Consider the following 72,089-nt stretch of genomic DNA (forward strand, 5'->3'; position numbering starts at 1 on the left):
TTTGTGAGCTATTAAACTGATGGATTTAAGAGGAGAGGTAGTCAGACAGGGCTAGCTTGCAAATGTTTGTGTCTCCAGGCCTCATAAGAACATCATGCTGGGCTTTTTGGCTTCATGCTGCAGTCTCCTCTTTCCCAGGGATGTGTTTTCAGGAGAAAACAGTGAGGATTCACTTCTGCACTAAGGCTTCTTTGCCCTTTCTAATTCCCTAAATTCCCTTTGTCCTGCTGCCTCTAGTTTTCCTCACCTGAAAACACACTCAGCAAGGTCACTGAATCCCACATCTGCAGTGTGGTTGGCTTGGGCAGGCACCTCTGGAGATACCTAGTCCAAGCCACCTACTGACAGCAGGGTCAGCTCGAGCAGGTTGTTCAGGACCATGCTCAGTTGTTCCTTGAACTACTACCACGATGGATAGAAACTCCGTAACCTCTTTGGTCAGCTATTTCCAGCTCTCCCTTATTGACAAATCCAAGCCTTTTCAGCCCTTGGCTTGCAAGCCCACATACTGATAATCACTGCAACAAGGCTGCTCTGGCGCCAAACATCTTGCTGGTGCTACAGCAAGAGAAGGCCAATAACCCTCATGCAAATATATGCTAAGAGGGCTGTGTATGCAAAGTGCAGTGAGACGTGCAGATCACCACGCAGTGTGGGAGCCGTGCCCGCGCACGCACCGACGGCGAAAGAGCCCGGCGCTTCCAAAGGGTTAGTACCCTCAAGGTCACCACAGCACAGGCTGACGTAAGGCCATAACCTTGGCAGGGTGGGAGAGGGGGAGAGCAGCCTTTCCATTTTGTGGAATAAATAATACCCAAGGCTTCCCTGATAAGAGGGGCTGTATCAATAGAGAACTTTATTCAGAAGGTTAATGAATTGATCTGATCATTCCTGAGATCATCTATTAGTCCGGTGCTTGCCCATGAAAGAGAGCTGCCCTGGAGCATACGTTGCACATCAGTGAATCAAACGTGCAAAGAAAGACACACGACTGGAGAGAAAAGAAGCCTGAAGCAAAGCCTGACACTGAACAGCTGGACAGCAGCATATAATAATGGAAAGCATGTTGTGAATGCCGCATTATCCAAATAAAACAGTGCAGAGGAGATTTAGAAAGATGAGAGGGACATGTGGTAAGGATGTAAGAGCTACCATCTTATTCTTTCCTGAAACAGGCCATAAATATTCTATGGGACCCTTTGTGACAGAAAAATGCTCTGAGCCTGATGTTTATCTGAAACAAACTGTCTCAGACACAGCAAGAGAGCAGGAGCTCAGTACCAGCCTGGAGAAAAAATGCCTACAGTTGGAGCATACCCTGCATCTCCTGCAGTAGTGGGGTTTTCCCCAGAAATCGTCCCTAAATCCTGTGCCTGTGGGTGCCAAGGGGAAGCATCTCCCAATGCACTGCTGATGGCCACCAGCACTTTGTCTCAGCTCAGCTCCCAGGTGCCTGCCTTGCAAAATTCCCCATCACACTTGTCACTAATTGGTACCTTTGTTAGGAGGCTTATCAAAGAACGGGAGAGCTGGACAGGGTCACAATGGCTGAATTATCTCCTTGTTCCTGGAAGTGACCCTGCTGAACCGAGGCTGAGGAGACTTGACAGGTCGCTGTAGTGGAAGCAAATGCTCGTGTTGTAGCACTCTGGGAGATGAAGAGGACTTAAGGCTCCAGGCCTGTCTGTTCAGCATAATGGGCTGCCAGCACTAAACTTACTGTAATGAAAGCAATAATCATGCAACCCTGTCTGTGTTAAAAATCCACTTTCATCAGGATTCACTTCAGTTTAGGAGTTGTCTCTATGGCCAAAGTGCTCCTTAAAAGACTGAACTAGCTCATTAGGATTGAATTGTGCCTGTGGAGTTCAAAGGGAAACACTGGCAATGCATATGCAATACATACAGGCATGTGTCACTGCCAGAGAGGCTCTATATGTATCTTGAATTATGGTCTAAACCCACTCCAGCCAGGGAATATATTTCTCTGCTTCACTGTGAGTGTTACATGGGAGAGAGAATGAATCTGCTACTGTGATGTGATGAGTTATAAAGCAGCAGATTGCGTGTGGTTTGGCAAGGCTGGTTATATCATAGTTATTTACTGTTACCATTCATGTATGTGAGGTTAAGACAATGGTTTGCCTGAACTACACAGGAGTTCAAGAAACTAGCTAGCATGTCTTCACATCAACCTTTTCTTTGGCCTAGGCATAGCTTCTGCTGACCACATGACTGCAGTAAAATGCACTATCAGTGCTCTGCAGTCCAAAACTTCAGTGGCCAGTGCTCATTTTTCAGCAGCTCTGACTGTCCATCCTTTGCTTTGGAAGCACTGGTGATGGGTAGGCGAGTGGTAGATTGACTGCAGCCACATTTCTGTTCATGAGCACTGCATTTCAGCCTGAATGGCTGGTTTATTTGCTTGTGTTTAGACCCCTCATATGGAGTTATAGTAGGCACAAATGCCTACTATAAGCATTTGTTCAGAGGTTCAGCTCTCCTTTCAGCTGCTGAGATCCATGCTCCTGTTGGACACCAGATTGGGCCATGAGTGTGGGTTCATTCAGTCCTCCTGCCCTGACTCTCAGTCTGAAAGCCCCATTGCTTGGTCTGAAAGCCTCATTGTCCAAGTCATTTATAAAACAGAATGGGCATGGAGAATCCATCCGACGGTATTCTGCTCAACAGCGGCAGATCTGACAAAACCCCTCGGCAGTGTCAGCTGGGGCTGGATAAAAGCACCTGGTAAGCTCATCAGCCATAGGGTTGTAAGGTCAAGGAGGAGATAATCCCTCTGAGCCATGTCAATGGAACAAGCTTATTTCCAAGATCTCCCATTCAGTGGCAGGGTCAGAGCTCGACCAACACTGTCAAGGGAGAGTATTCCCACTCATCCTTACTTTCCAGTGCCTTCTGCCATCAGCTTTTGGCTCACCCACGGAAAGCCCACCAAAACAAGAGAGTGTCCCACTCTAAAGGCTTTTATCATCTTCACTGGAGATTTGACATGGCAGCAGGGCTATCACTGATTCTCTTTGGAGTCACATAGGACAGCACATCCCACCACATCTTCTGCCTTCAGGGCTAGTCTTCCTCTGAGGGCGGGTCTAAGATTTGCCAGCTTGTGAAGCATAATTGGAACATTTCTATGCTGTCCCTGTCACACAGCCTTGAGTTCAGGGACGTGTTGAATTCTGTGCTTGGTTTGCCCTGCTTTGATGTCCCACGTTGGGGTGTTGATTAGCACACAGAAAGTAGCTGTACCTGCCCTTTGCTTTAGAGTGTTATTTATCTCTTCAGCCACCTCAGTCTGTTGATTGTAAAGTCCTTCTCCTCTGTTAAGTATAACTCTGCCCTGAAAAGTAAAAATGGCTGTTGGTTGCAAAGATTGCATCTGCTTGTCATAAGGTATAATAAAAACCTTGTGATAGCACAGTCCAGCAGCTTCATAGAGGGGTGCAACATCTGTTGCATGCCTGCTCAAAAGAACTGGGGAGTGAGCTTGGTGAATTACACTTAAAAGTGGCTGTTTGGGGGTCTTTGCTGTGACAGAGGAAGTGGAAGTGGTATTGGGATCTTCTATTGCAGCTGAGTGGATCAAGGGGAAGGAGATGCTGCCCTTTGTGTAAATCCTCATTTTTCAATCTCGTTCCAAATCATCTCCATCTTCCCAGCTGTGTTGACTACGAATTCAGACAGGGTCCTTGGATTCTGCAGCAAAACCTTGCTCCAAAAGGCCATACATTGTTTGCTCCAATACAACTGAAGTTCTTCTTCATGCCTGTCATGTGGACATCAGCAACAACCTTTCCTACTAAGCCAGGCTGTGCTGTTTTGGGCTCTCTTGTCCTGTTTCTCTGTGGGAATCAGGTAGGTATGGGAGACAATGCATTTATTTCATCTCTGGAGCTGCATGATGAAGTGGTTTTGAGCTTGGCAGCCTCACTGGAAAATAATTTAGATCCAGAGAAAAAAAAATGTAAATTTTTGGGGGTTTAACTCACAGGCAGAGGAAGGGGATCAGTCTTATTGTCTTCAGTTGACACAAAATGTTCCATGTAATCCAGAATGAAATGCTTTGCTATGGACACATGCAAACAAAAGGCAAAGAGGGGGTGCAACTTCATAAGGAAGGAACAGTTATTGCCATTGCAGCCTTTTATCTGTTATAGAGGGGGCCATAAGAGATTGCCCATCTCTAGTGCAAGGCTAGTTCAGGCTGAAGTCCCTGACTGGAGCAAAGCAGCAGTCCTGAGCATGGGGCTCTGACACCTCCTTGCCCAAGAGTCCCAGTCTCCACAGGATTCTGGGCTGGCTGATCTTTAACTCTTCACTTTTCCTGTTGAAGATATTGTTGTTTAAATTCTGATTGGGCCAGAAGACAGCCTTCTTCATCCTACTGTCCCACAAGATGAGATGCATATATTCCCCTCCTTTTGGGAAGAACTGTGAGCTTTATGTCAGGAAAAGCCAACAGGAGCCTGGATGCTGAGAGACACTCGCACCCTGGGGGGGTCTGGACAGGACACTCTGTCCTGATACCCACAGCCACACTCCAGGCAGCTGAGAGTCAGGGGTGCATCTTCCCTTGTTGCGTGGGAGTTTATTGATTATTCTATAACTCTTAAGGCTAGACATAGAGATACAATTTGAAGAGCTCCCCCTCTTTCCTGTTTGTGAAGTTAATTCCTTTTTTTTCTCTTTTTCTTCCCAGCTAGCATCATTCATGAAAAGCAGTACTAATAACATGTGAACAGTTTCAGGACAACTAAAACCATATTTACAGAGCATGTCCTATTCTCTGCAAAAGTGGTAATTGTTCAGGTCTATTCATGATCACACACTTGCAGAATTAGTTCCATATATCTGCGAAGGAACAATTTCAAACCCTCTTTCGAAACAGAGCAATTGTTGGTTGTAAAAAACTGATCAGAAAAATAGAATGAGACACAATTGGAAGTGCTTAGAAGCTAATGAAGAAAATGTTATTTGCATTGGTGCCAGCCTCATTGATATTAACTGAAACACAACTTCATTCAGCAAGCTTCTTCCTGATCCTATTGTATTTGTCAATGGTCTTGCTTATGCAAAGAGGATGTGCTGCCTATTAAAGAGCTGTTTTTGCCTGTGTTATATTGGCAAGGGAATCCACTCAGCCTGTGGAGTGGGATTCATGATGTGCTCCATGGGGCTGAGTGTGGGACACATACTTGTAAAAGGGCAGGCTCTGTCCTCAAAGAGTCCCAAGTGAAGTAAGAATCAGCTGCCACAGGTGATGGAAAGACAAACAGGCAGTTCATGATGGGGTAAAAGGCAGCAGCTAAGTCAGTGCAGGGACTGTGGATGACTGCCAGTATGAAAGGCTTGGGTATGTGTGGGCCACAAATCACCTTGCTCCTAAGAGAGAACTGAGTGATGGTAATGGAATATGTCTACCCAGAGAGTTACAAAAATGCAGGAGGTGGGAAGGGAAGAAGAGCTTTGATATAAGCAGAAAATATTGCCAGGGGAATTATACTCAGGTGGAGGGGAAGCATGAGGAGGGGAAGCAGGAGTACATAGCAATGCAGATAATTCCAACCAGCACTGCTACTTCACTTTCCAATGAAACAAGACCAGGACTCTCCCATCATCTTAAAAAGCTAGACTTGAAAGTATAAAAGGAAATACTTTTTCTGGCAATGCATATAGTACTTTCAGAGGGCTCTATGTTGCAGGATAATATTGAGACAAACAGTTTAGATTGAACGTGTGATAGACATGGGACTAAATTTACCTTTGCTGTTGGGTAAAGGAATGGACTGTGTCTTAATAAAACATGAATAATGGTATCTGCACTTATAGCACACCAGCCACACACATGCCTTCAGAGCCCAGGCTGGCCAGGATGAAATCACAAGCACTGTCAGTGCCCAGCTTCAGGGCATGAGATATCAGCCATGAAAGGGGCAGAGTAAAATGGCATGGAATTTCGGTGAATTAGGAAGGGTTTTGCACTTGTCCTTCAAGCATCCACTACTGTTAGCTGTAGTTCTGGCATTGGACCATGTGGACAATTTTCTGTAATACAGCAATGCTTGCCATCACTTGTTCCCCAATAAGCTGATCCCAGGAACTTTCTGCACAGCTTCACCCAAGAGGGTTTCTGACAACGTTTTGTCAGAAGGCTGATGTGGTTGGCTATTTTATTTCTGTTGAAACCTGTGGACAGGGTGGGCTTTGTTGGATTTCTGCTGTAATGGGAGGACATTTCTTAGGGCATGGACCAAGGACACATTATTTCTTCTGATGAACAAGTTGCCAGTAGCCAAACAAAACATTACAAAACTAAACAGGACAGAGTGTGCACTACACTTCAAGAGGCTGGTTTTGTTTTGACAAGAATCTAAAGCAAATGTTAACACAGAGGACATATCAGAGAGAACAAAAAGTCATCTCTCCAGACCAGTCAGAAATGAAGTCAGCCTGATGGACACCTCTACATGCAAGACCTGCCTTTCATCTTAGGTTCTTGAGGAGGAGACATTGCTCTCTGAGCCTCTTGTAGGAGAATTCCTCTGCTCAGTCCATGGCTGTTGGTCATACAAGTCAGAGATGCACTTCATTAAATGGAAGACAGCACCCTCTTTTCAGATCTAGTTGTCTGCTCTGGGTTTGTCTCTCCTCCTTGGCATTTCATTCCCACTGGCCAGGTCACTTGCAGCTTATCTGGCCCCACTCACTCTCATGCTTCTAGGCACATGAAGGAAACAATGTCTGCATCACCCAAATGCTGGCTGTTATTTTACCAGGGAACAGGGAACTACTTGGCTCTTTCTGTTGCCATAGAGAGTCTCAAGAAATATTAGATGTCTTTAGTCTGCCACAGACCAACCCCACTGGAATCAGCAAGATACTCAAGTGGCTATCAAAAGGGACATTTTCCAGTTCTGCTCTGCCTTACCCCTGCCACTGGTGGGGAGGTGGGTGGGCTTGCCCTCAGCCTGGATCCTAGCTGGAGCTCTCCATCTGTCTGTGCCCATCCTGCCCTCAGCTCTTCCTCCTAACTGATGTAACAGATCTGCCAATGGTGAGGGTCTCAGGAGACCATTTAATGCTATTCTAGGCACACTTGCACTTGGATGCTACAGAGACCAGGGGTTACTAGAAGTCAGTGGCCATTGCTTCCAGGGTTGAGTGACATGGACACAGAGCAGGTGATGCTCACAGATCAGGAGGCAGCCAGAATCCAGCCCATCTGTTTGCTTCATTTGCATTGGGACCACAGGAGGGAATGGTGGAAAAGGACTGAAGGAAAGGTAGCTCACGATGTCCTTAGTGGTAATGACCAGCTAATTATCAGTCAGTTATCAAGATCCATCCCCACAAATTTGCCATCAGTCAGTCTCCAGAAAAGTGTTTTCAACCCTGACCCTGATGTTTCCAAGGTCTGGATAGTGCTCGAGATGGGAAAATAGCAAAAGACAAGTGTGTGTACAGCTATAATTAAGAATATAAAGAGGAAATACAGAACATGACTTTCAGCATGGATGGGATTTACTGCCTGCCCCCATCCTTCAGGACATAGATGTGGAGTCTTCTAAGATACTTTTCATCTAGAGAGGGAAAAAACCCAGATGGGCTAATATTTTTTTAGTGCTAAGAGCTTCACAATGTAATATTTATTTAGCAGAATATAAACTTCAGCAAAGCCAAGTCTGAAAGATAGGAGGGTCATTCATGTATTATAAAGATGAGAGGAAGTGGTGAGCAGTCTGAAAATAACACAGAGTTAGAGAGGCTGATTTTGGAGGATTTCTGAAGAAATAAAGTGGTTTTATTAGTTTGATAAATTTCACTGACCTTCCAGGGGAGACAAATCTGTCTTTTTCTCTTTTACTTGATTTTGTACACAGATGTGCCTTTTCAGCTATTATTTCAGCTCTTAGAAAGGCATTGCAAACCTAGCTGTGATGACAGACATTTGAACTCAAAATGATCAGTCCTAAGCTTCATGAAATGTTTGACTTCACAACACAATGCATCACAAGATACTGGTCTGTGTCCAGAAACTGGCCTGCTGGCTTCCCCTCTCTTATTGTGCAGCCATTTGCTATCCTGCTACCCTGCTTTCTTCACACTACACTGGCTGATTTATGATTTCATTGATAAGAATTTCACCTGACTGTCCTTTTGCAGCTCTCCCTACTTACAGCTGTTGTACTGAGTTTAATTTCAGTGCCTCAGACAGTGCATTATAGGAAGAGGTCCAGAAGGACTGTCCCCAGTTGACAATTCCAATCCCTTGCTATTACAGGCAAGTGTGTCCTGTCACATCTTTCATAAATACAATAAGCTCCATCATCAAAAAGCTTTTAAAGTAACCTTTTTAGCAGATTGTCTTGCTGGAAGCTTGTTCTGCACCTCTGCTCCTCCCCCTTGGGTGTTCTCGTTATTTATACATCTCTCATTGTACATTGCTTTGTTTTCACAAAGATGGATAAAGAGATGGCTTCTTAAAACCCTTCCTTTTACAACTTTGACATGTAGTTAATTCTTTGTTGTTGGTGATTAATCCCCTGGCAGAGCATTCAGAGCCTGGTAATTTACAGAATAATTTGGAGCAATCATAGCTAATATTGATTTAGTCCCAATACCAAATCAGTGCCAAGGTACACGACTTCTGATCTGCTCTCTAATTTATCAATAAAGGCTACAGGATGAAATGCATCCTGGCATTTGAACAGAACTTAGCAACTACCTCAGCATTGTGGTATGTCACTACAGAGAGCTGAATTTCACCCGCAGAGAGCACATTCTGATGTGTGTAACACTGCCTTGGGCTTTTAAGGACCATTTCCAAGCATTGCAGAGCCAGCCTTTCTCTGGAGCTAGAGAAACATATGCTGCACGTGCTAATGCACCATAAATCAGTGCTTGCTAACTCTCCATGGCTTTTCATGTCGGGGAAAGTTTCTAGAAAGCAGATAAGAGAGAAGAATCTATCTACAATCAAGGAAGGTGTGAGACACAGACTGTGAAACAGCTCCAGAAGCTCAGAACTTGCCTCATCAGTTTATGCTTTTAGGACTTGGAAGTGCCCAGACCTCAGGCCACCATAACCTGAAATTCTTATAACTTTCTAGGGAATGACACTGATAGAGTATCCACATTGACTTAGCATTTCAAATGTGCTCAGTTTAGTGGACCATTTCGAATTGGCCAAAAGAAAATGAACCAATAAAACTAGTGTAACCAACCACAAATCCATGTCACCAGTATTATGTGTCTGGCAGGGACACATCACATGCTGCCATTTTCCAGCTTGGTGTTAAGTCAGTACCTAACCAGAGGCACTGGAGAGATAAGAAATTTTTGTAACAAGCTACCCAAATAGGTTAATGCTCTTGGTCTCACAGAGAGAAGACACATGGGAACTCACCAAGAAAACACTCCCCTCTGTAATGACATTTTTAATCAGTGTTCATTACAGAAGCTTTTGGAGTATGAATAACTGTAAGAAATGAGAGACACAGTATCTTCTTCAGTGACAGGATGAGAAGAGATTCCCTGTCCTGCTTGTGGGGAAGAGCACACTTCCTTCTGCAACATGGTCTGTCACTGCAAAGGAATTTGGAACTTAACTAGATACGTGCATTTAGAAAAGAGAAAATTCAGACAGAGGAAGGATCATAGGAAAAAAAAAGTGAGTAAAGCTAGTCCAGGATTTTATTTGAATGACATGAACAATAGAAGACACCAAAACTGGCACATTTTTGTGGACAGAACTAACATTTCCAGAAGAAATCCATGTTATCCATGTTAGACTTTGAGGGTTTATATCAAGTAAAATTTTTTTCATTTTTTAGGGACTGCGTACTGAAAATTGTAACCCAACACTGAAAACTTTTCTTTGCAACCAAAGTAGTTTACTCTTCAGGTTTTTTTTTTTTTTTTAACCCTTAAAATCCTTTTAAGTAAAAGATTTAATATAGACTTTTCCAGACTAAACTTGCAGAAACAGTTGAGGTTGCAATTCATGTGGCTGTTTTCAAAGTCTGAGAGCTCTTCTGACAACTGTAGTTGAGTGGTCACCACAGGGTCACAGTATCTGAGATCACTTGCAGTCCATGCAGAATCCCTTTCAGAGCATCTTAGGGTTACAGCACAAAAGGTACTTATTCTTGCATTAGAGGAAGTTTATATAACTAAGTCAACAGAAAAATACAAGCACAGAATGACTAGAAAGCCTCAATGGATCAAGAATAACATGAACAAACAGATCTATCCTACCACCTTGTAACAGTGTGTATGCAGACAGCAGTGATTCACTGCATTCTTTAGGACATAAGAACCCCAAATTCATGTGTGCAAGTGCTGGCTCAGTGTGAGAGAGCTGACTTCTGCACATTCCTCTCTCCTATAGTCTCCAGAATGGCTCTCTGTGTTGTCCAGGGACCAGAAGTTTCTGTTCAGCAGAAGACTTGTATATGAGTCCTACTGGAGATTAACAATAAGTATGGCCCCAGTACTTCCATGAACACTAATGGATGTGAGCAGATCCCTGAAATGAAAGAGAGGCTTTGCAGACATGGGATTGCAGAACTCAGCATGACAGAGGAACCACACTGACACAAACCCCTCGATATCTGTGCCTGGAACTTGCTACCTGGGACTTGCGCACAACCAGCACTGCCGGTCTGCCAGCCATGTAGGTATGATGGAAGATCCATTCAAGCACTGTGCAAGCCTCACAAATTCCATCTGGCAATTCAAAGAAGGGAGATGCTCTTCTACACTCCATGAATATTTATTGGTTTTGTGCCAGAGGCTGAGGAACTGCATGTGCATTTCCTCAAAGCCTAGCATAGTGTCCATGTCATTCCTGTATCTTGGGATCAGTGCTAAGCCTCAAACAAGCCAGATTGATTTCTCTTCTTGCTACTGCATGGGATCTTGCTAAATAAGGCTATAGAAATTTTTGTGTGTGGAAAGAGGCCTTTAAAATCTGTTCTGATCATATCCAAAGTAAATGTCTGCCAGTGGCATTTTTGAGGAAGTAAAACCAACATCAGCTATTAAGAGTTGTAGAACCCCTCCTCTTTTTTGCTCCTATTCCCCTGTTCTCTCCTCCCTCATGACAGAGAAACATGACTGTAGATTAATTGATGATTTTACTGGAGGTCTCTCAATCCATTCATGAGCACTATCTGTATCAATTCTGAGGTTTTTGTGCTAAAACCCTTAGCATTTCAACCAATCCAAGTTTTTGTGGTTTTTTCTTTTTTCAAGCTGCAAACTCTTGGAATTGGCAATTGTCTATTTCTCTCTGTGTGCTTATGCAGTGCCAAAAACAATAGGGCTGTTCTTGATTAGCCACCACCATAACTACAAGAGTATGGACAACCTGCTTTCACTTGCACTTTGACGTGAAGATTTATAAAATTTCTGCTGGTGATCCCTCTATAATGAGAAATGACTCACTCCTCCAACAACAGAAGCTGGGACATCTTTATCAAAAGATATCCGATTTGCATGATAACATCAGCACATTGTGTTCTGCTCAGAGGGAGAAGTGTGTTTATGAATGCCACTGAGGAGCTTGCTCACAGGTATGAATATGAATAGGTTGTTCCACACAGGTAACTCAACTCTAATGTTGCCAGGGCTGGTAACCTTGGGTACTGATGATAGCAATCAAGTCTGTATTGCACACGTAATCCTGGGTACCAAGGTCACCCACAGTAACTCACGCCATCACCAAGCATGAGTTTTCAATGACTGTGGGGTCATTTGCCACAGTTAGAGAGATCCAGTCAAAGGAAGATATAAGACTACAAATCTCTCAGAGGGCTTGGATCACCATGAGATGCTCTAGGAGCATTTCCTGCAGAAAAATGTCATAAATCTGAAGGCTGTTACCTAGCTATATTTGAAAAAACTCTCCTTTAGAAAAAAAAAAAAGTCAGTCACAAAGGGCACTTGTAGTAGGCAGTGAAGGATCTCAGGTGCTTCTGTTTTGGGGAAGCAGGTGACACATCAGTCAATGATCCCTCATTGTCACTGATATCTCACATTCTGCTAAGCATCAGTTCTGATTAGTCTCTCCTCAGATGACACAGTGGCTAGATTTAGATAGTGAGTACACATCTTATCTATCATAACGCCTATAAATAGTTGTCATACCCATGTACAGTATCTTGCTGGCCTATTTACAGCACTACCCAAAGCCCCTTGAAGCCAATGAAAAGGATGCCATTTACATTACAGGGGTTTGGATCAGACCATTATAAACTCCTCACTTCTAGAGTATGTGATCACACTCTCCTAGGCCTACAACTATGTGCATGGTGAACCATGGTTAGTATCAGGCTTCCATTAGGACTCACTACATTTTCCAAGCTATTTTCTGGGTAAATGATTTCAATGGGAGAGAGGAGAAGTAAAAACACAGAATGTAAGCAAGCAGGGAAGATTTGGAAGCAGTCCATCTTCTGCTTTGATACATTTCCCCGCTTATGATAAGGGAAAGACTTGAGGAAAGCAAAAATAGGAGAGGGCAAGGTGAGAGCAGGTTAGGAGAATATGTTGTGGGAAGCACCAAACTCTGTGGCTTGAAGTCTGTTGTCTGCATTGAGATGCATTGGGTAAGTCTTTCCTTTGCTTAGTATTTGTCATTGTGTCTCCTACCTCAAAATGGGAACAGCAAGTCCTAAGAGGGTGTCTGCCCTTAATCCTGCTGCAAGGCACATGTATCAGCAGAACCCAGCTGTGTAAACTTCCTCTGGCAAAACTCGCAGCAGGTAACCTTGTGTTTTCTACAGCAACAGGGAGAAGGGAAAGGAAAATTGTCCCAGCTTGAAGGACTGGGTGATGGGCTGTTCTGTCACTCCTCTTCCAGCCCTACCCTACTCATATAATCTAATTTAACCAGCCTGTGAAGCCAGCATTGTACTTGAGCAGCGACTATAGACCCAACAAACCCAGTAAGATCCTTATGTTCGATGCTATAAAAACAGAGTGGAAGGATGGTCCCAGCTCTAGGAAAATTGCAGCCCAAATATAAATAAAAGGCAGCAGTTCAGGGAGAATGTGTAAAATGTGAGACTTTTCTGGCCAGCACACTAGACAATAGCTCTCATCTTTATCCAGCACCCTGTAGGCAAAGGGGGCGTTTGTATGATTGATATGAAGTAGGGATTAAGGAATAATTTCCCTGCTCATCTTGCCATGCATCAATGAAAAACAGAGATGAGCATGCTGCAAAGATCCTCATCCCTCTGTAACTCAGTGTTTTGAAGCAAATGGGCACACCTTTCATCATCCAGCCTCAGTAGGCAGGAAGGAGGCAGCTGATAATGAGGAAATGGGTATCAGTGCCATGGGCCACACCTCAGCATGGAACTGCAGGCAGGCACAAGTGGCTGATGGCTCTGATTGGTAGGAGCAGGGAGCTGGGGAGATTCCCCAGTGCCATTCTTGTCCCTCTCAGGATGCAGGAAGAGAAGTCCAAGGTGGGTAAGGAGACTCCCACCTCCTTCCTGCAGGCAGCATATGCATCCAGGTGAAAATGCCTCTGCAGGTGTGTGGGGACTCAGCTCCACCAGATCCAGCCCCATGCCTATGCCTTGCCTGGTTTCTAAATTCTGTGCTTGGAGAGATGGAGAAAGGGAATAGGAAAAGACATCAAGGAGAGTGGGGATGGCTAAGGCTGAGGAGAAGGGAACAGCAGTGATGGGGAAGGAAAACCAGAAATTTTCACTTCAAGTTGTAGCAATACATTGCTGACAAAAAACCAAGGATGACCAGGGGAGAGCTGAAACCAGCTGCATGTGGAGAAAGTGCATGCAACAGGGTGAACAGTCTGCCTCTCCAGGCAGGGGCAAAAGCTGGCAGCAAGTAAAAATCCTGGAAGGTAGTGCAAGAGGTCAAGAAAACAGGCCAGGAAGGAGGAGGGGAGGGAAGGGATGCAGGTGGTGCTGGTTTCTGTGGAGAAGGTTGTATGAACTCCTGTCCTCAGGCCTGGCAAACCTGCCAGAATTTGAATTAGTTTGTGCCCTGAAGCAGGAGGGTTAACTTCTTTTTCGGTTGCAATCTTAGCTAGACAAACTGCAGATATTATTATTCATGCAAGTATCTAACAAAAGATACAGTGTGGAGCAGCTGGAGCAGAGCTCTGGAAGGTGAATTATATTGATGTTTTTGTTGAGGACTTGGCAGAGTTTAGGTCTTTTCATGCTCATCTGTCATGAGACAAGATGGATGACAGAAGAGTGAACAAATGAAGTATATGAACTGGTTGGAGGCTGTGCCTCAGCATTCAGGAGAAGGCAAGTATCCGGACAAACTCCTTGTTGCCAGTGTCCTCATTTATCCCTGTCCATGGAGAGGAGACATCACCCCCTTTACCAGAATCATGACTCATCCATCATTTTTTTTGGGCCAAAAAATGGTTGCAGATACCTAGCATCTATGAGTGGGACTTTTCAGAAAGTGGGAGACAGCCCAAACAAACTCCTTGGATAAAACAAAGTCAGTCCTGAGGCAGAGTACTCAGCAGTTGTCCTGGAGAACACGACCTTTTAGTTTGTGTGAACTACGAGGTCAGAGTCTTTGCTGACCTTCCTGAATCCCTGAAACCAAAGGGGAGAGGGGAATGACTTATTACCACAGAAGACTTAGTTCATTTCCTTTAATAATGCAGAAGTTACTTGTTTATCAGCCAAATAAAAAGAAAGAAAAAAACATCCCCAAATGTTTTGGTTTGGATAGAAACAAATCTCTTCTTTTGCTTCTTTGTTTTGTTGCTGAAACACTTCTAAAATTTAGTCCGGTCACTGGAAATAACTTTAAGTCAACTGGAAGTACAGTATGGTGATGAGTGAGTGCCATCTTAAGCTGACATCTTGGCCACCTCCCAGATCTGGGCTCACACCCCCAAGCACTCACCCCAGTGACGAGTGGCTCTCTAGGACTTCTGCTGACGGGGCTCAGTTTTGCACTATTAATGAGCTCCTCCCTGGATCAGAGCTTATATGTCAGGTGACTCCCCTTCCCATCCCAGCATGTTCTAACCACTGAGCCAGAAAAGTATCCCCTTGCTATATTGAACTGCTCTAACAAGAGGTAAAACAGAAAAGCCAACTTGGATACGCTGCTGCTCTGTGGCTGCTTGACAAGGGAGAGACTCCAGTTCATTGCTGTCTGGTCCCATAGAACATCCTGTTTCCTACAGAACTATAGAACATCCCATTTCCTTAGCAGTGAGTTGTTCACTGGAAAGGTTTCACCACTTCAGAGGCTGCTGAAGGATAATTTGTGTCCTCCATGCTGTCTGCCTTTAGGCTTTCATTGTGTTACTTTTGTCTGCACAGTCCAGAGTTTCTCTGATCTTACTTAAACAACTCTCAGAGAGTCTTCTTGAAACCCAGGCCCCAGAGGAAGAGTTAATGATAAGGCTGAGAGGGCTCTTTTCTTTTAATTTCAGTTCCTCCTCCCCGCATCCCTTTGCTTTAGGCTGACATTAGGTTGGTCAGTGTGAAGGCAGGAAACACAGCTAGGGTAGTCACCAAATCCAGCTTCAACTACATGGCAATGGCTACTCACCAAATTGCCATGAAAAAAAGCTCTTCCACTGACACCATCAAGAGTTTAGTTCATGGATCAACAGATGTAGTTGTAACCTCAAGTTTTCCTCTGCCCCTTGAGTCCCATTCCAGCTACAAACAATTCTGCCTTTCGTGGCTATGCCATGGTAATACACACATGACAAAACCTCCAGGTACAGCTGATCTGGTAGCAAGGGTCTAGGTCACCGTGTGCACTGCCCAAGGGAACACATCTCTGTGTAATATAGCAATTAGGGGAAGGTGGAAAACAAACAAACAAACAGACAAAAATAGTGCTTCACACTGTCTAAATGAACCAGTTTTAGGAGTAACCTAACTGTATAAACCTGTCAAAGCAGTTAAGTCACTTGGTGGTTTATGGAAGTGGATAGAGGTGTTAATAAGTGGATAGTGGTGTGGAGCAGATAAAGGTGGTTTAATTTTAGTGACTCATGCCTTCAGACTACTATTACCTTTACCAAACATACTGTGAGGTATTTGGAACTCAACCCTGGAAAATTTAACTAATTCATATGTTTTAACAAAATAAAACATAACCATAGGCAATTCAGGCCTCCTGAATAGCTAATTCTTCTCTTCTCTCTTCTATCTTCTCTTCTCTTTTCTCTTCTCTTACAATCAGAAGGGACAGCATCCTTAGCCTGTCCAAAAAGTCTTCTTTATACTAACTGCTACTCCAGGAATCCTGGTTCTCCTTTGTCTCACTGCTTCCCATGCAGCCTTCTTCCCTGTTTAGTACAGGCAAATGCAACTGCGCTTACTACAAGTGCAGAAGTTGGCTGCCTAATGCCACACAACACCATGACAGGTTTCATTTCTGGTGCTTGATGAACTCATGTACGGCAAGCTTTACTGTGCTTAATTGTCTTGTCTTTCTGTAAAGAAGTGGGAAAGAATAGCAGTGCTCAGATGACTCTGGAAACCAGTAACAAGTTGGAGAATCTCTCACCACTGGTCACAAGACCGAGTGTGAGTTAGGTGTGGTTTCATGACCACCCTGAGCCCATCCAAGCCTGGATTTTGCCAAAATATGTAGGACTGTTTTGCCCTGTCCATAATTTCCCATCCCTTCCTTTGTGCCTGTTGTAGCGCTCACGCATCTGGGAAATGGAGCACGTCAGGCTGAGCCAGATAAATGCTCCACCCAGCAGAAAACAGCAAAAAAGGGGAAGAGTTTCCTCATCCAAATCCCTGATCTTACTGCTAAATGACTTGATAACCAAGGAGCACAGGTGATTAGGTGGGAACACAATGATGCAGGGCTGAGTCATTCCTTTCAGGTGTGGTACAACTGCTTAAGCCAATGATGAAAACAGAGAGAAAAATTAAAAAAACGCCTTTTTCATGTAGGAATTAGAAGAATGCCCATTTGTCATCATTACAGTGTCTGATGTCTTTACAATAATTACTGCAAAGTTAAAGAATGAGGCTCATCTCTGCTCATTTATCCAGCTAGTTTGAGCTAGTTTTGCAGATTCCTCTGATCAGTGGAGAAAGAAGCTTCAAAGCAGGTGGTATTTCATACAAAGATGGGTGTTTGAGGGATCTGAGACATCTGGAGATCAAAGAATCATAGAATGGTTTGGATGGGAAAGGACCTTACAGATCATCTAATCCAACCCCTTTACCCTGGAGAAGGACACTTGGCACTAGATCAGGTTGCTCAAAGCCCTGTTCAGCTTGACCATGAACTCTTCCAGTGATGTGGCATCCACAGCTTCTCTGGGAATCAGTTTCAGTGTCTCACTATCCTCATCGTAAAGAAAAGAGGAGGCTTAGGTGGACCTTTTCACTCTCTACAATTACCTGAGAGGTTGCAGTGAGGTGGGGGTTGGTCTCTTCTGCCATGTCTCAGGTGGAAGCACGAGAAGAAATGGCCTTACATTGTGCTGGGGTGCTTCAGATTGGATATTAGAAAACATTTTTTCACTGAAAGAGCAGTTAGGCATTGGAATAAGTTGCTCAGGGAGGTAGTGTAGAGGAAGTGTTCAAGAGGCGTCTGGATCTGGCACTTGGGGATATGGTTTAGAGGTGATAGTGGCGGTGCTGGATTGATGGTTGGACTACATGATCTTGAAGGTCTCTCACAACCTTGATGACTCTGTGATTCTCTGAATTTACCATCTTTCATTTTAAAACTGTCACCCTTTTTGCTCTCACTACAGGTCCTGGTAAAAACTCTTACAAGCTTCCTCTAAATAGTGAAAGGCAACATTAAGGTCTTCTGGGAGCCTTCTTTTCTGCAGGCTGAATAACCCCAACTGTCTCAGCTTTCTAGGACAGCTGCTTGAACACCCTGGACAATTTTGTGCTCCTTCCTTGGATCTGCTCTTACAGTTTAGGTATTCCTTACTATAAATTCCAGCTCCACTTCTAGGACATCTGCCTTTCACATCCCATCTTGTTTTTGACTAGAGATTGGCTCAGAAATGTTTACTCTCTGGGTACCAGGCTGAACAGTGCAGGCATCCTCCACACTGGTGTATTCCTGGTGTATGTCTCTACCCTTACGTCTTTCCTCCCCTCCTGCACCTGCCCAGGCCTGGCATTTTTCTGTTAGCTTTGGCTCAGACTTGTAAGGCCAGCAGCAGGTTCACAGACATAGAGTTTACCACACCTGGTCATCACCACAACTAAAATATGACATCATAAAAGGCAGCTTTGTTGTTTCCTGCTTTTTGTCTGCAGCAGAATCAGCAGAGACAAGTGCTGGGCATGAGGCACTCCACCTTTCTGAGTGCTGCCAGGGCAAACCAGACAAAAGTGTATCCTCCCAGCGGGCAAATTATTTGGGAGGCTAGAGGGAAGAAACATTATTTTAGGAATAATTCTTTTACAGACATTTTCCCTCCGGAAGTCCTTTTCTGCTATCTTAGGGCAAGGTCTAAGAGTGTTTAACTTAAAAGATCTGGTATGGAGATTTTGATCATGAAGACTTAATTAAATGAGGTGTTTGGGGAGTCTAATATTACATTTTTGCTGATGGCTGGCTGATTGTTTTACTTGCCTTTGATCAACTGTGTGAGTGGAGGGTCATCCCAATCACCGCGGGCCTACAGTATCCGTCATCACCCCTCGGTCCTATTTGTCTTGCGTGTGTATGCAGAAGGCCTGCTTTTGATGAACTGTGAAAAGAAAGATGAACTGTTGTAATGAAAACATTCCCTCCCCAAGATCCTCTTTAGACAACATTCAATTGGTTTGACCTTGTCCCCTCTCATGGAGGATGGTAATGATTCCTGCAGATGGCTGGGTCATTCCTTGGACACTTGGGAGCGAGGGAGCTGGATTCTCCATCTGTGTTAACTCTCCAGCTATGCAGGCCGCGGCTGGGAAAAGCAAGCGCAGCATGGGTAGGCATACCTGAGGTAGCTGGTTGGAATCCTCAGAAGTGTTCTGGGATGGCTATTTGCACTTGAGGGACCTCACCTAGGCCTGTTTTGCTCATGGCATACATATGCGCTGGCTAGACAAAGAGAGATGGATCTCCCAGGGCTCCAGTTTGTCTTCATAGGAGGAGAACACAAAGGCTTTCCATTACTTTTATTGCTTAATAAGAGAGAGTGGAAAGAAACAGCTCCATATATTATAAAGATTTAACAATATTTGGAAACTAAACTGGTAACTTCATACTTAGAGGCATCAGAGGGCACATGATCCTTTGTAACAGCACTTAGTAATGGCCTTTGCATGGCCTGAATATTTGGTGAGTGCAAGCAAAGAAGAGAAAAGATAAATAGGGAAAAGAGAGCACTTGGGAGTGATGGGGCTTGTCCCATGTCAGACCTCAAAACCAGAGACCAAACAATCCCAGCTGGTGTCCTGTTTGTGAAACCACCAAATCTACTTTGGTGGCCCTTGAAATACTTGATTTTAGATGAGGTCAGTCTCCGCTTCTACCTGAATAGACTGAAGATGTCATGACACACCAAGTTCTTGCAGCCTCATAAATTTGTCCACAGACCCTACAGCAGCACTGTCAAACCCACTTTAGGCAGTTTATCTTTTTTAAAAGTGCACTTATCCTGTTTTTCTGTGGCTGCAGGAAGGAGCTGCAGCTACTTTAATGACTTAAGTCTTGCCTGTGGAAATATTCACAAATAAAGGGTATGCCTACTGGGCTAATCCTTCTGGTTTCCTCATACTTCCTCCACTTCAGGAGTTTCACAAAAATACAGACACTCTGTATCACATTTATAAGACACCCTGACACTTGAGCACAGGCCAAACACTGACCGTTCTTGCTTTGTCATGCTTCAGTGAAGCAAAAATGACACCCTTTCTCCAGGAAATAACACAGATACCAGCATCTTCGTAGCTACAATAAGAAGCCTTTTAACAGACGCTGCTATCTGCAACTCAGAATGGTAGGGGTGGGATTTTCTGCCTACCTCTGCAGCACAGGATTATGTAGGCGTGACTCATTTAATCAGTTTAATCGTGTTTCCTTCCATTTTGGGTGCCTCAGATATTACTGCCTGAGCTGGCCTCATCTTCTTTTGACCTCTGAAAGAGGCACAAGAAAGTTTGGTGTCCTGGAGGACTGCAGCCCTGCCATTTACCTAAAGTCAAGGGCTTCATAGAGGAGTATTCCACTTTGACTGATCTCAGTGGGATAAGAGAGCAGCCAGAATGCTTTGTTCTTGTACCAGACCCACAGCTTACTCCATAGTGCATTAAGTGCTACAATCCACCATAACTGTACTGGGTGAAGAGTTCTTCCTGCTGAGGTGTGGATATTAACTACATCCATTCAGGCAGAATTCCTCAACAACCGTAAAATTGTTGTTTAGTCTCAGCAAGATCTGCAGTGCTAGGTGTGCAGCTGGCACGAGTGGCAGTCGAGGAAAGATCTGGCTTGGGATTCCCCTGTAGGATTTTTCCAGACAAAGAACCTTACCCAAACACCATTGCATAAGAGAAGAGGAGGTCCCTCTGGCTGGCATCTGAAGCAGTGCCATGAGGCTAAAACCCTGAGCCGGATTCACGAGGCAGCTGCCTGGGTCGCAGCAGTTTGTGGTGCGTGTGACAACATGCACTGGGAGATTACTTGCTCCACTAACTCGGGCTGGGTGTTCAGGACCCAATGTAAATACACAAGCCACAGTGCTGTACAAAAGATTAATACATAAAACACTTTTCATTCAGCAGTATTTTAAAGCATTAGTACATCCTGCATACATGGAGGAGGGAGTAAAGCTGAACTCAGTAACCTTTGCCCTAAGCAACAATGGGAAGAACAACCAGGCGTTCATACAGAGCCTGCATCCAGCTGCACCAGATATACTCTGCTCCAGCCCAGGCCCTACCCTGTGTGCATGGCTCCTGGCCATTGGGGATCCAGGTGATCCATGCTCCCAGAGACAACTTGAGCACACACAGTGTGACTCGTGGTTACATCTGCTGTGTTTGTGAGCGAACACACAGGAAGGAGGTGTCTGGGTCTCAGGGGAAGAAATATACTCCCAAATATAAAAAAATAACTGAATGCTTTGGCACCCTATCAAAGACCTACAAAATAGCAAAAAAACCTAAATACTGAATGTGATAGGCAAAATTATTATACTTATTTCGTTGGACAGCCCATGAAGGTCGCAATCCCACTGTCCAGGACACACACCTCTCTGTCCTGCTAAGTATTTCTAAAGCATCTGATGGCATTGTTATCCCAGCCCTGACTTAGTACCAGCACTGGACTAGTCAGAAGGGCAACTTTCTGCTCCCTCAGTGCATGCCAGCAACTATGTTCAGAAGCCACAGGCACATCCCAAGTACTGAGCTACTGAAAGCCCTGGGCACAGGTCCTCCAAGCACAGAAAACCTTCCAGGTGCCTGAGGAGAGGGGTAGAAGTAGAAAAAACTTTCCAAGAGTTGCCACCTTGGGAGTGTTATTCTACCAGACCTGTGTGTTTTCACCTCTGCAAAGGTGGGGCATAAAAAAACTGATGCACATAATTTGAAAATGATTTCCTAATTTTCAAGAAGTGCACTATATAAACCAAAAACCCCCTCCATCTGCAATGGAAACTTCGTCCTTGGAGAAAAGTTACCATTTATGTCCAATGATAGAACCAAGGTTGTGCATAATTTACATTAAGCTTGCTAACCATTTAAAAAGCATTGGAAAAGAGTTAGAGAAACACAGGGATACTCCTTTGCAAGTATTTTTGAAAGCATTTCCATTTTTCCCATAGTTTTCATCTCCAGCATTCATTCTAAATTTTTCAATTGCCATTTCCCTTGATCAGCATGATCAGTTCTTCAAAGGCAACAAAAAAAGGACATTTTTTCTTGAAAGAAAATTTTAAAATTTAAGTTAAGAATTTAATATTCCTATTTTTTTCAAGAAGAGAAAGATGAATTAAAAAATCTGAGCAACCAGCAAATCCACGGAAAAAGAAGCACTTCTGAAATCTATGGAAATTCAACTGAATTGCTGACCTTCAAAACTGCACAGTTGAAAGAGAAAAATATCCACCCATTTCTAGTTTTTGGTGAAATTAGAAATTGCATGCATTTGCACTCTCAGATGAATGTCAAATATTGCACCTCGTCAGCATCTATCATTATTCCAACTTAGAAATGGGTCTGTTGCAGATGAAGTGGAAGGTCAAAGGAGCTCACTGCCCTTGGCTGGTGTGTGTGTCTCAAATCTAAATTCCAGAAGAGTCACAGAAGAGGACAAAAGGACACAGAAGTGCAACAGAAAGGAACTGAACTCACAAACAGGGGACAGTTGCTCTCCATGTCTGAGATGCCTTTTACTTCTAAACTAGCCAATGATAATCGTGCTGGCTTAGCTGCATTCAAGAATTCTGCCCAGCAGTCCTGGCTCATAGCAGCAAAGATGAGCTCCAACCTTTTCAGGAGTAGCACCATGGGCAGCCACAGCCTGGGGAGCCCTAAGCCACCACTGCCATTCAAGCCTCCCCTCCTCCTGTGCTGGTCCATGACTGAGCACTCCTCTGCACAAATGCTGGTTGCATAATGTTCCCTCATTAAAAACAGACAGAATTACAGAAAAAGAAGGGCTAAAAATGCAGGCCCAATGAATCTGCTGAAAAGGCAGCTTCTTTGTTGGGTCCTAAGCCCCTGTGCACCTCACGGTGTTTAAATCTGTGAGGATGTGCTCAATGCTGTTTCACCCAGGTCTCATATATGCATGGCAGGGTGCCCTTGGCTTTTTCGTTTTATTTAATCTTTGACTTTACAGTGTTGGAACTTGCTTCCCTGTGAAACTGGAGAAGGAGGGATTGTTGTGTTCTGCTTGTTGTGTGTGTCAGATTTTGCTTTTGTTTTTATTCCTTGTATTGAGTTACATAAAGAAACAGCAAATCCTGGCTGCTTGGGTATCTGTGTGATTCAGTTTGCTTGAGCACTAAGGTGTACCTCACTGCAAGGCCACCACATCAGTCACCACTGGAGAAACGGTTTAGGACTTTGTCAAGGGCAGCTGGTCCAGCAGGGAGACTTACTTTTACATCAGCTGAGACCTGGCCTTCATGGTTGTTTGCATCTGTAACTCCCTTGAAAAGGAGCCCCTGTGGTGTTTTGGGGATTTTCTTCTGGACAATTTTACGATGGACAACTTTAGGATGGACAACTAATCTCTTTTCCCATCAGACAACAGTCTGTAAAACCAGATAGTGGCCTGGTCACAAAACACCTACCAGAGGACTAAGAATCATCCTTGTGACTTTTTGCATCCATAGCAGAAATCACACAAAACCAAGCTGGAAGAATCTTTTAGAGGTTATCTCGCCCTTCCACCAGCCTCCAGATAGGATCATCTGTGCTGAAGGTGGTGAGATAGTTATCTCAGCTGCTGCTAAAGCCTTCCCAAAAGAGCACTTGCACATAACAAACCACCCCAGTGGTGCACAAGTCTCACAACTGGAAAATTACTTTTAACATCTCACCTTAATTCCCTTTGTTTCACTTTAAGCTTGTTATTTCCTTTCTTGTCCCCAGCAGACATAAAGAACAGCTTATCCTTCCTCCTTGCAGAAGTTTTTCACATGCTTGAAGGGTGTTAGCACATCTACCTGTCTTCAATTCCCCAGACTAAACAAACCCAACTCTCAGTCTTTCCTCATAGCTCATGTTTTCTAGCCCACTGATCACTCTTATTCCTGCCTGCTGGACTCTCTCCAGTTGGTCAACATTATTCATGAAGCTTGGTGCTCACAAGTGGATGTGGATTGATTCAACAGGTTACTTCAGGCCAAAGGACAGAAGGGAGTAGTTTCAAATTTGGGAGATCCTGACTGTGAATGACCTAGTCATTCTAGTTGTGGCAGCTATGCAAAACTTGGCTCTGAGTCAGGCTGGCAGTCTCACAAAGAAGCAGCAGATTCAAAGATGGATATCAGCACCTCAGATTCACTCTGGAACCTAATGGGCAATTGTAGAAAGAAAAGGAAAAAAAAAACCCAAAAGAAAAAAATACCCACCACTAGAAATGGCATAATGGACTCACTGCCTGATACTCTTTGTGATAAATACACAGGTAAATATATTTTTGCTTCAGTTTCTGGATAGATTTATAATGAGTTCCTCTGAAGAGCATGCGAAGAACAAAACAGTCTGTTAAATAAAATTGTTAGTAATGTATTTAAGCACAAGTGATATTGTCCTGTTGTCCCAGAAAAGGAAATTGTTCCTTTTCATGTCCCAAAGCTTACTCTCTGGGTGAGGGAATATGCTAGTGTGCCTATACTGCCTTTGCCAAAATTCCAGAGCAAACTCCAGACTCACCTGTAAACTGAGTACAGCACAACGCCTGAAGGAAGGTGAAATCATGGCATATTGCCCTCTGAGCAGACAAGACACTGACACAGTTGTTCTGCTCCTGGCCCTGTCATTAGCTCAGTGGCCAGCCCTGGGATCCTTGCAGCGTGTTTCATTGCATGCTGTGGACGTGCCCCAAGGAGCTTGTTGGGTTTGTGGGAAAGATTCTCACTCCCAGAGCTATTTTTCAAGGCAGCAGGGTTTCTGTCTGGTTTCATTGTCATGTTGCAAACTTTTCCCCTGGAAATTGCTCTTTTCAAACTCTAACCCTAACATCCCTGGAAGAGCTTGCCCTTTTGGAGCCAAAATCCTTAGATTCTGTCAAGTGAAGACAATGGAAAGACGTGTTAAAACAGCAACACTGCTACACCTCAGGCAAGGCTCAGCTCCACTCTTTTCTGGGGCACTGCTCAAATACATATTGGCTAGGATTTGAGCCAAGATTTTTTCAGTTAATATTTGCAAAATTTAATCACAGCAGCCCAGATGCGACATTGCCTTAATCCCATTGAATTGTTCCTTAGTCTGCAGCAAGCGCCTCCGGTTTCAATTAGACCATTCATGGTTACAGGCACTTTTGAATAAGAAGGGATCAAAACCTGATTCTGGAAACCTGGTTGTAGAATCCATTCATCCAAACCAAGGTTGCATTTCATCTGTCCAGTCCACAGCATATTATAAAAAGGGAAGTTTTAAATAAACACTCAATTGGACCATTGTAGCAAAAGACTGTGAAGACCAAACTTCTTGAAAGAGAAGAGTATAGGCTGGCTCTTTGCAAAAAAATCTCCCTGATAACTCCCTCTTTAAATGAGAGATCAAACCTGGAAAACAAGCCATACCTACCCCAGGAGGCAGGCTTGCCTCCTGAGCACCAGATAATAATAAATGATGTGTCTGTAATCCATAGCAGAGGTGCAATGGCATTTTCTTTGACATCAAATGCTAAAGAGGGAGTGAATAGTTCTGTAAAGTGCTTTTTCCAATGCAGGATGAAAGATTTTTTCACCAGAGAGAGGATGATCTCTGGGGATGGTTGTTAGCATCTTTTCATTCCACATTAGCATGAAGAATCAAACTGTGTTTATGTACCCAATATTGAATACGTTAAGGAAAAAAAAGAAATTCAACTATGGCTAAAGTGAGTCAATAAAAAAGACATATGCAGGAAGCGGGAGAATCTGAATGGGAAAAAGCTTGGAATCAAGGGATAACTACACCTTTTTGCATCGAGCATTTTAAATTCATCCTGAAAACACCTTTCAAATGCAAGGCAAAAGAGGGATAATCCCAAATCTTCTTATAGGGCAGCCAGAGTGATATTTGAAAAGCACTCCTAACAGCAGCAGCACAGCACAGGGTGGTAAGGGAAAATCAGGATCCATGTACCTCAAGTGGAAGGAAATGAATTCCAGCAGAACAGAACTGACTCAGTTATAATTTGATCAGATCACTCTGTGTCTCTCCTCCACAAATACCAAATGCCATCCAGAATGACCTTCTGTTCAACCAAATAGTCTGGGCTCGATCCTGTACCCAACCAAAAGACTAAAGGGCAAGCATAAACTTACAGCAGGACATTTTAATTCTCTGTATTAATACCACCTTTAAAAAAGTGCAGCAGGTTTTATTCCCTGGTTATTTCCTAAGGCCACATGTTGGCTCAGCAATGCTGTGTTTTACTGAAACACCTGCTCTTTGCAGGCTCGGCAGACTGAAGGACAAGTTAATTAGGTAACTTACCCAAAGGTCACATGGTGAGTAAAGTAGGATTAGCACTCAAGTTCCTCCTGGCAACTAGTCCTGTGCTGTGACAATTAGAAAAGGTTAACCATCCTCTTTTAGCTTTTGTTTTCCACCTTCCAGAATGGCGCAGCACGTACGCAGGGCTGGGCTGTGTTACATTGCCTCTGCAGTATTATGGAAAAAAAAAAAAAACAAACACAAAAACCCAGAGAACTCAGCCCAAAAAAGGGATTTGAAAAGTTGTTATATCTGGTGGGACAGGGTGCTTGAAAGGGAATGGAGCAAAACAGCGGATTAAGCTAAGCAGACTGAATATGAATTCTGGAAAATGCCCCGCTCCCTCGCTACTCCCTACGCCCAGCCCTTGCATGCCTGCTGCTCTGTGACACTCCATCATGCTGCTGCCCACCTCTGGCTCAGAAGGTGCCCTGGCTCCCCCTAACCCTCTGCCCTGCAGGCAGATGTGAGCTGCCAAATATTAGTGAAGGGTGTTACATGTCTGTGCACCTACAGTGCCATTTTGCTCCTCAGCTGGACTGGTCTGTCCATGCCACGTTTCAGCAGACATGCCTGGGAGCACAGGGCATCAGTTTTCCATGCATGCTGGTCCTCACCCTCAGCCCACTGGTGTCTTCTCCAGCCTGTCCTCACCCTGCCTTGCCTACAGGCCCACACCCTGGCACTTGGTGCTTATGAAGGGGCAACTGTGCTGCAAAGGAGCACAGGTCCCTCCTTGTCCTGGGGGTAGCTTGGGGTGTCCTGGGCTGTCAAACACCCTGTAACTCAGCTTGGGTCTGCATGGGTTGACACCTGATCTCCCACAAAGTGACTGATCCCTCTCAGTGAGCTGCCTGAGTGCTGGGGGACAGACAGGTCTCCATCTTCATTTGGGAGCAGCTGTGAAGGGACAGAGGGCTGGTCTTCCCTCTTTGGGGCAGTTTTGTGCTACTTTTGGCAGGAAAGCAAAAGGAATGTAAAGGACATCTGGTCACGCCAGGGCACACAGTCACTCCAACCTCACAAAGAGGTTCTGGATGTCGTACTTTGGGACCACTGGCTGTGGCTTCTCCTCCATCAGCATAAGTAAAAAGAGCAAATGCAAATGTGTCTTATCTTGGAGAGTAGTGATGGATTTTGCCTCTGACTGGGGATGAAGTGTGTGCCACCTGATGACACATATTTGCATGCTCTGTGCACTTATCTCCTGAAGTCATCCCCTCAGGACTCTTCCCATTTCCCTAAGCAGCATCCCTAGGGAAAAGGGATTTGACTGTTTCCAAGCAGGAGGAGAAGGTTCCTTCCAGGGAAAGTGAATCCTTTGAGTCCTTTTCCAATTCCTTGGGTGCTGCACCTCCCTCCTCCTCTTGGTGGTGAGCAGATGTGAAGATCAACTGCTTATCATATTGCTGGAGTTTGCTGAACACATTTCACCCACAACCTTCAGCAGCAGTGATGCGGGGTGGTCACTCACCTGCCACAGTATCAGAAAGCACATTCCACACCAGGTAGAATACATGGGAGCCTTCCCCTGCTATAAATACAACCTTAGGGTAAGGGTTTGAAATGGAAAAATCCCCATTCACATAGCATTGTGCAATGGCAGACAGTCATTTCTCTGCTTGCCAACAGCTTTAGGTTCAGGTGTCTTTGTCATGTGAGAGTTTGCTAGACCATTCATCAGAAGCAGTAGTATCAGCATTAGCCAGAAACTATGTCCCAAGATATTCATTGTTCAGGATAGGTGTAATTTAAATTCACAGCCATTGAGGGTAGTCGTGAAAGCGAGATCTGCGTCTAGGCTAAGAGAAGGACACCTTGACTTTAAAAGTCAGCTCATATTTACTGTGGGTTAGAAAAAAACACCTGTTTAAACTCGGCAGATCTGACTAACAGTGGGCATGTTTTGGGCACTGACCCGTTAATAGAAAGGGTGGGGCTTTGCAGTCATTAAGAGCAATCAGCAACTGAAACAAATACAATGAACGAAACCCAGCAATTTCTTTAACCCGAGAATAGGAAGGAGGGTGAAGATCATGACTAAAATATACCTGTAACACATCTCTCATTCCCAGTTGCTGGCCTTCTGGCAAGAGGCAAGAACCTCAAAATACATCAGTTATTTCTTTTCCTAAAGAGATCCCTAGCACTGAATGGTATCTGGTGACCCTGAACTGGCCAAAGGGTCCAGAGCAAGACAATAGAATTAAAGTAGAATATTTACATACCAAAAAAAAAGAAAAAAAATTACTATTCCTTCTGAGAATAAAACCATGATTAAAAGCCTGAGAAGAAGGAACAAACTCTCTCTGCAGGATTTCACCAACAAGCAGTGTTGAGGGGCTTGGATGTTTTGCCACCTCCTTCTCACTTCTTGTAGAAAGGACTGTCAGAGGAAGCTAAGCTTTTCTGCCCATCTGAACTTCATCTTTCCAGTCAGCTTTTGGGCCAGTCTGGTCCTCTCACAGGTATTTTCAGCATGGTCCTTTTCTTCCCCTCTTTCATAAACTGCTGTGCCAACAGGACAGATTTCTGATCAACAGCTGTGTCTATCTGCCTTTCTCTGAAAGTGATTCTCTATGTGTTACCTAAAATAAGCAGCTGGGGCTACCCCCTCACCTTCATCTCTGAGGACATCACTGAGGCCATGAAACCTTGGCTGGCTGCCCATTCCCAGGGTCAGGCTTGGCAAATGCAATTCTCATTGGCTTCATGTATTAGCATTGTCTGTCTCAGCAGCCCAAAGGGTTGGAGTGCCAGTTTGTGGGCAACTACTAAAACAGGCAGTGGCATGCTCCACAATCAGAAGGCTCAGAAAATATTCCTGGTACCTTCAATGGTATCAATCAATCACCAAAAAGCTAAATGGCAAAAGCATTTGGATATGAAACACGCTGTGTAGAATCTACAGCGTCTTGACTTCGTGCCGAACATTTAATACTTTTGGAGAGCTCCTGTGTTATGGGACTCCTGTCACACAGAGCCCTTGCTCTATCACAGCCATGTATGGCCACTTGAGACTCAGTAATGTGACATTAAAGGTCACCAGCACCACAGAAAATACTTTAATATACAGTTATTTTTTAGAAGATCAAATCAATCAAAACTAGTAAAGTTTTCTCTACATCAATTTACTGACATTCAATGAAGTATGTCTCTTTAGATCCTAGAGAAAGGAATGAGCCTCATAAAATAATGAATATCTTTGCATTTCATCTCTTGATGCCTCAGTCTATGGAGGTATTTATACAGCCCCCATAGCTAGTGTCTGGGTATTTACCTCATCTGATTAGAGTATAGATTTACTAAAGAGACATGATTTGTGTGCATAACCAGCCCAATTTTCTTGAAACAGCTTTCTGAAGGAGAGACAAACCTATTAATGCAGTTAGTCATAGAACATTTTGCTGCAACAAGGGTTTTTTCCTGTTTAGCGGGATGCTGCTTGGTTGGTGGAGTGTAATTTAAGAATTATCTCTCAAGATATGACAGCAAAACCAATCAAAATACCAGGAGCTCAAAACTTGACCCTATTTCAGAATCTTTGCAGCAAAGTAGAGGAGTTCATACACCTGAGTCTTTTGTCACAGTTGAATTCCCCATGGTGCAGGAGCATCGACAAGAGAGGTGTGTATTGCTTGCTGTTATAATCCTCTTTGCAGAGAGGTTGGACTAATGTCCATCACACAATCTATGGCCTACTTTAGCCATTCCCAGCTGCCAAAAGGAGGCTTTTGCTGACATGGTGAGCAACCCTGAAGGTTCTCTGAGCAGTGGGATGTACTTGCGACTGCCTCAGGGGTTATGAGCAGTGCAAAGGAAACTTCAGAAATCTCTGTGGGGGAGAGCAGACCCTTTTCTGTTCACTGAGCTTTGGAGCAAAGAGTTACGTGTATTTCAGGCTGTGGTAATCCCTTAGATAAGAGCATTGTTCATCACCAGCATATTGCTTCACAAGCTGAGTTGCACAGCAAAGGGGACAGATTCACCAAGACCAGGGTGGTGGGCTGGAGAACCCACTCCCTGCTCCCCAGCACCTGTGGGCTGGTGGTCCATGCTCACCCAGAGCCAGGCACCCTCCTCACTGGGTGACTGCATGGCCCTCCCAGAGAGGGGAGCAGCCTCCAGTGAGGGGCTGGCTGCAGGGGGCTCTGGGGAGAGCCCACCACAGCCAGAGGAGCCTGGGGAAAGTGGCTTTTATCCCCTCTTATCAGTGCAGCAGAGGTTACTCCTGCTGGGAACTTGGCAGCTCGGCAGCCGGCAGCCTGAGGCCTGGCTGATGAGGGCAGAAGGGATTAGCATACAAAATCTCTTTTGGGAGCATGTCCCCTGGAACTGGGAGCATATTATCATGTCACTGTAGGCCAATCAGGCAGCACCAGGCTGCCACAGCCAGATTACTCTCCTGCCACTGGAGCACAGCCCTTTCCTGGGCCTGGGCAGGCCTCCCATCCCTCCCTGTGCTGCAGGATGTAGGATGCCTTGTAGGTGCTGCAGGATGTCAGAGCTGACAGCCCCATAGCTGTGTGGGAGCTCACTGGCTCTCCTCCAGCATCCCCCACTCCTTCAGCTTCTTCCCAGCCCACATCCCAATATGGATGTCCAGGTGGGACATCCCCATCCCCATCCCCATCCCCATGCTGCAAATGCAGACTTTGGGCTGCACTACTGATCCGCCCTTCATGCCTGGGCCCTACCACTGGATGAGGAAAAGGAGGGCAAGCACCAAGCTCCACTGCTAGCTAAATATGGCTGTCAGTGATTTTACAAAAGGAGAGGAAGAAGCTGTTACCTTCCTGAGAAGGAAAGGCCACTGCTTTCAAAACAAAGCCTGCACAATAAATAATTATTGAGAATTACTGGGCAAACCTTGTACAGCAGAGCATGGAAGCCAGCAGCACTGCAAAACCCCACACCACCTTGCAATGCCACTGTCTGCCTTGTTTTCCAAAACAATACACCTGCACTTTCAGATCAACCCAAATACCAGGATGCCTCAGCCATTGACTTGGAGATGCCACTCACAGCCACAGAGGGCCTCAGGAGGCAATAAGACTGCCTTGTTGCATTTTCTTTGTGCAGTGTTTTCTTCCCATTCAAAGCTGACTGCCAAAACCAGACACAAAACCTCCCAAAGCAACCCCTTTCAGGCTCTGACTTAGCATAGCCCCAAGCTCCCCAACCATTCTCAGGGGACTTTCTCCGCAGATGCATCTGGGCCACAGCCAAGCTGACATGAAACCTGCATGAATCTTGAGACATTTTATGACCTTAATAATGCTTAGCTGAAATAAGTGGGGCTGTTTACAGGCCAGGCCCAACCTAAAAGCATTTCTTACTAGGGCACCAAGTACGTAAATCCTCTCACCTCTCTGTCATTGACCTTTCTGTGGGAGGAGAAGTGGTGCAGGGCATGTGGATAGCAGAGTACTCTCATGTGTAACTGTGCCGGCACCATATCCATTACGAGCTTCTGCCCTTGTTCTTAGAGGACAAGTTCAGTAATAATATAGCCCAGTGAACATTTTGAGATCATGAGATCATGATTTCTTCTATGGCAGACGCAGTAGCACGTTATGATTTACTGGCCTTTAGCTGACCAATAACAATTTTCTCACTGTAGTAACATAATGCTACAAAGTTTTCTGCAGTGAAAAAGTAGTGATCGCACTTCTAAACAGAGATTCACTTCCACTTTTACACCTGCAAAAAGGAAATTTTGTCTTTCATGTAAGAGAAACTACATTTTTATATACTGGATTTTTATATGCCTGATTTATGCTTCCCCTCAGACAGCTCTGAAGGCCAAATACTTGGACTGACAACCATGAAAAAATTGGGAGCACAGGGACAAAAAGCAAATGCTAATTTTGCTACTGAGCACCCTGAAAGGGAGATTTATACTTTTGAAAATGCCTAAAAAGAAAACTCATGATGTTGTGAATAAAGCTCAATATATTGTAACCAGGACAGGGCTTCACTGTTGATTTATATTGATGCAATATAATCATACTTGTTTTAATAGTTTAAAAGGAAAGAAGCTCCCAGAGAAAGGAAATGGATGACTCAAGTTTTTTGTCATTTCAAAACAATACAAACTGCAGGATTTATTGCTGTATAATCAAGTTTTTATTAACACCAAATGTAATCAGATAACAAAGTCTATCTCCTAAGTATTTTCTCAAAACACAGTCTGGCCAAAGTTTTTCGCTCCATTTTGTTCTTCTCAGATCGTAGACTGCATGAGAGTGGTTCAAGGTAAGACAATTGCACTCTACAAAGAGAGATTTAAGAAATTCTATCTATGTAGCTGATCAAAGAGACAGCTAAGAGACAAATTGAGTGGGGTTAAAAAGCGTCTGCACAAGGAAGTATCTAGATAGAGAGGTTCTTAACTCTGAAATGTGGAAACTGAAGTGGAAAAAAAACTGAGAGCAGAAATAAGCCTCTAACAGTGAGGTTGTTAGTACTGCAGTAGATTCTCATGAGACTTCCAGATTTTTCATTGTTTGAGGTCTTTGGCCAAGGGTGGATTTTTTCTAAAATGATGTCTTGTTCAATCATTTGTGGGGGCAAATAAGAAAAGAATGATCATGTGAAATGCAATTGCCTATGACTTGGCTAGAGCAGATCCCCTCTTGAGGCATTGGCAGAATTTTTCCCAGGGCCCTGACACACTGCAGTTGATCATAGCTCCCTTTTCTCCATGACCTGTCTCAAAACACATCTAGGCCACTGACTTTGCTTGCTGTCCTGTAGAGATGAAGCCTCAAACCCAACTGTTTTGTGTTCCAGCCACCACTTTCAAAGCACTCCATTCTTCAGGACCACAGGTACCTTGGAAATCTGGTCCTTCTTTGTAAGTGTTTAGAGCATGTCATGGATGTTTTGAAAACGTGGGTTGAGATGGGATTCAGTAACAACTGAGGTCTTTATTCAGTACCAGAAGTGCACAGAAGATAAAATGCAAATAAAAAGCTCCACAGATTTCTGTACTTCAGTATCCTCTCTCCGGTGGGGTAATATTAAATTTGAATCAGTTCGTTTGCTAGCTCTGCTGATAAAGCAGACTTCCTCCTGGTACAAAATCACACTGGATCCTTCCCTTTCTTCCACAAAGATTATTCTAGGTCCTTGGAAAAATCCCACAAGAGTCTTCTTCATTTTTTTAATCCTATCTGTTCTTTGGCCTGTCCTATTTTCATTCTCCAGTCCCTCTCTTTGTAGATAGGAGCTGCGTTCCCACCAACGTCATTAGCATATCAATTGTTTGCCCAGAGGACGGTCATTATGACTCTGTTCCTCCCTGTTATTACTCCTTGCCCTTAGATTGGTGCTAAAGGCCTTGTCAGCAAAGACAGAAACAGAAAACATTGCAGGATAGAGCAATGACCATAGCAACAACATCACATTAATCAGGGTCTGTAGTCTGTGCAAAGACAAACTTCCCAAACAAACAAACTGCAGGATGCAAGACACCATCAAGTTCCCTTTCATCCCAGAAACTAGAAGTCCTCAGATATTTGCTCCCAGACCTCCCTTCTCAGGTGAGAGAATCAATCAGCTGGGAGCAAGGTAACCCTGCATAACCCATTCACAGGACTATCGATGCTCACTGTCAGGGGAATTTGCATTCCCCCACTTTAGAGAACATACCTCGGGCAGATGGGGCTGAGATGCCAACTTTTCAAATGTCAGAGAACTTCTGAGAAATAGGCTTATTGAGGTGTTAGGAAAGGAATAATAGTAACAATTCACTTATATTGAGCATATATGCATTTATATAATTTATTATAAATAAGTAAACATGTATATAAAATATGTGCCTCAACATCTGTTTCAAGAGCAGTGACATGACTGTAGTCTTGGGAAGTCAGAATACACATGAAGCACCTTCACCACTGTTGATTTGTCAAGGTGTTAAAATCCTAAGGGGGTAAAATGTACCTTTGAAGTAATTGGCTCAAACTCAGTGACCTACAGTTTATCTGCCTAAGATAACAGGAAGTTTGGGGTGCACAGAGATCCCATGGACAGCATCGAGGTCATGCACACAAACACATTGACATTCACCCCTATCACTTGTTGAGAGGCTGGGAATTGCTGGTGAGTTATTTAAGAGAAGAAAATAAGATAAATATAATTTCTGAGATTGAAATTTTCTAGATAGATGTTTTTTCTGAAAAACATATGCATTTGGGAAAGGGGACAGTCTAAAACTGCTGTCTGCTTATCTTCCTCTCTTTTGTTCTTCCTCTCCCATATCTCCAGGACGTTAAAAATCTTGGGCTGCCATACTGAGGACAATACCAAGAAAGACTTTGTGTCCCTGTGGTGCAGCCAGGAGGGTTTGTGGGCCTTTCTGAGCAGGGGCACTGCTGGCACTCAGCACCCAGCCAGTCCTGCACAGAAGGGCTCACAAGGGCACCAGCTGGCCTAGGCAATCTGCCTGTCTGTGGCTGGAGACAGCCCTTCAGCAGAGGGACGCTCCAGGCTTTGCCACACCATGGGCTCTACCCAGAGATCAAATAGCTGAAATGTAGCCATGGAAAAGCTGCAGGGAACGGAGCACGAGCGGACATGCTGAATGTGCTCACTGACTAGCAGAGACTCCAACCATGCCTTTCCTGGGAGGCAGGATGTGATGCAGGAAGTTCCTGCTGTACAAGCCCAGCACTGAAGGAGGAGGCTGAGGTAGCAGGTGCTGCTGGTGTACTGAATTATCAGCACCAAGGCAATCTGAGAAGAATGATCAGGACTTTCAAGGGGACATGGTGGGAATGCCACCAGCTGCCAGAAAGGACAACTGAAAGAGAGAGTAGTGATTTCTTGCCCATGGTTTTTGTTTGCCTTTTCACTGAGGCATAGGGCATGAGACTATTTGTGCTGCAGGGTTGATGATGTAGCTGTGGAAGACTGGAGATTAGTAAGCAGCTGGGGTAACAGATCAAAGAGCAGCTTGCCTCTCCAGGGGAGACCTCTGGATGTGTGCAGGCATGGACTCCACTATGGAAGCCACTAGGCTTGCGGGGAGAGCAAAAGGAGATCTCCCTGGGACTGAAGCCCACTGCTTTCAGTTTGTGGTCATGGCACATTTGTTTGCAAAGAAGTTTTCAGGCAGCCACAAATCACAAGGTTCAGCCTGCTTGGACTGTGTTTCAGGAACTTTAAACAAACAAACACCAAATCATGAGATAAGGAAAAAATAAAATTTCCTGAAGAAATGCTCTGAGACATGTAGAAGATGACCAAATTCTCATCAATGAATGTGTGAGCCAGGTTCTTCAGTAGTCATGTTGAAACTCAGCCTTTGGCTTACTACAGAGCTACTGGAACCCACTGCTGGGTAGAGGATTCAGTGCAGGGCATGGCCCAGCCTGCTGGGACCCACACTGCCCAAGGGGGCAGGAGCCAAGTCTGGTCAGCATTCTCCTTGTGCCTGTGTGTCCCCAGCCTGCAGATCAGAGGGATCAGCCTACGTGTGAGCCACACTATGACCAATGTAGGCAATCAGAGCTTTGGAGATGGAGTGTGGTTTTGATCCTACAGGTGTCTCCTTATCAGTGAAATCAGGTGACTTGTTTATATAAAGCAGTGCAGATAAGAGGCACCTCTTTCTTGGGAGAGAAATGGCAACCTGCCAAGGGGAAGTGCATGGCCTGACATGCACAGAGGGTGATAGGAGCCAGTAGGAAACCTGGATTCTCTTCTCAGATTAATCACTGACTCATGGACGTGTTGGATAGGACACTTGTCTATATACATGCTCTGTTTTTAAAATATTATTATTTAAAATAAATATTTACCATCTATCCATACACTTGCTACTGACTTTTGAAACTATCACTACCTGCTAATCTTACTAAAATCCTTCTCCACCAACCCATCTCGGCTCTTCTGTGAATGAGCTCTTCCTTGGGTATACCTAGGTTTCCTCTGAAGAGTGTTGGTGAGGTTTGCTGTTGGTTTTGATGGCTCCAGTCTCTTTTTCCAAAATCTATTCCCACTGGCTGAAAAAGCACAGCATCTTTGAAGAGTAGAGTAGACAGCTGACAAAGATTAACTACTGCAGAAAGCAAGAAAAAACAGCTGGAGGAAAGATTTCTTACTGATCATCACCACACAGAGTCTGTCTTTCTAATGATGGGCTAGCACTTTCCATCCCTATCGGTTAGTTAACCTTCCCAAGTGCTGACAATAAGGTGACATTACCAGAAAAAAAAAAAAAATCAGACATATGAATGTGATTTCTAGGTAATTCAAAGCACATAACAAATTTCCTTAGAGAAAGTTGCAGTTCAAATGGCTTTCACTGAGATATGACATGTGGGAATAAATTGTTTTTAAAAATTACAATGGTTAATCAAACATAACATTCACACCAAAAATAACAGGAAAAAAAAGAGAAAGAAAGAGAGTAATATAAGAAGTATCAATATCAATATGCCTTTATTTGCAGAGGACATTATCACGTCCAATATGTAGGAGCTGAGTGCACCATTAGCAGTTTGGTGATGATGCCAAACAGGGAGATGCTGTTGACTCTCTTGAGGAACAAGAGGCCTTGCAGAGGAATCTAGATGGATTGGAGCATTGGGCTATGATTAATGGGATGAAATTTAACAAGTTGAAATGCCAGAGTAACCCTCAGCACAAGTAAAAATTGGAAGAGGAGAGGCTTGAGAAAGCAATCTGGGGATGCTGGTCGTCAGCATCAGGCTCAATGTGAGCCAGCAGTGAGTCCTGGCACCCCTGGAGGGCACCACATCCTGGGATGCATCAAACACAGCACAACCAGCAGGATTATCACCAAAAGATGTATTATCCTGCTGTCTGCTGTTCTCACCTTGAACACTGTGTGCAATTCTGGGGCCCACAGGTTAAGAAGGATGTGAAGGTCCTTGGATCCAGATAAGGGCAACAAAGCTGGCAAAAGAAATGTAAGAAATGCACTATGAGTGCTTGTCTAGTTTGGAGAAAAGAAATCTGAGGGGTGATGTCATTGGTCTCTACAGCTCCCTGAAAAGGGAAATTGGAAAGGGAGACACTGATCTCTTCTCCTTGGGATCCAGGGGTAGGACACATGGATGTGGTTCAAAAGTACATCAGGTGAGGTTTAGACTGGATATTAGGAAGCATTTTTGTACTGAGAGAATTGTCAAATACCAAACAAGCTTTCAAAGAGGTGGTCAAGGCCAGTTAAGAAGCATTTGACAATGGTTTAACTTCTTTAGCCCTGAATTAGTCAGGCAGGTGAACTAGATGATCATTGAAGGTCCCTTCCAGCTGAAAAAGTCTATTCCCTTATTCCCTAGTATTATGACTAATGTCCTTATTGGAGCCAAAGTCATGGCTTTCAGTGCTGTTTGGAAGACAAGTGTCTGGTTACTTCCCTGGTAGTAAGTTCCCTGGGGACATTCCAGACAGCAGGTCTTTCTTCAAATATTTGGATCTGAAGAAACTGAAGCTTGCATCCTCTGGAAGCAGGTGAGAGGAGAGCTGAAACACAGGTACACTTCCTTTCTCATTCCTGTCATCCTTGCTCCCTTAACTCCAGGCTCAAGCCCAGGTGGGCAGCTGTGTCACGTGCAGGGTGCATGGTATTTATAGTTAACGGGTGTTGCGGCATCCAGCAGTACAGAGCATCAAACCTGTGAGCTGTGTATGCAGACTTGAGGTACTCCTGCTGTTGCTGTTTGCATCAGCACGGGCCAGCAAGTGATTTTTCTGGGATGGGATGGTTTCAAGTTTGCATTTACAAGGTATCAAAGATGTCAGTGGTGTGACCAGTCACAGTACACCCTGATGACAATGTTCATCCCTAACACTTGCCAGTGTCACTTCTTACTTGTAGAGCTTTAGGGCAATTCTTCACAAATAAAGGGGTAAATAGTGACCACTGGCAGAGGGGAGGCAGAGGAGCAAAGCAGCAGAGGGGGTAGGACAAGGATGCTATCAGCAGATAGACAAAATTATACTCTGCTGACCAGGGAAAACACCCTGGCCTGGATAAGATGAAGTGGGTATCTATAAATGATGTCACTGAGCTATGTTTCAGGTTCATGGCTGCCACTTGGGACTTTATGAAGAAGGTGAAAACTACAGTCTCCAATGACATAAAGCTGTGTTTCATTGGATGTCTTTGTACTGCATCAGGACTCATGACAATAACCACACTTGCACTAATTTTGCTCACAAATGACCTTTCTGAAATAAAAATGGCCTTTACCATGTAAATCTTCAGTGACTGTGGTAACTGTACCTGCAAATAAGGAGTTAGAGCTTATAAAGCTATTCTGTTTGCTCACATCTTCCTTAGTCAGCAAACTTTAGCTGTTTTGTGATGTATGAGGAGTGCACACAGCACCCTGGTGTGTGCATGAACTGCTGTCATCCCTGGACATCTCTGGCACACCACACACCCAGTGCTCAGCTTAGAGCACACCAGCACAGCTCTGGGGCAGCTGCAGGCCACTTCTCATGGGCCCTCTCACAACACCTAAAACAGTAGCAAAGCTGGGTTTTTGTTGGGGTTTTTTGTGAGATAACCTCTGAAAGAAGTGGGGCCATGAAATCACAGCCTTTGCAAAGTATCCAAACTCTGCTGGTAGCATACAGCATCAGTCATAGATTGTCTGCATAGAGAGTCTGCAATGAATCAGACTCTCACAAAGGCAGTTGTTCTGTTTCCATTGTCCAACACTGAAAAAAAAAAGAAAAGCACCATTAAAAGAATGTGATGTGCACGAGAGGCAGGGCATGTTGAATTAATTTTTAAGGTATTGGCCATATGGTCATTTCCATCTCAGAAAACTTGTGTTCAGCAGGATGCCAAGTGCATGCACAGACAAAACGAATGATAAATGAGCATCTGCTTGCTTAAAACCCAGTGTTTGACATAGTTTGTTTTCTTAAGAAATTAAAACACATCTTGGCAGTCTCCATCCCATTCAGAAGGGGACTAGTATCTCTTCCTTTCACTTTGATTAAATGTTTGCTTTGATAAAATACTTAGTAATATGATTTTTTTAAGTTAACTCATTCACAGAAGAGACTTGACTAATGGAGGAGGATGGAGGAGGATTTATACTTTAGGAGGCCTCTGTCATTTCTTTACTCTTCGTCCAGGCAGTCAAGGAGGCTTACGAGTTTCCCAAGAAACTCAAGTTACTTTAAGGAGAAGAGATTACCACTCAATTAAAGCTGATAAAAAAATTCTCCTCTGGTTTTGTATCATCCTAATGGACAACTGAAATGTCCACAAGTACTGCCAAGAAATTGCCCATTAATCTCTGAAGTGGTGCAGGTGTGGTTCTTAACACAAGGGTATCCTGTTTAAGAAGGCTGGAATTGCTACTAATATACCAAACAGCTGCCACACATTTCAAACTTCCTCCTTTAGCTCCTCACTGTGCATGGCTGGCTGTTGTGTACCTTTCAGAGTTTCCCCACAGGTAGGCTCCCATCAGCAATAATTAAGACCAAAAAAAGCTAAGCACACTGCATTCCCAAGGGTTTCTAACGTAACATGAAAGGCCTATTGGAATGCACTAATGGTTTTTCTATTTTAAAAGGAAACTGATTATTTGGCCCAGCCCAGCAATATGAAAATTCAGTGGACAAGAAAGAATTTTGTGAATAAACAGTAGGAAGTATTTCATTTGGCATCGGCAAGCAGAACCCTGGAGAAGCAGCCATTTTGCTGAAATATGGTATTTATGCTACTTTGACATTGCACTTTGTTTAAATACATTAAGATAATTTAACCACATCTGTAAGAGGCCGAAATGCTTGCTGTTCAGCCTTTCCCCATCTGCCAAATATGTGGCCTCGTGTGCAATTTCAGAGGGAGGTTGGAGGAAAAGGCGCAGAGTTGTGCTGCCTATCTGGATAGCTTTCATTTGGATGCCTGAGAACCAGAGAAATGGTGCAAAGATTTCTGCTGGGTTCAGGAAGCCCCAGTTTGGTTCTTGGATGCCACAGTTCAGTGAAACACACTAGCATTTACATTGAAGCCACTTCTGGCTTTCCCTCACCATAAAATTAAATGAGATCTGATAGTCTGCTAAAAGATCATCTCTTTGAAAATATTTGTTTCTATCCATCCTACTCCATCTGGGCATGGTATTGCTTTAAAAAGCAGGATGGATTTCAACAGGAGGGAAGTCTGTGTACTAGGTTATTATTTATATCAAGAAATAATAGCTCTAACATGCCAGGGTGCGTTACAAAAATTGACTATTAAAATGGACAGGATAAATTTTGCTTATGCAAAACATTCTAATCATTTTTTCCACCCAGAGATGTAAAAAAGAAGTCTGAACTCTGCACTGTAATTTGCTGTATAAATAATGTAATGGTGCTACCAGCAGGGTTACATTCCCCTTGTCCAGGGAAGGCCAACTCAACATGAGCTGAGTGCTGCAATCAAGGACTGAGAGAAGGCTTACAGCCATGAAACTTCCCTCAACCCTGGCCTGCTTTTAAGGCTTGCATCCTTAAAGAATTGCTAAACAAGTGACAAAAAGGAGCAAAGCAGCACAGCAGTTTGGTAAGACAGCAGCCTTCACAGGAAGGTCCTTCTACAAGCACGCGATGTAGCTGGATGGTGAAGCTGTTCAAGTGAACTTGCTCAACTCTGTATTGCAACAGCCTCAGCAACACCCACACAGGGCCAGACACCTCGTCTCAACCAGGAGACAGGAACTTCATAGGCTGGACAGGTGTGATTGCAAGGATCTGCTTCCATCTCCTGCTCAGGCGGGCTGGGGTGGATGATTAGGACTCATGCTGCAGCTGGCTGAGCTTAACCCTTACTGGATCAGCAAAAGTCATCCAGACTCGATGCTGAGTGAAAGCAGAATGTGATGCACGGAAAACAGTGCACATCCTGCAGCATGCTCCCAGCATCTTCCAAAGAACCTGTATTCCATGCAAAGCACAGCCTAAAAAATGAGGATGCAGGCAGAATCAGGTATGTAGCAGAAAGGGAGCAAGAAAAACCAGCGATGCCCTGTGCACTGCCCACTTCCCAGCCTTCCTAACTTTCTCACCGGTTTCCTTTTCTAGCTGGAAACTTCTCATGCTTGGTTACCAGCTGAAGCCACATAGCAAAACATATGCGTAATTCATTCGTGCATATAGAGCTAATTACATGCTCCACTGGTTGGCTAAAGGAATTCACACATCCCACCAGCCAAATAGTTTTGGACCAAGGAGCTGAAAAGCTAAGGAGTTGGTGTTACACTAGCTAAAGTTTTCAGTAAAAGCATGACTAGAGAGGAAAAAGCACACATCCAGGAAAAGTTTGAATGCCCCTTAGAAATGAACCATCTGAGCAAGTTTGTTACAGATGATGTCCATATGGTGTTCTGCAGGCAGGTGTGAACTTGCTCTGTCTGCATTCAGAGCTGGCCGAGCACAAGGAAGTCTCGGACAAGTGCGGTCATTAACTTTGGTTGTGCATGCTGTTAACACAGCCACACAGCTCTTCAGCTGGGGCACAGGGAGACCTTTTTTATGCCTGCCTGTTTAGCAGATATTCATACAGGAGCATCCGCCTTTACACTGGCACTTCTTTGCAGAGAGAATGGGGCTTTGTTTAAGAGCCGCCGACTATTCACTGCCAGAGAGACCAAGAAGGAATTCAGACATGATCCTATTGCGTGCAGCCCTCTGATTGTTGTTTGTGTAAATGGTCAATAATTGCATAAAGTCACAGCTAAGTGACCTGGCTAAGACTTTTTCAGAAACCCAAAGGTCTAAAAGTCAGCTACTAAAACAATATGCAGGCACTTCAAAAAGGCAGCTTGGTTTCCAGAGGAGACAAGCCTCCCAGCTCTTCTCAGAACTAGTTTAGATGTGCAGCCTTTGTGAAAACCACCTTTTGAGTGTATGGCTATGTGTGTCAGGCAGCCTGCAGTAGACGCAAGCATTGGCACATGTTGGTGGCATGCTGATGTGATGTGAGTGGTACCTATAAGATGTCAGCCTATGGGACCCATACAAAGGAATTTATATTCCAGCCTTGTTGCTCTGTGTCTGGCTGCCAGATTCTGACTTGGGTTTCACCTCTTGTGTCCTCCTCCCCCACCCTCCATTTTAATTCCTTTCCACTGCTTTCACCTTGCTGTGGTCTTTGACCTGCTCTCATCCCTCCTGGTTTCTTCCTTGAGAACATGCGCTTGCAGGCAAAGGAAGACAGAGTGAAACATTAGACTGCATGTTACGATGATTAAAAGGCATGTAAGAAAACCAAGGCTGTCATTTTAATCTCTCACTAATGTTCATTGGCATGTCTTTGAGATAGGGTACTGTGCTGACAATAGTGATGGACAGGGTGTGAGATTGGCCCCTTGAACCCAGGGGCCTCCCAGGAATAGATCATGTCTAGACCTGGTTTGCATCAAGGCCCAAACCGGATAAGCTGATTAGCCAATTAGAAATAGTTCAGCTAGTGGAGTAGAGGAACCAAAGAGAGCTGAAACCGGAGGTCATGTGGATATCACAATTGATTAATAACCCCGTGGTGATGTGGAAGCTGGGAAGGGTTGGCACTGAAGTAGGAGGAGGAGCCTCAAGTACAAAACCAGAAGATGAACAGAAGATGTGTAGTGTGTGTTTGTGGTTTTTCTTGCTAGAACCTGACCAAGAAGAATGATTAGACATGAAACCAAAATGTGGTGGTATTTGGTCTCCCACCAAAATATTTCTAACATGCCCTTTAAATGTCACATGAAAAAGTCTCATTCTAGAGGTTCCACTTCCTGTCTTTACCAGCATATTTCTTTTCATTCCCTTTATTACTGTCAGTCCCTACTATATATGGATGCTACTAACACTAAATATGGTTTTCATCGCAAAACTCCTAGAATTTTCCATTGTGGGCACTATTAGTCAGGGATAATATGAATCATAGGAATTTAAAATTACTTACTTGGAACATCATTGAAAGCCAAATAGAACCAATGCAGAGGTGACAACTTTAAATAACGGCAGACCTACACTCCATTTGGAATGACACCATCTCTGAATCACCAGTGCCCTAAATCCAGGTCTTACTCAATTAAAGGTGATCAGACTACTGCTTGCTCTCTTGATTCCCAAGATGATGAGCTTTCCAGTGGTGTGCCTCTCTGGCAGAGTAGTGTTACCCCTCCTTGTTGCCTTCCACGCAGGGTAAAGCATAGGGAAAGATGGTCCCTCAGCACCGGGGGATGTGCTCCTCTGCATCTTCTGCTGAGCCCCTGCTTGTTCAGTCCTTCCTGGAGACAGGAAGGTGGGGAAGGGTGAAATGAGGGGCCTGTGTGCTTACAGACAGGTGGAAGCATGTGCTGGTATGCTGCCCTGTGTCTCACTCCTGCCCTGATCCCTGCTCACATCAGCATTTCAGGGAGAGAGGGGAAAGCTGCAGTCTGCCCCAGTGAACTGCAGCTCAGTGGGTGCCTTACACCCAGGCATACCTGAGGCATTGAGGAGCTGTGAAGCAAGACATTGTCAAACATCCCCAGGTGACAGACAACAACAGGCTCGTGGTGCAGTGGGAATACCCATTTTGAGCATGCAGGAACAATGTCTGATTTTTTTTAAAGAGGGGCATGCCCCAAAGTTGCTTAGATTCAAGACAGAAGTTTCCTTGTTTAAAATATTACTATATCTCTTGTTTGTAGGCCACAGTTGTGCATTCAGCTACCCAGACCTTTTGGGGAGTCTGTCCAAAACTTTCTGTATCAACAATTCTCCCTAGTTGAAGATCCATGTCTACAGACTTTCCAGGGTAGAGATCTCTTTTCAAGAAAACTCTTTCCACTTTTCCGATGAGCAAGAAATTTTTTTAGTAATGCCTGATCTGCATTTTTCCTGTTCCATTTATGCCTTTCTGTTCTCAGGCTGGGAGAACAGGCAATTTCCTTCTTCTCTGTAGGAGCTTGGTTTATCTAAAATTTATTTCATACCTCTTCCACTGTTAAAGCAGCCTCCATGCAAACTTTTGCAATTCCCACTTTTCCAGACTTCTGCACTACTATGTTGGTCCTGTCCTGCCTTCCTCCAAACCCCCTGTATCTTTTCACAAGTGCAGTGCCCAAAACAGGACCATATATTGCCCCTGAGGCCCTGCCAGTTCTGAGTAGACTGTATCATCTAAGATCTATTCCCATTTATATATCCCAGGATAATATTTGACATTTTTACAGAAGCTTGATACAGTTGGCTCATTTGGCAACTTCTGTGATCTGCCAGAATTCTTCCCAGTCTTTTTGTGCAAACTTTCTAAAAATTGTCATGATGGGCTTATGCTGGTGGTTATTCTTGTCTAAGTGCATGTACAGCATGCGTTCTTATTGAATTGCATTCTATTTATTTTTTTTTTCAGACAATTTCTCCAGTTCAGCAAGAAAATTTTGAATTCCAATCCTGTCCTCTACCAGACTCACAAGTAATCCCTGCCTGGTGTCATCTGCAAATTTAATAAACATTCTCAATATTCCATCATGAGGTCATTAGCAAAAATATTCAACACTAATTCCAGATGGTCTTTTACATTTCTGGGCAACACAGAATGTGTTGAAGTATTTCCATGACTGACAATTCCCTCCATTTGTGTTATTGCTGAGAACTTTGGGTCTGGGCTGTGTGGTCACCAAGGTGAGGAAAAACTCTTGCATGTAGATGAAGTGAGCATTCCTGCTGGCATGGCATGCTGCATCCCCATCCAACTTAAGGAATGGAAAGAGCTGTGCATCTCTCTAGTCTACAGGAAATAGATTAAATTCTGCTTAGCAAGTAGGCACTTTCCCTCTCCTCTTCACTTATTCCTAGTGATGTATTTATGTCCTCAACTCATCCCTATTATTGAAATCTCATTCTTGAACTGAGACAAATGTAATTTTAAGGCAACTGCTTTTAATTTAGAGAAAGAGTCACTATTCATTATTCCTGAGAGCAAATGCTGGGTTGAAAGAATTCAGAGTAGTGTCCTAAGCACCAGTACCCACAAAAAGAATAAAATAATGTTTGAGCCTCAAAAAACCTCTCTTTTTTACCTATGGCATGATGTTTTAGGAAAAGGACAATGTACAGGGAGTCAAAACCACATGATCAGTATAGGGTCCCACAGACACCACAGCAAACTAAAGGAAGACCTTAAAATGAGGAAGGAAAATGCTTTTTGTCACAATGCCACAGAAAAAACAAGAGAATAATGCATCAGTCTTAGATGCTGGCATAGTAATGAAAGCAGCATAATGAAATCAGCACTTAATAAACATCTCTTTATTCTAACTGGGAGTTTTAATATAGGATCAAGATTACAGCTTCACTGAAATCACAGAGACATGGTCGGATCACTCATATGACTGGAATGCTGACAGGAAAGGATGCTGCTTGCTCAAGAAGAATGGACAGCAGAGACATGAAAGAGGTGTCACTTTGTGAGCCTTGTAGGTATCAGCTGGTTCTGAAATCCAGAAGACAGATGGAGTTAGCCTTGCTGGACTTATGCAAAGGCAGAAATAGGACACCATTGTCGGGGTTCATTGGAGTCTATTAAAGGGCATCCATTCATGAAGATTTGGTGTATGAGGCTCTTTGAGAGTAACTAACAGAGATGACTGAAGCACGGGTCTTGTGGAAAGTGGAAGATTTTAGCTACATCTAGAGACATTTGTCAAGCAAATAGAATTCAGCAGATTAAAAAATCTTCAGCACCTTTGTGGCAGAGTTATCACAACTTTTGTTTGTATTCAGAAGACCCAGAAAGGAACTAAAGAAAAAGCTCCTCTGGGTTTGAGTCTTAGCACAAGAGAGGAGAAGTATAGGAAAGGAAAGGTGGAAAGCAGTGTGGATGGGAGTTACCATGGAAGGTCCCTGGAGAGGCAAGCCAGGAGTGCCTGGAGAAGAGAAGAAACCCAACCCAATGGGTTTCAGACAGACAGACTTCAATGAGCTTGGGAAACTGCCAAGAAACAGAGGGCTTAGAGAGAGCTAGTGGTTCCCCAAAGAAACAATGCTAAAGGCAGAAGTTCAGATGCAGAAAAAAGACTAGAAATGAAAAACACTGACTTCTCTTCATTGATCTCAAAGACAATAAGGAACCACAACAAGAAGAAACAAAACCAGATGTCCAAGGATGAGTATGAACACAGCCATATAAAACAAGGTCTGGAAACTTGAAATTAAATTAGCAAGAGACAACAAAGGTAACAGAATTCAATCATGGATGAAAAAGAAGATGGAGGAAAATGTTAGCTCATTACTCCATGAAGAGGGAAGATAATGGGGAGATTACAATGAGAAGATCAAAGTGCTTCACATCCTTTTTAATTTCATCTAAAATAGCTAAATGTGAGGATGCAATTAGCACAGCCAATCCAATGAAAAATAAGTAAGATTTAAAGCTAAGTAGGAAAAGCACAGCCTTGGGAGTATTTAGGAAAACAAGACTTCACACACTAAGGAAAAGCTTTTGTGTTACCATGCATCTCAACAAAACATCTGACTCCAGATGATTTTAACATGTTGAAGAAATAGTCTGAAAAAGGTAGGTGAGATGACAGAGCAAGATCAATGGATTAAGTTCAGGTAAACTCTGAAGATTGTACACATAGTAAATTTTATGATGCTAAAAATACAGAAGGATATTTTGATTAGAAAAGAGTCTCTAGGAAAAAAGGATTTGTGAGTTAGCTGAACCTGAAACAGCAATGGCAGGCTGGTGTGGAAAAGGGAAATTATCACATGGGAGTGTGAAAGAAATTCAAACCTTCACATCATGAAAAGTGATACTGAGCTCTACTTAGTAGTGGGAAGGCCTTCACTGAAAGTTTATTCCTTAAACTTATGGAGATACTTCCACAAAAATGAAGAGCAAGGACTGCTCAAAATGTAGAAAATGCTGTCTATGAAAAAAGACTGAAAGAATCAGGATTGTTTAAGGAGAACTGAAGGAGAAATTATAGCTTACTTTCAACAAGCAGATGGCTGTTGAAAATAAAAGGGTTCTACTGTTTTAATTGCACAGACAGAGTGAATAGTTGGTCTACATTACTATAAGAAAAGCAGTTTATGCATTCAAAAAATTTTCCAGTGGCAAGTATAGGTTGCTTGAGGAAGATACAAGTACCTTTATTAGTAATGGTATAGTAATGGATCTTGCTTAAGGACAGAGAGAAATGGTCTACCACATTTTGAGCCCCTCTCTCCCACTGGTATATAAGTTAACTTGAATTTCTTGTTCAGTCACATCCCTGAACAAAGGCAATATACAAGGCATCAAGTCCCATGCCTGGAAAGGACACTTGAAAGTCATCTTCCACAGTGCTCCATCACATCCAACTAGGAGTAGATATGGCAACAGAACTAGAAGAAAAAAAGAAAATGGTGTTCTTTTCATAGGCCAGGAGCTGCTGAGCTCCTTGGCCATTCAAATTTCCTGATTGTCACATGTTTTCTTCAAGACCATTCCTAAACCCTTGCTGTGTGCAGGTACCTACTTCATTATCCTTGCCTGTACAGGACTTCTGCCTTCATCTAGTCCATCCTCTGTCCCCCTTTAGAGGGCAAGACAACCCAAACTTCAGGGTCTCTCTCTTTGCACTGCATCCAAGCCATAAAATAATGTAGAGTTAGAATGAGCAAAATAAACAGGGCAGACAGCTGTTAGACAGCTGCATCAAGCTTTCTGACCCCTGTTATATCTCCATTAGTTTTGTTTGTATAAAATGCTGTACAAGAAAGCTAACTGGTGGCACTTTGAAGGAGAATTTACTCATCTTCCAACCCAACATGATTTTTGCTTTATTTATTTAGCTTTCCACTCTCACTCGAGTTTGCAATAATTTAGTGCAGATGTTCCATCTTTCTGTAATTTATTAATATTGACTCACTTTCCCCTCTCTTTTCTATAAATGTTTTTCAAATGTTCACACTATGACTGTGTGATTTCCCTTGCTTGCCTCCAAGCAAGGGAGCTGCAGGCTTGCAAGAAAAGAGTATGCTGGAGGCATTCTGTCAGTACAGTACTGCAAGCAGCTAGAAGCAAAAGGCCACCCAAGGAAGGGAAGTGGGCAATGAGCTCACCCCAGCCGGTGTGTACAGGAAGGCTTTTATGCCCAGCAAGAGTGTAGAGTCATGCACAAAAGATGCAGAGAAGAGGAAGAGGAGCAGATTTTATACAGGGGATGGGTAGCTTCTCCCTGGGATCCTCAGCTTAATCATTTTCCCTGCTTTTCAGAGAGATGGATTTCTGGAAGGTTACAGAGGCAGTGGGAGAGTGACCTTAGGAAGGTCACTGAGGAGGCATCCAGCCACTGCTTGACTCAGAGCAAGCAGCAGAGAAGTGCAGAATTAGCACTGCCCTGTGTGCCTGGTTTCAGAGAGAAGGACAGGACAGTGGGTCAGCAAGCTTTTGCCTTGATTATGCATTTGTCCATCTCCTGAGGATGGATTTCAAATGGCCCAGACTAGGAGATGGACCCAGAAGCTGCCATTCACTTCTGCTTAAAGGGTAAATGTCCCAAACAGTTCATTCAAAAGAACAGCTGGGAGGGGAGGCTGCCCCTACTGCAACTGAGGTTTAAAGCAGTGACATTGTGCAAGGGAGAGAGCTGCATGTTGTTGTCTGCCTTCCATGGGAGGCTTTAATCCCACGTCTTCCAGCATCTGGAGGGAAGCCTAGCTGCCAAGCTTTAGGATAGTCTGCATGGTAGACAGGAGGGAGTAAGGCCATGGTCCCCATGTTTTGATTCACCACTGGGAGTATGCTGTGCATTAAACAATTATTATGAAGAAGGCAGAGGTGGCAAGAACAGAACAAAACAGAATCCAAAGCACAGTTCAGGATCTTTAGCACCATGTTGTCACAAGACAACCCTTCTCTGAAAGATGACAAGAGCATACTGATTTTCAAGTCTTCCAGCAAGGTACGTGTAGCTCTTCAGATGCCTCTCTAATGATGGAGAAAGGAAAACACCTATTTAAAAGAGGTTTCTTTGGGAGAACAAGATGGGCAGACACCAGGAGGTGGACTCTGACCTGAGCTTCTGCTAGACACCTGTAAAGCAGCAGCAGACTGTCAGAAATTTTTGGAGTCCATCAGCTGCTTGTTCTTCACCTCCCTGACTGGTGGTGCAGCTGGTGGTGTCTGGTGCTCCATGGAGATCAGTGGTCTACCCAGCACCCCTGTGGCTGCTCTCTGCACAGCATGGACTCACAATATCCAGCACACCCAGGAGCTTAAGGAAAGAACATTGTTTCCTTGACCCCAGAACACTGCAAATATATTTTGGAGCTATTGAATACATCAAGAGGCTCAGAATGGCAAAAATTAAAATGTTTTTAATTTTTTTCAGTAAATGTTTTTCAGTAAATTATTTTAATGTGGATTAGCCTGGGTAAAGCATTCCTGCATTTCTTCTACTGGATTTCCAGTGGAGATCTCCAAAACCATAGTGCTACCTAGGACAAGCAAGAATTAGAATCCACCTGGGAGAGGAGAAAACTTCTTTCCATTCCTTTGTGTTTGTCTGCTTCCCTCCACACTATGCTGGCCTGTGCAGGAGCAGTCCAGCATGCTAAATCAGCTCCATGGGAAAGTACTTCCAAATGTAGGAGAAACAGGAAGCTACATGAATTCTTTTCTTCTTAGCACTCAGAACAATTGGAATGGAGAATGCTGTCAAATGAGGATGTGGTCGTGCTGCAGTCACACACCTCATGGCTGGCCAGGCTGAAACCTGGAACCATGAACAATATTCTACACCCACCTGCTCTGTTTGACTGAGCAGAGGAGACAGTTGTCCTGCTTTCAGGAGGTAATGCACTTCTGGATGTACATGATCCCATCTCCCCAGACTGTGTAGTGATCATGCTGAAAAAGTCACGGTGGAAAACGGGAAGAAAAGTTCAGAAGGCTGCAAAGTTATCAACGGGCCCATCATGGCCCTTAGCAAAGCAAAATCACCTTCTGTGACTGCAGTGCTAGGGAGTAAGGCTATATTCCCTTTCTCCTCCTTCTCCCTGAAGCTGCTCCACCCTGGTAATCTGGCTATCATCCCAGCTTCACAGATCTCCTATAGGTTTCTCATCCTGTCTTTCTGCTATAAACACACACACACACACACACACACACACACACACACACACACACACACCCCCCACCCATACAAGACATTTTTGTTCATGTTTTGATGCTGCCACTGTCTGCTCCCTTCTGTGACCATGTACTATGGTATTTGGCCTCCTAACAGTATGGGGTCCCTTCAGATAACTACAGTGAAATTTTCAGGGCATAACCTGGTGGTTATAAAGCAAAATGTCTGCATTTATATCCCAGCCACCCTTCCTTGTGCTTATTGATATAGATTATTTCCTATAGGTACAAGGAGCAAAGCTGCGTTTCTGCTGCCCTCAGTGGCCATGCGTGGTCTCCACTTCACTGGATGAAGTGAACAGTGTCAGCCCAAATCCCCATTCTCTCCCTGGGATGTGTGCCCCATGGAAAGGGGGCACCCACAGCCTCTCTGGGTGCCTGCTACCATATCTGCAAGGGTCAGCAGAGTGGCACGCTTGCACACCCACTGTAAGCATGGCCTTGTGGGGCAGGGATGGTAAAGTAAACAACAGGAGGGGAATTTGAGTGACAGCGATATCCGTTTTGGCTCTTCCACAGAAGTGCTAGCAGAGAATGAAGTATATATTCCCAAGCATTTTGCTCCTCTCTGTCCCAGCTCATTTCTTATCCTTGCAAAGGCAGTTAGCAAGCCCAAATTGGCCTAACAGTCCATTAGGATGTGATCTGCTCCAAGCCGCCCACAATGCAAAATATTTGAAAGCTCAGATAAAACTTTTGCTCCATTTTCCATCTCTGCGAGATGTGGGGTGGGCGATGTGGGAAGGGTGATGCCACACTCAGGGCCAAGCATGATACATGATGGCACAAACCCAAACCAACAGAGAAGTGGTGCTGATCCTGCCCCACCAGCTAACTTCTGCTCTTTGGAGTTTACTGTGGAAAAAACAACACCGTGACTTGCTTATGAAGCTGGTTATTTGAAAAAGATGGTTTGTAACTTGGGTGGCTTAGGGGCAAACATGCTGAAGGAAAAGCAAAGGTGGTTTTTGCGCAGAGGAAGTCAGGGGATGAAGAAATAGCACAAGGGATTTCACAAAAAAAACCCCCAAAACCAAAAAAAACCAAAAAAAACACCAAAAAAAACCAGAAAAAAAAAAAGAAGCAGAAGATGTTTTCCAAATTGCTAGGATAAATCTGTCTCCACGAGAGAAAACAGATAACAGGAAACAGAGGACAAGACAGAATGCAAATGAAGGATCTGGGTAACATCACTGAGTTTCATGATGCCCCTCCAGGACCCACTTCAGAGCTGATTAGAACAAATGGATGACTTCCAACTGACCTTAGTGGACAAGGTCCTGTTTTCCAAAAAATATGTCCTCCTAGGTAGAGGAGAGGTGGTGTTGTAGGATCTTCCACATCTTTGAGAAGTATGAAGCAACACAGAGAGCAAAGGATTTCAGATACATGAGCTGACCTTCTGGTTTTCTAGGCAATGTAATATTCTATGTTAGATAGCAGTGTCTTCTTGTCACTGCAGGAAATTTCCACACCCAAACACTATCCATGGTTTGTGAAATCCTTGACAAGCCAAACCAGTGCCCTCCCTTTAGAGGTTCAGCAATGGATCCCCATAAAGGAGTGTGCCAGTGTGCCCACTTGGAGACGTGTCAGACACCAATAAGAAGCAGGCCAGTGTCACTGTCTGGGTGAAACTGCCCTTGTGAACTGGGGGGTCCGTGTTCAGTTTTCAAGCCTTTCTCTTCCAGAGCAGTTTAGGTCTGTGGCCTTACTGCCTCCCTCCACAACTGCTTTATGAGTTTCTGTAAGCTGCTCCAGGCTTGAAAACAATGCTTAGAGAGATTTGGCCTTCAGTTTACACAGCCAGCACAAGAACATTTTAGTCAGGAGTGGCCTGGATTCTTTGCAACCATTCCTTTCTTCGCTTTTGAAATGGGAGGGATCAGGGAAGTGTCTGCTTCCATGTCCAAAACACAGGATTAAAAGCTCTACCTCCCAGGAACACATGATCAAATCTTAGTCTGTCCCACAGGACACCAAAGACTTACTGGGAGGTAAGGGAATTAGAAAGGCTTTAGAATCTAGACTCCAGCCCGCTCAATGTGGACATGATGGATTAGACCCAAATTTCGTACAAGCACTGGTCTGGCCTGACTGTACTTGGCCTAATGTTCCCTCTTCTGAGAGTCATGCTGTATCTTGGGAGCAGTTGCGCCCTCAGGGACTGATAATTCCCACAGGTATACAATCCACTGTAATCATGAGTATACAACACTTAATTTATATAATGAAGTGCAACAGCAGGCCCTTACCTAGGGGATTTTTGGTGTCACAGCTAGGGTAAGATAAAAGTATCAACAAGAGGAAACATGCACGGTGAGGCGTGGCTGTAAAGGACTTTCTGCATTATACAATGGGTGAGCGTTACTTATAATGTGAGGAGAAGAGAGTTTAAATACTTACAATCAAATCCCCTGAAGTACTCGATCTGCCTTTGGCCACGTGGGCCTTAATGATTATTCAGAGCCAAACACACTCAGTACAGCAAGCTGCTGGTTTTTTATGGTCTCTTCAGGATCTTCCCTTGGCAATGAAAAAATATCCAAGGATCCAGGCTCCCTAGGATCTCAGAATTACCATCTGAACTGGCAGAAGCACAAAGAGGAGATTGAAGCTGTCCGGATGCTGAAACTTAATTAGGGGTGAATAAATTAGCCTTGCTTGAAAAGTCAAGAAAATACTATATTCAATGGTGCTTGGGATGCTTTTGTTTTTGCTCTTGCTGAATGAGAGCCAGTAGCAGGACAAGGAAGGACAAGACAAAGAGGGCTATTAAAACAATGTAGCAGAAGTTATCTCATAATGGAACTATGATAAGGAAGGCGCAACTTTGTTTTCTTTTGCAAATATCTCTGGGAGTCTTCATGTGACAAACCCACACATCTATTTCACCTACACAGGTAATGTTGTCCCACCACCATCTGTATCTGACTGCCACTGTGGCAGATGGACACCAAGTCCTACTGTATTGCTGATCCCACAAAGCCCCTAAGCAATCTGATATTGATAATGTCGCAAGGCTAATCACTTAATAATAGGACTCCCTGCAAACCAGACACCTCTACCACACGCCGTGGGAGGAGAAGATGCTTTGCATACATCATCCTGTCAGCTGAGTTTATTATTCTTGCATTCAAGATAAACTGCAGCAGCCAAATGCTGGCCTGTATAAATTCCAGCCTCAGGAGTCCAGCAGGCACCGGGCTCCTTGTTAAACACACACACACATGCATAAATCCAGGCGGGTAAATAATACGACATCTTTCTATTCCCAAGGGATCTTTCAAGAGCTGATGTTTTCTTTGTTACCTGGGGTGGTCCTCAGGCCAGCTGTATAAACCAGGGATAAGGAGTGAGAGCCTGGGCTGTGCAGAGACAACAGGCAGGAGAGATTTCTGGCCACATGCAGACCTTGCTGCTTTGTGCTAATAAAGCTTTGTTGTATGTCATTCAAACAGACACCAGGCAAACAAGCTCTGAGCTTCAGGGTCTTTATCTCTTCTGTTTACCTCTCCCCAGGATTCACCAGTATATCTGTTAGGCAAAGAACATAGGCATCTAAGAGGCACAGAAAGGATATAAAACCTTCTGAGCTCAAGCCAAAGTCTTCTTAATGGGTTTGCTGAAGAAAATAATTCCTTCCTGTAAAACATCTGAATTGGTCTGTACTGGGGATAACGACCCAGCAGATCTGCAGATCTGGCTGGGAGGCTCATTCCCACATTTCTTGCAGAAAAGATCCTCAGAATGAGCAAAACATTCTCACGGTCCTCTTTTTGAATGTATTTAGGTTCTCAGTGATTCTGGTCAGGTTGTGCAAACAAGGTGGCTGACTTTGCTTTGAGACTAGTTACAAAACTCCCAAGAAGTGGAAAAGAATGAAACCTTTCCTCAAAAATTCCTTGTCATTGATCAAAATGACAAAGAAAAAAGAAATCTGACAGAGTAACACTGGCTTCAGAAATACTCCTGTAGGCCTGAGCCAAAAATGACATCCTCTGGCATTGACTGAGGTTGGTTCTGAGGCTGTGTTAAGACCAGGTCCAAGTCCATGGTCCAGGAAGAGTCTGGCTACATAGTTCACCCTCAGGGGTTTAAGAGCAAGGTTAGTTCCCTGTATGGAAAACAGTCTTGGATACCAACAGGGGCCAGCACACGAATAGCCAGTCCCTGTTGGTGTCCAAGACTGTTACTCAAGCTCCAATACAGAGCTGTTACTACTACAGTAGGTCCCGGTGTGACTTTAAAGGAAGAACATATTTTCGAGTTTCCAGTGTCCCCTCACACTTCAGGTTAAAGGAGATTGTGGAACCCCCTCATACTTCCCTCTGTCAGTACCAGGGGTTCCTGGTCTGTGCATATGACACCCTGCCATGGAGGAAATCACCAGTGTGCTGCCATGGGCCCTTCCCATCCTCTCTGAGCTCCTTCTGGCTGACAGAGAGAGGAAAAGGTTTCCATTCTTCATTTTCCCAAGTGTTAAACTAATGTCTCTGCTGATATATGGGATGTGTAAATGAACCAATCCTACCAATTCATTCTAAAACTGTTTCAAGGATACCAAGCTTTGGGGGCAGAAGGGTGAGGTGATGTTTCCTCTCCCCAAAGCCACAAGAAACAGCAGGTGATCCCAGAGCTCAGGCCTGGAGAAAACAACTTTTGTCAGGGCAGCCTCCACCAAGTTTCTAGGCTCAGAGCTCTCAGGAAGGAAAGTTCTCTACAGTCATTGAAACAGTTTTCTATTTCCTCTTTCTTTAACAGGGTAATTGTAAATAAAAGATCTTGGTGAAAGGGGTTGACTCACCCTATAAGTAAAGTTAAACTGAAACTGTTAAGTGCCCCAGTGAAATGAGATCAGCATGGAGATGATGTGCCAGACTTTGAAGCACTTGAAACTGGGCAAGAGATGTGGCCCACTATGAGAAAAATAAGGATGTCAGAGCAAGACGAGGGAAGAAGGGCTTAAAACCTTTTTCCATTCCCTTAGATCAGCCCTTTCTCTCAGCACTCCTCTCCCTACCCTGCCCTTTCCACTGCAGGGGATCACCATTTATTTCTGAACAGCTGAGATTTGTCCTGATGTACCACCAAAGAGTAAAATACAGGGGGTTATGCACTGCCTATTTCTTTACTCTAGCTTTTCACAGCAGTCCTAGAAAGATGCCTCAAGGGAAATGCGGCTCCTTCTGGAGTTCAGCAACGTGAGGGAAATGAAGCGATATCTGTGTTAAGGGCTGCCAGCAGGATGCTGTGCTCGGGAGATACCTTGGAAACTGCTTTGCAGCTTTGCAGCTTTGCACATCTGCTGTTCTGCTCCTGGCCAGAGAATAGAGCCATGGAAAATGCTGCTTTAACCAAACCTTAGATGGGCTGGAAAATCAAACTAATGCTGGTTTGATTTTCCACGGGAACCTAGAAAATCTGATCCCAAGCTCCATAACATGTTCAGGACTATGCTTTTTTTTAATACCACTCTTGGCAGCTCATGAGGTGAATGGCAGATTTCATGCAGTGCCTCATTCTGCTTATAACTTCCAATCCATGGATGTCATGGGCATGCTGCCCATCTCAGTTTTTCAGCTGTGTGTTGATCCCACCATTTCTGCTGCAGAAATTTGCATCTTCTTTTTTCTCTATATGTATCAGCAGCTGCATGACCAGATCTCAAGGTGCTCCTAGCTGACCTTCTCTGTACATTCAACCAGGAAAAGGCAAGGGCACATGTTACCAACTGGTCCTCAGCATCTCACCCTCACCTAAAAATGGGTGGCCCCATGCTGAAGAGGCCAGGAGATACTTCCCAAAACACAGCTGCAGTTTCCTTTTTACAATTTTGCAATACCAGGTGTAATCAGCTGGTTGCCTCAATCTTCAGTTCGTGATTTCTCAGCAAATAAATAATTTCTTGTACTTTTGTACAAGATGTACAATATACATTTCTTGTACAGAGTAAGGATTGAAGTGGAAGTCACTCACCTTTGTGGGACCCTGTCAGCTCATCTCCTGTCCAAGTGCTGTGACAGGATCTTTCATGAGCAGAGGTGCAATTGCCCTTCCCCTGAGCTGTGTACACACACTGCAACAGTATGAGCTGGATCCCATTGTTCTGCTGAAATACCAGGCATCACAAACTGAATGAGTAAGTGTGTGACAGGCATTTTAAACATCCTCTTGCTAAGTTTTTATGACAGAAAAGCAGCAAAAGCAGGGAGAAGGATATACAGAAACTTCTACTTTTTGGCTTTCATCTTACTCAGTTCTTTTCTACAGTCATGAGCTCCCCTGTTTCTACAGCATCTGTTGGGGGCTGGTGCTTAATTGGGCCAGACAGACCTTCCTGACACCAACAATGAACTCAGTCCAGCCATCCTGGGGGGCACTCTCCCAGCACCACTCTAGGCAGGGTCTAGGAGCAAGGGAACACACCAAACAGACATGGCTGCAGGCTGGTACACCATTTTTGACCCATTGCACAGAGGCTGCAAGCAGAGTAAAACCTGGAGCAAAAGGAGAGCTTTGCTGCAATACACCCACTGCTCAGGAACTTTCTCAGCTGCAGCAGCTGCCATGAAGTACATTCAGAGAAGAATAATGTAATGTAATTTTCCTGTCTGGGCTTTAGCATTTGGTGAAAGGAAGTCCTGGGGACATTTTGCCCATCTCTGCAGAGCCCTTGGTTGTGGCAGTGAGCAAGCATCTTTTCCCTCAGCATGGTCTGAATGTCTTGTGGTGTGGAAGCACTGCAGCCACCTCAGTCCCCATCTCTTGCCCCCACAGGGAGGTGGGCTGCCTGGTGTCTGCCACCCACTGAACATCCGTCTGCCTTTCCCAGGGTGGCATTTGTTAGCTTTCCTCTCAGCATGCCATGTCCCACAGTGAGTCACCTCTCCTGGGGACACTGTGGTTTGTGCCCTGACCTCAGGACCTCCAGGATCTGCTCTGGGTGGGATCAAGACACTGGGAGTGGGAGCAGACCCCATCACCTTCTCCACAACAGGGGCTTCCTTCACATAGGTAATGCTGCCTAAAAGCACAACATGAGAGCCAAGCAATCCCTTGATAAACCCATCCAAAGACAGGCAGCAAAAACCTAAAGGACTTTCCCACTGTTATGGGTGAAGCCTGCTTGTCTTTTACCCCAGGTGGAGGGAGAAAGTTTCAAGCAGCAAATACCCAGGAAATTTTAGTTTGCTTCTTTAGTATTGTCCCAGACATGACAAGAACCATGTCTCCTAAATGTGTGGGCTTAGTTGTTTATTTGAAGGAGCAATTCTCTTCTATTTGACCACTGTTCTTTTTCTAAACCTTTTAGAAAAAGACATTTTCCTCATGAGTAATAAATATGTGGTAACTATTTCAAAAGATTTCCCTCTGGGAGCTGAGTCTTTTCTGCAAGGGCTTTATATAACCTTTTATGTATTCAACCTAATATGTATAGTATAATGCAGTTAAATATGTATTCACAATCTATATTCAAAATTATGTAGATATTTCTTCATGCCTTTATATAAACTTTTCTATCCTAGCTGTCTTCCAAAGTAAGGCAGCCAATAAATAATGGAAGGCTGATGGCATAAAGATTTTTTTTCAGAGAAGTTTAAAAATTATTATAACTCATGTTACAGTAGGAAAGGAACACCCATTGGTGTAACTTAACTGTTTGTTAGTCAAAAACTCCCCACAATGTTGGGGAGGAGACAGGCAGTTATTCAGGCAGACCAAAGCTTCACCCTAAGCACAAAGCCTCGTCACAGGGTGAAGTGTAGCTGCAACAGCAGCACTTTGTGCTGAACTTGACCTTTCCCAACCAGTGTCTTTCCTTGCTTCCTATTTGCTTGCTTATTTTCCGAGCTCCATGAAAATATTTCTTAGTTTGGTATCTTGACAGAACAATGTTCACCCAACTATTGGAGCCTCGTAGTTCCTCACCCTCCCAGCTTCTGAGCCCAGCAGCAGAGAAAAGGGAATTTCAAGAGACCTTGAATTTCTACCTGCTTTATTGTAAAAATTAGCATCTAGTTAAGGAAGGAATAAAAGGAAAAATTGCTCATGTTTCTCAGGGTAAAGGTTCTGGGAGAAACTTGGACATATTGGTAAATATCAAAGAGTCCCAAAACGACAGAGCCATGGTAAAGAGTCGAATAAATTTTACTGCTTACATAATTAATAGACCTTGGTGTCATCCCTTTCAGCACCTTTCTTCAGGATTCAGAGCCCTGTGGAATCACCCTGTTGGCAGCTAGCATCCACCTCAAAACACTGAAAGCTGCTGAAGAGCCATGTGAGGTCCTGCACTGATGCCTCCTCATCGGTCCTGCACAGAGCCCCCAGCTCCTGGCTCCCTCACAGGCTCTCTGCATGATCTCAGCTCAGAGATGTTTCTCATACTGTCTCTACTTAGCATTCAGATACGAGATAATAGATCCACTTCTCACTCATCCTAGGAGAGGCTCATTTGGACAACTTCTTTTTCTTGGCAGGTGAGAATCCATTACTGCTGAGGCAACAGAGCGGAATGGGAGCCAGACTGCCAAAGGGATGCTGAGGACAGCATGGCTCTCAGGTGCATCTGTCTTGTGACGTGAGAAGGAGGCAGAGAGCAGGCTTCCAAGGTAGGGAGGCCACAGGAGGACATAGGCAGGATACACCAGGGCTTCTGGGGTGATTTGGTGCTTTGGTGCTTCATTTTCACTTTCAGCCAGCTACCAACAGCCAGCATGGTGAGCTGTAGTCCCCCAGCTGCAAAGTAAACAAGTGTGAGAGAATGACAGGGGTGTGTTTACAGTACATAGCCAAGTACAGTAGACTTCAGAGGACAAAAATACCCAGTGGAAAAACACATGGGCTAAAGTAAAACTTTAACCATCAGGGGCTGACTAGCCAGCAACATGTGTACCCTTCACAGGCTCTCCTGCTTACAGAGAGCTTTGAGGCTCCCTTGGAAAACTGCAGCACTTTTTGATTAGTGGCTTCTCTACCCAAACCTCTGAAAATTACACCATAGGTCTGCTTCAGATTATAAACTCATTCAATGCAGAAAGGCATAAGGAAGTGTGACAGCACATGAGGCAGAGAGAGCCCACAACATCCCCTGTAGAGTCTCTCCCCAAGAGTGGTTTCTCAGCCACTGGGGGCTCCTGCTGAAAAAGACTATCCCAGAGCAGAAATTAGCCTGTCCATCTTTCCATCCCAGAGCAATGCAGGGAGAGGTGGAGTCTGGCAGGTGATTCACGGCCCTGTGCAGCCCAAAGGAGTGAGCTGGTAATTTCCAAGCTCTCCTGCAAGCTGGGCAGCAGGGAAGAGCCCTGGCAGGCACTGAGGGCTTTCAGTAGGAGCAGCAGGCTGAAGGCAATGGCTCTAGCCCAGAGTGACTCCCATGGCATTACTGAAATGAATGGAATTGCACCCGCTGAATTACACCCACTCAAGCTGCACTGGGCTGAGGCACTGGTTGAACAAAACACTAGAGCACGTGCTTAAACTTAAGCATATGAGTAAACAATTTTGGGGCAAATACTTACATGCTTGAGTGCTTTGCCAGGTAGGTGCTGTTCTCAGCAGCACACACCTGGAGTGAGGTGCTGCCATTTTTTTACATGCTCAACTTTTCGGACTATTTCTAAGCAAGAAAGGAAAGTTACCACAGCCTGTGGGCCAGCAGGCACTTCAGGTATGTGTAAGGTCTTTAAAAAAAAAAAAGACTTCTCTTTAATCTTATCTGTCTCATTATCACCCTGACATTTGCTTTGGCTTTGAGTTTAATTACGTCTTGAATTGAACAAAGGTACAGATAGGGCTGAGATAATAAGAAGCCAGTAAAGCTGGTGTATATAGGAAATAGGGCCTCCCTGAAGGTGTTAGTCCATGCAAGCTGACCCCCAGTTATGAGAAAAAAAGGCTGATAAGGGAGAAAGCAATTAATCAATCATTCAGGAAACCTGGGGATGTGTAAAGAGGTGTCTGATGTTTGCATCTTACCTGCCACCTGGGCTGGTACAAATAGCAGACCCCATTTAGATAAATACCTGTGCATCAGAGCAAAACTAAGCAAACAAAGGGGAGCTCTGGGGGGGGGGGGGAAGAGATGGAATAAACAAGGGAAATAAATATATTACCATGAAAGTCAGTATTCAGAGTAGAAAACTGCACAATAGGAAGGATACATTATCAGTCACCAGAAGCAGAGATCAAGACCCCCACGGTGCCCCAGGTGCTCTGTACACATAGTAATTAAGTCTCAGTCCCAGAAATGCTTCAGTCCAAGTAGACAAAGATGGGGAGGGGAAAGCAGGAACAAACACTTGTCTAACATCTTTTGTGAAAAGCGAGGACTAGGAAGAGGATTAAAAGACTGTGCTTTCTGGGTGCTACATGAATAAAAGCTGGATCAGGCTTACAGCCACAGAGAGTATGTCTACACCACTGGCCCTTTACAGAAACTCTGCTGTTCTAGGACAATTTTATTCCATAATTTGAAGGCTTCCTGATCCAACAGGACAAAACCCCCAGTTTTTCTGCAGCTCTTCCTTCTCAGTCTGTTTCTGGACTGGGTTGCTGCTGGCTGAACAGAAGGGATGAGTGACTGGGAATCACACAATAGAAGGTGGCATAGCTCAAAGTATAGTTTAAGATTGCACTTTTGCAACAGGCTTTTTAAACTGCTGAAGAGTCAAGTAGAGTCTGTTACTCTGAAGTGCTATCCATGTAAAATATTTCCATTATGATCTGAGCACAAAACAAGGTTATGGTGCCCATTCAAAATCCACACCTGAATGAGAAAATGTAATTTTGAGACTGCACTGTGGAAAAATCCTGCTGACATTTTTGCTTTGACTTTATCAAACAAATGAAAGAGAAACACAATCTTGTCAAAATAAAACATTAATTTCATTTTGATTTCATCAGCTTGACCCATGTTACAGCATGCTTTGGAGTCAAAACAGTAAGACTATTATGCCATGACCCGTCATAATATTATAGCATGGAAACCTAATAGACAAAACTCAAAGACTTCTATAAAGTGTGATAAAAGTCAAAACAAATGTTTCAATAAGCTGGAAATACTTGTACCTTCTTTGAAAACACTGTGAGAACCAACACCTTCTCACTGAGCATGTCGAGGGTATAGGAGCACTGCTTTCCCACGGAGTGGCACTCAATGGCCAACAATAACCAGGTCTGACTGGCACAGGTCTCCAACGGCTCCACAGGGAATAAGAAAGGTGGAGCCACAATTCTTGCTGGTCTGTGTCTTCTCACATGCATTCCCCAGAGACACATCACATATGCAGCCCTTCCTTTTCACACCCAGTATACAGATTTATTTCAGAAGAGTTTTAAATGGGGCAGTAAAGCTTGGGCAGGGCTTTGCTCACCTGCTTTGCTGTAACAGTCCAAGATATTTATATTTTTCAGGGATTATTTGTCAGTGGCCAGAGCTACTGATAGAAGTTTTTGTCACTTCTTGGCTGAGGAAGGATAGCCCCCATCATCACTACAGGGCTGCAAGCAGAACTGAAAGAAAGAAGAACCTGCTGATTCAAGACCCTACTAAAACCCATTCCTTTCCCACACAGCTGTGGAATTTGCTCCTGCTGGCACCACACTCTATCACCAGGCTGGCAGGGGTATCTCGATGGCTCCTCCTGTGCAAGGACCTGTGCAGACATGTTGTAAAAAGCTCATGATTTCAAACAATTTACACTGTCATGATCTGACCACCATGCAGACTTCCAAAGGCTGAGGTCATTTGATTGTGGACTTGTTACATGGCAGAGGTGTTCTATGATTAATGTGTGAGACTAACAGGAAATTGAAATGCAGAAAGCAGCAGCAGAGATGTTCTCTTGCAGAAATAACAGATGTGTTGAACAGGGATCTCAGCAGACAGTATGACTCTGAAGTACCAGAAACAATGGCTTATTTCCCCTCTAGAAACCATAATAAAGGATGAGTTTTAAGGACAGACTGGTATAATTGTCCCCCAGATAAATCCCCTTTTGGCATGCAACCAAGATAGAAAAAACTACAATGCCCTGAGCATGAGTAGACATGATACCTGGTTGTGGAGGGGTTGTTACAAGATTGTGAGTCTTCAGGGAATTCTCCCTTACCAACCTAAAACCAGCATTTATAATTATGTTTTTTGCAATGGATTAGGACTCATCTTTCTGAAACAGTGTATGGAAAACAGGAATGGATCATTAGGTAGGAACAGTTTAGCAGAACTCTATGCTGATGAGGACTCACGATTGTTTCCAGCATAGCAATTGAGTCTCAACAGCTCTTCCACATGGAAATAGAGAATGTGAGAATCCTGTGCAGGAGAAGAAACAAAGTTTGCTTTTAAGAAGGAATATCTTAAACAAGGGGAGACAAAAGACAGGAAGAAATGGGAAAGTTTGCTGGAAGAGCTTTGCTATTGGCCAAGGATATTTGAATCCAAGGGTTCCAAAGACACAAAAGTCCCCAGGGAAACAGAAAAATCACTTCTGAGTGACTGACATTTTACCTGGATCTCTTGGTCACTTCTACTCTTTTGGAGTATCAATTTGCCTGTAGAGCATGTGCTCCTTGCCTTACTGAAGGGTGTCCTAAAAGAGTGGAATCAGGATTGTCTTCTCTATTCTCTGAAGAATATTTTACAGCCTCCAAGTCCAATCACTTGAGTTGTTGCCTATTCTTGATCACCTTATTTACTGGGAGCAGCTCAGGAAGAGAGTGTAGGTTGGCTGAATTCCTCTGGAACCAGCATCCTATTGTCAGATTGTTGTTTTCTGGGATAGGACACTACTGCCAGAAGTGACCTAGTTCAATCCTCTTTCAAAGGAGGAAGGGATCAGACATCACTGGGAAACATGAATGGAAATGAGCTGATTTGCCTTGTAGGTCAGAAAGGAACTGGATGCCTTCTTGTTGTCCCTTGCTATTTTCTATGGCTGTCAAAAGTTATTAGGACATGAGCTCAGACTAGTGGCTCATTTATCCTGCTATTTATTTTCTGCCTGACGAGAAATACTTATAGAAAGTGTATTAGACATAGACTTGAAAAGAGTCATCTTTCTATTAAAATATTCCTTGAACTTTCAGCAAACAGGACCAGAGGGGTTTCCTGAGTTGAGCAATGCAGCAAGTGCCCTGTGGTTTCTACCCCCAAGTGCATCCTGACCTTCTCCACACCTCCTGCTCTCTGTGATACCCCACAGTGAGCTCCCTCTCAGGCTGAGAGGACTCCTGTAACATCCCAAGAGAGTGCTGAAGGCTGAACAGCTCTGCCCTACAGAAACTGGTGGGACTCTGATGTGATTTCTTCACTGTGTCACCTTCCTGTGTCACCTCCCTTCTTTGCTGCCTTCATTCCCTTTGCATCACTTCAAGCAGGAGAGCTGTGATGGAAGACATGGGCTCCTCACCTGGTCATTTCCTCTCTCCAAGTCTGAGAGACACCAACCATCCATCCCCACCCAACCAACCTCAATAACTGAGTTGTGACTTTATTAGGAGTACTGTTCTCCAGAGCCTTGGGTTTTTTCTTTCTTTGTTTGCTTCCCGTGATTTTTTTCTGACGCCTTGTGCTTAGCACAATAAAATAACACTAATAATAAAAAAGTGAATGAGACAATGCTCACAGAGCTCTGTCTTTTCCATCCCCTAGCTCCTTGAAGTGCTACTAGATGTTGTCCCATAGCAGCCTCCTTCCTGGCTGGTGCTTCTTACTGACGTCTCTCACTCCAGCCTCCTTCAGGCACAGGCTAATTTTTGGCTCTCAAGGCACAGGTTTGGGATGGCTCTTCATTTCCACTGTGGAGGGAACAGCCTGTAGCAGCGCTGTCAAGCACTCAAAAAAAATAAAAAATCCCTCCAAAAAAGGAGTAGGAAAATTAACAGGTAAAATATTTTAAAGTATATGAATAACAGAATGAAGAATTCTTTTGGAGGATGAGGCAGTTTTGCCATAGCCCTTCTCAATCTGACTGAATTACACTTACAAAGTATTTTATTACTAAAAGCTTGTTTAGACTTGCCACAGGTAGACCAAGGAAAATGCTTTTGGATGGATCCACAACCAACATTTGTCCAAGCAGGTAGGTAGGAGACATTTGTCAAGGCTTCAGTGGATTTTGTATAAGGCATTTCATAAAGGTATTGCTGAACCCTGAGCAGAAATGGGAGCCATGGTCTTCCCCGATCTCATGAAGCAGCTCTTAGCTATGTGAGCTGCAGATTTATTGATAGCTGTAAGGGCATCCTTCTCCCCTGATCACCCTACCCTCTTTGATCAGCACCAAGTGTTTCCTTCAGCGTAGCCACAATGTTTACATTCAGCTGATGAAAATTTGGGTGAAAAGCTACTCATTTTATTTTGTCTTTTTTTTTATTTCCCTCCATTTTTTTTATTTTCTGCATGTTGCTTGGCTTGGAGGTTGTCTAGCTTACAGATGGAGTAATGCTGCTCTAGATCATGGAGGGTTCTGGAGAGATGTTCCCATTTATTGCCCTATTATCCCAGGGAGGAAGGAAGTGGGTTTTACTGATGAGTACACGCAAAAAGAGTCTGCGTGTTCAGAACAAGTTGCACATCCAGCTACACTAAAATAGAACTTAGGGAATATTTTTCCTTTTAGAAGCCCTTAGTTCTTGTTTAAAGGTATAGTTTATGTTTGAGTACATTTTTTTTCCAAGAAGTGAGACAGCTTTAAACCACCTTTGCAACACACAGCTGAAATTGTGCTTCTGCAATGCAACCTGGATTTTACTCCCCTCCAGGTTTTCATCAGCCTTTTGGATGGAAATTAGAGTCTGCAGCTCCTAAGCTTTCAACATGTTAACCCCAAGGAAAACAGATGCAGGTACCCATGCACTGGAGACTGGCTGCAGTGCACTGGGAACACCAAAGAGTAAGGCAGAAATGTGACTGGATGCAGCCCATAACACAGTGGAACTAGACAGGCTTATCTATATATCTATCCCTATGTCTCTATCTATTTATATCTATCATCTATATACCTATGAGTCTATTTATAATGACTAGAGATGATAGTAAAGCACATACATGTGAGAGTATTTTAGGCAACAAGGAGGCTAATTTACTAAACTAGATACTCTTATGTGCAGGCAGGAGCTCCTTGCCTCAGACACCTCCTGCCTTCCTGTCACTCACATACCGAGAAACACAAGTTATAAACAAGTTCAGTTGCTATGGCTCATGCTTCCTTCTCCCTCTGGAGTGATCCATGCTCTTTGACATGGTTCCAACTGCCCTCCTGCCTCCGGCTACCCTGGCACTTGGAGCAGCCTGTCAAGGTCACCTCCCCGCTGCTGGGCCAGACAGTGTGAGTGCTTGCAGCCGTGCTCCTCATTCTGCGCATGCTAACCATCCCCTGGCGGGTGAGGCATCCGCCAGCCAAGGAGATCTTAGCTCAACCAACCCGCTCTCTCTCCCTCTGTCTGAATTCCTCCTGTGGCTCTTGTTTCTGGTCTCCTTCCTCCTCTCTTCCTCTGGCTGAGATGCCCCCTAGTCTGCCTAGGAACAGCAGAAGGTGCATCGCTGCTGGTCAAATGCAAGCCCCGAGCTGTTTCCTGGAGGTGCTCTCCACTGCACGCTCTTGGAAGCAGCACTTTGCAGTGTGCTGCCCTGTACTGGATCAAGCAGAGCTGAGGAGAAGACCAGTGCACAAGCAGCTTCAGCAGTACCAGTCATAGACACTATAAGGTGCTCTTTGCTTTGCCACATTCTGTTGCCAAAAGTTGATTTCAGCTGTGGGCAACGTGTCAGCGTTTATCCTGCTTGACTGAAAAACTGAGCTAAGAGAACATTGTCTCTGATTACAGACAATTACACATTGTTGCTTTGGTTTGGTTTTTCAAACTGCCTTTAGGCTCCCACAGCAAGTTTTGGAGGGGCCAGTACCAGCTTTCATTGGACCTACAGATATGGGCAGAAAAAGCAGGGAAGCATTTGGGCACCCCTCAGGGGGACATATATGGACAAAAGTTCACTTGTTTTTCTCCACCCATAACATCTGATCCGGTAAAAAGCTGTCGTTCTCCCCATGTCTCCTCCCTCAGTTATGTCCAAAACCAACCACAACACCACAAAATTTCCTAATTTCCAAGAGATACCCAAAGCCTTCAGTGCCTGAGTGAGTCACTTACCCTTCTGCTGGATTGCTGGATCTGATAGGGGTTTCAGCAGGACATCTTGCACACAGCCTCACAGCAGGACTGGGGAGAGGTTTCACAGGGCAAAGGAATACCTGGAGAAATGGCAATAAACCAGGAGCCCACAGCCACCTTATCCACACATGGTATCAAGCCACCTCAAAGTCTGTGTACTGATGCTGCTCTTCCCTACCCCAGGCTGATACAAAGCATCTAAAACCACACATGGATAATACTACCTTTGGCATTGGTGTGCTTGTGCTTGATGTCTCTCATGGTTCAGTTGTCTCTGGGGAACCTACAAACAGTCCCATACCATGAAAAGACTGGATAGAGCCACCTGTACTAATCTATCCCTGACTCCTAAGTGTCCTGTTGAAAGGTCAGCAGCCAAGGAATGAAAGGTGATGGGGTAAAGCCCTGCCAGAGGCCTCTCCACCCATCCGTGATTAATCACTCAATCATCATCTCTTGGTTAAAGCAACCACTTTTGGTGTTACCTCTAAAAACCCTTTCCACATCAAGGTACACTGTTCTCTATACTTCTGGCCCCATAGGCGTCCTGTTTCAGCACAGCTTTCCATCTGTCTGAGAAGCCGCACCCTTGGTACACCAAGGTACACTGTTCTCTATACTTCTGGCCCCATAAGTGTCCTGTTTCAGCACAGCCTTCCATCTGTATGGGAAGCAGCACCTTGCCAAGGTTGGTCACCAAGCCATGACCCTTGTCCCTTATGTCAACTTATGCTTGTTTCTACACCAAGACACAAGAGCGGTTCAAGCATGCATGTACTGGCAGAGACAGTCTGGACCTGACTCTCTCAGTACAGACTCCAGAAGCCCCTGGGGCAGGGCAAATGAGCATGAATGATGGGAAAGCAGGCAGGCTGCTGTGTCCATGGCCCCGAGCTTGCAGGGCGCTCTCAGCCCTGTGCTGCACCAAGCAGGCAGAAACGCAGCGCCCTTCGCTCCTGGCTGCCCAGAGCCTGCCCCGCTGACTCAGCCACCCTCCCCACACTGCCTGCCCAGGGTGCCCAGGCACAGCTGCACATCCAGCCTTGCAGAGAGCTCCTTTGGTGCACGTGGCTCTGTGCACTGCCGGGAGCCCCCTGAGCAGCTGAGGCTCCCAGCACCGCTGCTGTTCAGGTCTCCCATGAGAAGGGGCGAGGCAGGGGCTGAGGCATTGGACCCCATGAACTGCACCCCAGCCTGCGCATCAGGCTGCTCTTCTTGCTCTTTCATGTCCATCCCAAGTACAGCATCCTTCCCACTAAATTATAACGTAGTAGGAGAGGACGTGACCAATTTAAAAGAAATATAGATTTACATTTGACGTTTATGCCTGAATTGCACTCTTGTTACAGAATTGGCTCAGTGAATCTCAGTGCAAAGCTGGTCTTTGTGTTTATATTTTCCAGTTTCACTTGTTAGATTGGAAAGAAAGGAAAACAACAATGATAGTGAAATTCCTCTTTCTTTTTTGTTTAGAAGGCAGCTAAAATGCTCCAGACTTTCTGCATCCATTCTCCTACTGAAGTCAGAAGGGGTTTTCTTTCTTTTTTTCTGTTTTTTCATAGATCATACTCCCAAAACTATCAAGTGAGGAGGAAATTGTTCCCCACTGGTAATTGTTTCTTGCACTGCCTTGAAGTGAGCATGGAGCCAGGCAAGGCATAGGAAGTCTTCAGTGATTCTCCTGAGAGTTTTTCCCTGCCTTAGAGAGCCCTTTCTGTCTGTGAGCAAGACCACAAGCCCTGGAGCCTCCTCTCAAAAACACCTCAGAAAACATGCTTAGAACTCTCTTTTGGAAAGGGAAATTTTGCATCCTTTGTGGACTTTCATTTTTATAAATCACACCATTCATTATTTGCACAGACATGAAAAATAGCTCTCTCACCAACAAACCTGTTTGTTTTTTTTCCAAATGCTCAGCTCAAAATAAGCAAAACAATATGTGGGCTTTTTAATGTAAGAGAAATATATAGCTCAAAGGTTGAGGCTCTTTGTTAAGAACAGTTTCAAAAAGGATGGTTACAAAGAAACAAAAATAGATTTTTATAATTGGAAGTGCCTGAAAGGGCCTAAGTATAGCAGGTTTTATTACATCTCCACTACCAGGTACTTAGGTGCTTCTCAGAACCTGCCATTAGCCAGGTCTGTTGAACAAGGCACACAATTATTTTTTTTATGAAAATGCTGGCACAAGTTCACAAGCAAGGAAGGTGCTGAGCCTTTGATCCCGAGCACCAGGCAGATCCTTGAAAATGTCACAGAATGATTCATGTGCCCAAGAAAAGGGAGATCTGCTGAAGAAAAGCAGGTGCGAGGCTGCCTCTAGCCAGGCTTTGGCCGGTGGAGTGGAGCCATAAGGCTGGGGGTGCTGGGAGAAGAGCTCAGCAGAGTGGGGTGCTCAGCTGCAGCTGTGGGGCAGAGATCAGCTAGCCAAAACTTGCCCAGCCTCGGCACTGACTTCCCCCTTCATGCCACAAACAGGACATTTTTCCCTTTAGGTGTGTGCGCCTCATTTTGAGAGGAGACTGGGTGATTTAGGACAGAAATAGTCCACATGTAGAGCGTGGAAAACAGAGGAAGAAAAGACAACGTCTTTGATTTGGCTGTTTTAGCGTGGCTGGTGTGCTTGTATAGGCGGTAGTGTGCCAGAATAGAAGGGATGACAGTGTGTCACCATGCAGAAATACTTTGGTCCTGAAACATGAAGGCCAGCTTTCTCAAAGACAGGTGTAAAGTTACGAACCTAAATCTGTCCAGGAGCGCCATTAGACTCCCTTACAAAGTCTGGAGAGCCTCAGTGCTTGTGGAGAACCAAGATACTGATGTAAGAGACAGGAAATTTCTGCTGGGGACCTTCGCCAAGAATTCCACCACCACTACCTGTGTTTGAGCATCCAGATAGGATGAGGCTTAGCTGAGGGCAAAGTAAAGTGGAGCTTGGTTTTGCTTTGAAGAGACACTGCTTCTAAATCTGCCTCTTTGGGGTGGAGCCTGCCTGGAGTATAAATCAATGGCCACACTGCATATGTATGTTGTAAATAAGCATTGGAGAGCATCCAAGGCAGCAGCTTCCTGGCTGAGGCGCCAAGAGTTGGACCCAGCCTCTCCGAAGTCCAAAGCGTGAGATAAGATAGCCTGGGTTAAAAAGCTAACCATCTGTGGCTGGGGGCTGCAATGACCCGTAGCTGCTCCGATTTGGCCATGCAGGCTTAGCAACGTTTTCCTCACCGGTTTTGGGGACAGTTGTGCCTTTAAGAGGCTCCAGCCTGAACCAGTTGAAAGCAGGAGTTGAAAATGCCAGACCTCTGACAAATTACTGAACACCTCTGAGTCTGTCTTTGCACTCAGCTCGACAGCCACCAACAAAGCGCTTAAAATTAGCTCCCAGGACCGCAGAGATGTCCCTGTAGGCAGACGAGGGAACATCACAGGCACTGAGCTTTCTGCAGAAGCTGGGTTTGGAGGACGCCACCAGCCCTGCCGCAGGGTTCACGGCTCCCTTGGGCCCCCTCTTTTGTTTAGCAATGCTGAATCAAGCTGGATGTGCAGCACCATCCAAGGAGCTTCACACAGGTCAATCTGCTCCTCAGGGCAGCTCTGGCAGAGGACAGCATGAGGGAAAATGATGCAATGGTGTATAAATAAAGGAAATGAAAAAACCCTGGAAACAATATCAGAAACCCCACAACCAAAAGCTGAAGCTCAGTTCTGTAATTTTGCCCTCTAAATGCATCTGTATTTAACATTTTTAAAGAGGGAAGCATGTTTCCAGACAGCTAAGAATGGCAGAGCTGCCCTAGTCCTCTGCCTGGGACTTGCCACTGCAAAAAAAGGACATTTCTTCCCTTATGGTCTCATGACTGCTTAGCCTGCAGTGAAGCCACCATAAAACATCCCTTCTAGATGGGGGAATGAAATATATTTCACTCTTCTCTAGCTTTCCTGCCATGCTTTGCAAGGGCCATGCTCAGTGGCCACTGCTTCTTGCTGGATGTACATTCCCAAATCCTCACATCTTCCTCAGCTCCAGTGGGATTTCCTCAGGACCCTTCACCAGGCATACCTAGGAGGTGTTCAGCAAGGAGTGGGAAAGGCCAGCCCAGGGGCTGTCAGAGCCACATTTTGGCCTGGGATGCAGAACTGAAGGCACCACCTCTGCCAGCTGGGAAGGGCTCAAGGAGGAGCAAGTGCTGGCGCCGCTCGCCTGGCCCTGGCTGTGAGCGGCAGACGTCTGTGGCCACTGGATGCCTCTTAACATATTCCAGTGCCCTCAAGACAAGGTAAATTGGTGGTTGAGGCAAAACTCAGTTTTGTGTGCAGTTATACTGCCCTCCCTGAATTCTTGGTCAACCAATTTTTATTTGTTTGTGTTACATACTCATTTCCCTTCCCACTTTAAAGGCCATTTTATGCTGGCAGAAGGTGCCATGCTGGCAGCTCTGGTTGACCCAAGAGTTAAATTTAATCCCTAAGACAGGTAGAATGTTAGCAGCGGCTCTTTTTGTCTCTTGCCCACTGTGATGGTGGCCCCAGGCTCTGTCCTTCCAAAGCCAGCCCAGAGGGAGCCCATCCAAGGGGCCATTTGCCCTAAAGCCTGTCTGCCAGCATCCGTGCCAGGCAGAGCCAGCAGCAGGGTTTGCATCGCTGTGGGCAGCTGCCCACCAGGGTCCAGCAGGTGGGAACCTGATCATGCCAGGACACAAACTGAGTGCAAAGAACAATACACACTGTTGAACTCCATATTTCTCCAAATATTGACCAAGTCCCCCAGGTACTGGTGTCCTTCCTGCCCCATAGGATCATCCAGAAACCTTGACTGTAGGCAGAGATATCTGCCTTTTCATATCTAATGCAGGGAGTCTCAGGTGCTGAAGCAAACTTCTGTGAGCTTTTCAACAGCTTTTCTATTTTTTTTTTTTTTAATTTAGCCATTGCTACTGTTATCTTTACCTATTCACGTAAGTTACACTGACATGAGAAATTCAGCCTGCTAAGCAAGGGGTGATGCCTTGGACTCACTGCCACTAATAACTGTACTGGTGCTTCTCTTCTCTACATTACTTTTTTTTTTTTTCCCACATTTTTTGCGTGAAAAAATGCCCTTTTCACTGCGTTCTGGTTCAGAATAAAGCCTTCTAGGACCTTGCCTGCATCTATTAATTAAGCTTCTCTCTCAGACTACATCCATCCATGACTTTGCACTCTGCCCAGGCACTGAGCAAGCACGCTCAAGATCTCTCTGTGCGCAGAGCTGAGTGGAAGCTGCTTTCAAGGAGCTATCACCTAGAAAAACCCAAGCTTGGGTTGCTCTAGGGTCAGTGCTATCCTGCGGTGTCTGATCAGTTCAGAGTTCAGACAGTGTATCAGTATCCGGCTGCAAAACACCTCATAGACATGCCCATAGCCTGAGGACTAATGTAAGAGTAAGTAATTTGCCTAACTCCTTTACATTTGTTTTTTCTCTGACAACTTTTTTTGCCAGTAAGGTTTGACAATCCCTTAATAAATCATTTGAATCACTTTAGCTACCAGTTTGCTGCCTCACTTGGAAGCATTCTGGCAGACCGACAAGGTCCGGCTTCCCCTGGTGAAGACTGGGTTCTTTGGAACCCAACCTGTTG

Source organism: Molothrus ater, chromosome 3, assembly GCF_012460135.2.
Source record: "Molothrus ater isolate BHLD 08-10-18 breed brown headed cowbird chromosome 3, BPBGC_Mater_1.1, whole genome shotgun sequence".
Lineage (NCBI taxonomy): Eukaryota > Metazoa > Chordata > Aves > Passeriformes > Icteridae > Molothrus > Molothrus ater.